Source organism: Camelus dromedarius, chromosome 10 (assembly GCF_036321535.1).
Source record: "Camelus dromedarius isolate mCamDro1 chromosome 10, mCamDro1.pat, whole genome shotgun sequence".
In the NCBI taxonomy this organism is placed as follows: domain Eukaryota; kingdom Metazoa; phylum Chordata; class Mammalia; order Artiodactyla; family Camelidae; genus Camelus; species Camelus dromedarius.
The window spans coordinates 43,899,043-43,971,131 of NC_087445.1; positions in this window are offsets into that span (position 1 = coordinate 43,899,043).

A 72,089-nucleotide genomic window follows, 5' to 3' on the forward strand; every position below is an offset into this window, starting at 1 on the left:
ACTGTCATTAATTCTCTCTTCTGTAATTCGTGTTCTCCTTGAACATGCATTGGGTCTCAACCATACTCTCGTCTTTCACTGCTCTTTGCCTGATATAACTGTTGCTGAAAGTCCTCAAATGACACCACATTGATGAAATCTTGCTTAATAGTTTCTCTCTTCCTTACTTCAACTCTCCTAACACTTGTAGACACTTGGCTGATCCACATGCCATTTCCACACGGTGATACATATGAGTCTAACTCCTTTACTAAACTTTAAGCTTTCAGAAGGCAGGGAAACTACCTCATTCCCTGTTAGATTCCCTCAGCATACTGCCCTACCTGTAGTAGTTGTTCTTTAATAGAGTAGAAGCTGGATGAGAAAAGTTGTCTTATCTCTCTTATTCATCCCTCTACCCCTTGTACTTAGAGCAGCATAAAAGTGCTCATTAATAGTTTTTAATCTATCAAAGGTTGGTAAATTGTGGTCTGTGGGCCAAATCTAGTTATAAAGATTTATTGGAACACAGGCACACCCATTATTTACGTATTTTTTATGGATGCTTTCTCTACAACAGCAGAGTTGAGTAGTTGCACAGAGACTGTAGGATCCACAAAGCCTAAATAACTAACTGGCCTTTTCAGGAAAAGTTTGTTGACCAAATAAATGAGGATGGGCTGTGTAGCAGGAAGATACAAGATGAGAGGTCAGCACAAAAGGTATCTAAAAATATTGAATTTTATTGTTACTCAGAATAGTCATTTGAAGAGATTGTCCTGCCCTCTGTTTCCATCTACATGAAGACAGGCATATGTGCATTTACTGTCCATTTTTGCGCTGTTGTTTAATGGTGAGTGATTAAGGACAGCTCGAACTGATATTTGGGATACACACACTCACACACACATACATACATGCATATACATGTATATAGTGTATATATTTGTTAATTATAGACCTCATCTTGGAAAACTCTCAGAATTATGCATATGTCACACCCTAATCACACAACCCAGTGTTTTAAAAATCATGTGGATAATTTTACCTGATTGATTTTTAGAGTTCAGTCAAGAAATTTCAGGTTTGTGTACATATACTCATTACTAACTGAACATCCAAGAGTGACCTGCATATAATTGCAAGGTAATAATATTATAATTCCATTAGAAACAGTGGTGCTTATTACATGCTAACTTGTGTTTATCATGAAACTCCATCACCTGATGAATATGCAGTTAACCTACTTATTACTGCAGAAAACATCTCCTTAGAAATACAACACATCCACATAATTTTTAATCTGATCTTCAGAGGATTTCTGTGAGAGAAAATAATTTTTTCCCAATAAGATATACTATTATTGGAAACACAACTGTATGTAGCCAATTCACTACATCATCTGATTTATTTTAATTAGAGGTTAGCTGCTGAATGTGATTACAGTTATAATTATTACAATACCAGTCATCCGCATTTCCATTAGCATTCCACTTGATAGTTAGCAATAAGCAGAAATAAAATATTAGGACTTTTAAGAGAAGAGATTACCAATTAGTACAATTCTCCACTGGCACAAGATAATTATTAATTATGATCATCACGGTAATTATTCACCCAGCTAAATTTCACTGGGCTACCTGTGTGCAGATTCTCTCTGCACCGCATTCTAACATCAGCAGTCTCCTTATCTGCTCTGGAAATCCTGAAGCAATATTTGTATTAAATACACAGTTGACTGCACACCAAATGGAAAGACAGCTGTGAAGGCACAGGATGGGTCTCCATTTCATTAAAGGATCCCTTTGCTTCGTAGGGCATTTCAAGGGGAGTTTGTAAAATCATATACCTTAAGGAAGGTACTCTATTCATATATGTTTTCTGATTACACAGGATAAAATTGAACCCAAACTAGCCCTCTCAGCAACAACTCTCTCATTCTCTTCCTGAAACTGCCATTCATATCCACACCAACAGTGTTTATTGTAAAGAGAGGAAAACAAACAAGTGTAATTTGCAGATTGTTGATCACTTAAAGGCAATTACTATGCAGATAAGTTAGAAAAATATCTACAGGCATTATGATGCTAAAATATAAGGTCATTATTTAGCAGTATATACATTCTTCTACATAAATGCCTTTATACAAAACCACCATGTTCTACTCCAGGTTTTCTATCCAAAGTGAAAGAAGTTTGAGAAGGTTCAAAGGAAACAAATACCCAGTGGGACTCAGGAAGACAGTTTGCTGGAGTAGACAGCACTGGCCTGGGATTCAAAGAGCTGATACTAGTCTTGACTCTGAACTGATGTGGTTACCTTCTTGAGGTTATTGACCTCAGAGTCTCAAATTCTTTATTTGCACCGGAGGACGGTATGTCTTCTGTCTTACTTGGGAATATAAGGCAACTGTAAATAATTCAAAGGAACTACATTTACCTAGACTGTTGAATGTTTCTTAAAAAATAATTTGAGTGTGATATTTCACCAAGTTTGTGATTTTACTCAGCAGACAGAGGGAAAAGGCTAAAACTGACAAAAAAGGGATTTAGGTAAGAAATGAGAGTTTCTTCAATCTCTGGATGGGGAAATGTTGCAATAAATTATAAAGCAGTGTTTTATTCCTTCATTATTTTTTGTCTATTTAAAAGGAAAATGTAGAGAGCTGACGTTTTGGAAATGAGTAGAGGGGCCACCCTACCCCCAGGCACAGAACAACCTCTGAGAATCCCTTTCCAACACAAGACAATGTGCACGCACCAGCAAGATGCACGTCCTTGCTGCGGTTGCCTCTGTAGTGACTGCACCAATCAAAGTCTTGCTGATTCTAACTGTGGGAAAAATAAAGTAAATTCCAAATGACTTTTTCCACTGCTGTTCGTGTTTGCTGCCAGTGTTTGCCTCCATGCTTGAAAACATGAGCAAAGATTTGTCTTGTGAAAGAGCTCTATTTCTCCTGTTTAAATAGCTGCTACCCTAAAGGGGATTGAGAAGCGGTAGGGGGTGGCCAGGATGCAATCCAGGAAGGAACACATTTGCTCAACAAAACAAAAGAACGTTTAGAATAAAAAGAAAGCGACTTGTAACTTGGCGTTTGTTATTGTTTACCTATATTTCTTGAGTTGAATCAGAAACAAAGACAGACAGATACTGCTCAAATTGTCTTTGAGCATTTCTCATTTTAAGTGTTTGGAAAGCCCAGCTTTATGTAAATACCAGCATTATTAAAGATTTATGGCTGTAATAGTCATTTTCTTGGTCATTTAAGTCTGTTATAAGTTTAAAAAATACACATCTTCTATTCTAGGCCAAATTTCTGAAAATCTGTCAGGAAGAAAATGCTATAGTATATGAATTTTTTGCCCTATGAACTGATTATTTTTAGCAGCTTTTATGAGCATAATAACAGTAATTTTAGCAGCTAATTTATCTAAAATCATTTTATTCCAAAACCTGAAAGCCCCCAAATCAAAGGGTCCTCTTTGTCTAAAAAGTTAAATCAAAATAAATGTTTCTAGTTAGTTTTAAGAGGAAAAATTAGGGTTTCTTAATGCTCAAATATTTAGTGAGCTCTCGAGGTGTAGGGGGAAGCTTCTGCCTGTCATAGGAAAGAACAAGAAATGAAAGGGCAGGGCTTTTAAATTGTACCTCTTGACACCGATAAATAACAGGAGAGAGCTAGTGCCATTTTGTAACGTGCATGCGTGCAATACAGTAAGCGAATCTGACTTACCTGCCAGCCTGATTGCTTTGTTTAGAATTCCACTGTCAGAGGTAAGGTGGGGGTGAGGGGATTTATGTAAATTAGGCTCTTCCAAGCTGGAAGAAAGTTGGATTATTTGAAAAAAAAAAAAAAAAAAAAGAACTTTTCCAAGTTTAGAAAGTCAGAAGTGTTTTTGTTCCCACATCAGTTCAGAATGAGTGACTTAAAGTTCTCAGAATCAGGTTGACAATATGATCTAGAAACCATGGCTATGAATTTTCACAGATGTTTCAAAGCTTTGAAGGCAACTCTGACTTATATGTTGCTGCTTTTCTGTCTTATATGTGTGTGTGGAGGGGAGGGGGAGGGAGTGGATTTTTGAGTGAGCTACTAGTTCCTGGTTTCTATATGGGATGACTGTCATCAATTAGATTAATCTAAGAAATAGCCATTTGTCTGAAGGTTTTGTAAGGTTCATTGTATTCATACTGGATCAGAATTCATAGGATGGTACACTGTAAACCCCTGGAAACTTCTGTCTAGTACCCTAACATCATGGACAATTTTGGGTTTGTTTTAGAGAGTAGCAGTGGCTGGAGTCTGATTCTTTAGCCCTCTGGTTCCTTACCCTAATTGTTTCACTCTCCAGTGAATCTGCACTGGAGTGCTGAATTCAAGTCACTTAAAGCATTCTAGGTGCTCTAACAATTTTGCGGAGGTTAATGTTGCATAATTGACCAAAAAATAGGAAGGTGTAATTTTGAATCCACACCAACAGTTGGGGAATTGGAGAGCATGCTCTTCTAGGCAGAATTATGGCTTTAGGGGCATTGGCTAGAAGCTGATTGTAGGGAGATGGTGGTCATGCATCACCTGAGTCCTCCCTTTCCAGCTCTAGTCCAATCCCCAACTAGTCTTGAGCTGAGCAGCTGCTGGGACCTGGAAGTTTTGTGAGAACGCTGAGAGAACGCTCTTATAGTCAGTGAGGAAGAGGGCGGGAAATGGAGAAACAGGCCTGCAGAATTCTACTTCCTTCTGGAACAGTGGTCAGCCTAAGGCTAGAAACAAAGTGCTGGGATTATTGTTCTCAGGATTCGTGGAGAACAAGGGCATCTTCTATCCCCTTGTGGCTCCAGGAATACCTACTTTGTCCCTCATCCTGGAGAAGCTCAGGGACAGAGAGTTCATCGTCTCTCTCAGTCTGAGTATATCAATCTTTGCCTCTAAGGAGACCAAGAACCAGACAGACTTGCAGTCTCCATGACTTACCAGCTAGTGTTTTACAGACCTGCTGGGATAGAAATTTCTCCCTGCAAGTACATATTGCCACTACGTAACATACTAACAGCCAGAATGAATTTATATAATAACAAAATGTCAAATTATTAAATTTTTTTTTATTATTTTTAACATGACATTATCTTTTTTTTATTTTTTAAATGAGGGAGTGTAATGCAGCAGGGCTAAGGATATAATGCCCTGTCTAGATGGATAATCGGACACTGGTTAACCTTTTTTATCTATCTGGAGCTTTACATGAGTTAGCTTTGAGCAGAAAATTGGAGAGGAGGTGAAGAGATAAGGCAATTACAACTTCCCAAAAGAATGTTAAGGTGGGGGACTGTGGTTGTTTAGCTGTCTACCAAAGATTGAGGTCTTACTGGTGCCATGATGGTGGTGGTGAGGACCCAAATGAAATTCATTTTGAAATGGGAGATGTCTCTGTTATTATATGCACTAAAAAAGCACCTTCAATCAACTTAAACTGTGCCCTAGCAATTATTTTGTATAATTGTTTAAATCATTGTATGTTTTCACTAATTTTTGAACAGTCGTGGGATTAAGTACAGGTTCTCCAATTTATAGATTTGCATTTTCTGGTTAGTTTTAATACAGCTAAAAGTGCTTAGAGTAAAATTTAAAAAAAAAAAGACTTTAAGCTAATTATGAAAATTATAAAACAGATTTCTTCCCAATCACTTTTACTCATTTCATAAGCATGAAACATCATTTGATGAATATTTTTTAAGTATTAAGTAACATTATTCAATAGCTTTGAAAAGATTTCAAGAAGCAGTGTTTGTGAGTGAAAATGGTTAAAAAAATCTCTGCTCTACCAAGGGTCAAGTTAACCTTATTTGAAATAAATGTGACTCTAAAGACACCCCATTCTTATTCTAGTCATCTCCCAATTTATCCACTAAACCATTATGTTAGTTACTCAATCTCAAAACACATTTTTCTAAAGAATCCTCCCAGGAACAGGTATATTATGTATATTAAGCTTGAAGTGTATTAAGCCTTAGGGGTGTAGTCTGCATTTAATGATGATACAAAATTGCCACAAAAATGAATGATCAGTCATGTGGAACTTCCTAGTACCAATCTATGGGAAAAGAACTTTATATCTTTTTTATTCATATTCAGAAATCTTATTAGAGACAATGAACAATATTACCATAAGACTTATGCAATAGTTTGAAAGTTTTAGAGGGATAACGATCAGGTATAAGAAAAAAATTTAAGAACCCCACTCTTTGGCCCATTGTGTTTTCCATTATAAGTTGCCAGAATGCCCCAAATAAGATTTAATTCTCCCTTTTAAATAATATATGAGTTTATATATATTTTTTAATTTATTTTTTTAAATTGAGTTATAGTCGGTTTACAATGTTGTGTCAATTTCTGGCGTACAGCACAATTTTTCAGTCATACATGAATATACATATATTCATTTTCATATTCTTTTTCCCCATGAGCTACTACAAGATCTTGAATATATTTGCCTGTGCTATACAGTATAAACTTGTTTATCTATCCTATATGTACCTGTCAGTATCTACAAATCTCAAACTCCCAGTCTGTCCCTTCCCACCCGGATTTATATTTTTAATATACCTATTTTCCCATCTCTCTCCATGGTTTTCAATATTTTGAGAATCTTTTCCACTTTTAATGATATGTCTATACATGTGTTATTTATTATAGTCACATCACATCACTTTTGATAATAGACTGAGTGTAAACTGTACATAATTTGTATAGCAAAGTTGCCATATAGTTTATGAAGTTCACGCTAATGAGGAGAACACTAAAGGAATAAATTTATGTGAGTGATTTTTCTTTTTTCTTTTTGTAATTTAAATGCTCTGTGCCAAGATTATTGAAATACATGCTCCCAAATTTTATGACAACTTTAAAACACAAATTATATAGAAATTAATAGATAACTTAATATTAGGCTTAAGATAAAGCAGTTCAGAATGATGGATGAAAGAAATCCAGGTTTTTACTTTTGAGATAAATATATTTGCTTAACAATGCATACTTAAAATATTTTAAGATTTTAAGCTATAGAGAAAATTCCATCCAGACTGGATTTCAGAACTCAAGTTAGGATTATCTATAGAACTGTTGCTTATTTAAAAATGTCTTTGAAAGCATGTCAAGTCCTGTAATATCACAATATATTTTGCATGTACCACCACTAATGTCCTATTTGGTAAATACTCTTTGAAACAGTGTTTGCAGTATACCAACTTTTTTTCTCAACCTTGTATCTTATCGATTTTATTCCTCCAGAATATATGCTTGAAGACTTGTAAATCTCCTGGCACTACACAACAACAAGAAACAAACAGCAGATGCCTAAATTCACCTGAAGATGAATGGTTTGTGTGAGAAAGAAGATGGGGCTTCCTAGAGGTATGCCCGTGTGCACTTCTTTGCGGGGGCAGGGGCGAGGCGGGGATGCCCTGATGCAGGGCAGGCTTCTCCCCTTGACGCATCTCAGAAAGCTCAGGGGGGCCAGGAAGCTGATGCGAGGACTGTTCAGGCTTTTCCTTTAAAATTACATAACCGGTTCATATCTGAGCTCTAGGTTCATTATTGAAATCTGACCTCAGGCAAACATTTAACTCATAAACTTAAGTTCTCCGCAGTTGTTTAAAACATATCACTTTTATTGGGAGGGAAAAATTCTCTGACAGAAATACTCATCTCTTCCTCCTACAGATGTGGCCAAAAATACTATGGCTTTTCACTGCTCATGGGTTCCTCAGCTTTTTATTGTCTAGACTAATATTTCTCAACCTTTAATTTGCAAGTGAATCCCCCAGGTCTTGTTCCTGTGGAGATTTTCATTCAGGGTGTCCGGGTGGGGCCTGGGATTCTGCATTTCTAGCAAGCTCCTAGGTAGTGCCAATGACATTGTGGACCACACTTCAAGTCGCAGTTGTCTAAATTGTCGTCCATTGTAAGTGTTGTCTGTGGTCGCTTTGAGATTTTCCAGATAAATTATTTTGGAACAGGTCTAAGGCTTACAGTCAATATAATTCCATGTGATAATGTAATGGTGTTAAAACATAAAGCATGACTAGCAGTGAAAATACTTCAGTTTTGATCAACTCACCTGTGATGAGAAGAAAGTACAAGAATGAATAAACTTCAAAATTATTTTAATCTATCACTCTGGTCCATGTGCTATAGACATAAAGATAAATACATTTTCCCTTCCCCTTCAAATTTTAGCTCCTGGCTCACTATCAGTTTCCTGAACACTACCTTAGTCATAAATCCTGTTAATCTTCTTAGTTCACCTAGATAATTCCAGCTCCTTGACTTCTCCAGTGATGCCCTCTTCCATTCTACTTCAGCCTCATGACTCTCATAATCTGTTTCAATCATTTCGTTCTCTAACCACCATCTCCTGCTTTCCACTCAACCACACTACTGTATTGATGCCCCAAATCCTGCAATCTGGGGAAACCTACCCTGCATTTTCTTATACCTTGCCTCTTTTTTCGCTCTAACTTCTCTCTTTATCAGGTTTAATTCAATGATCTATCATATAATCACTCCCTTAGCCTCACTCATTCATTGCACTGGCTTGGCAAAACCACAGTCCTGTTTGGGTAGGTGATTAATGGCCCTCCAAGATATCCAAGTCCTAATTCCAGGAATCTGTGAATGTCATCTTACATGGAAAAGAGACTGTACAGATACAATTAAGTTAGTAATCTTGAGATGGGGAGATTGTCCGTCATTGTACGAGAGGGCCCTAAGTGCAGTTGCATTTGTGTCCTTACAGGACCGAGATAGAGGGAGATTTGGCACAGAAGGCTGAAGACAATATGGTAATAGAAGCAGAAAGGGATTGGAAGGTGCTATGCTGCTGGCTTAAAAGATAGAGGAAGGGGCCCCGAGCCAAGGAATGCTCTTCTGGAAGCTGGAAAAAGCAAGGAAACAAATTCTCCACTAAGGCTCCAGGGAGAGAGTGGCCCAGCTGACACCTTGACTTTGGTGCAGTGAAACTGACTTCTGGCATCCAAAACTGAAAAACAATACATTTCTGTTCAGCCACTAGTTAGTGATAGTTTATTATAGCAGCCACACAAAAATAATTTCCTGCTTAAATCAACTCTCTGTTTACACTGTGCTCACACCTGCACAGCTAAACGTGGTGTGGAGGAATCACACGACCATACTGGCCAGTCTCAGTATAGATGAAGGTCCTCAAGTAAGCCTTTAGTTCTGCTCCGAAATCCTAGTCTATTAACCTGTTATATTATCTTAACTGCTCAGACTCTTCCACTATCTTATGTTTCATAACGTCACCTCAACTTCCCAACAGTTCTAATCTCTCCTAACTTTCAGCTGATGAGTTGCTGTTTGACTGAAACAAAAATCGAAACAGAATCCATTAGAAGCAAACTTGAAAAACTCCAGCCAGCCCTCACCACCCTCCCATGTCTCTGGCCACCCACCAGCTCCTCCAGCCCCATTACTGTGTAGATAACTGTGCTCACCTCAAGCTAAGGCCAACACCTCCACTCTATGCTAAATGTCATCTCGTCTGCCTACTCAAGGACGTACTCTTTTCCCTCTTCTGTAGCAATTTTTCTTTTTTGACTATTTGCTCTTTGCCAACAGCCTAAGAATCCTATTACTCTTCCCACCCCAACTATAGCTCTGTCTCCTCCATTTTGTCATAAAACATATCAAAAGCTATCTATCATGCTGTCTTTACTTCTTCTCCTATTGTCTCTTAATCCTACTAAAACGAACTTTTACCTTATCAGCCAATAAAAGTGCTCCTGTAAAGGTCACCAGTGATTTTGATATCTTTGCATCCCAAGGGAAATTCTCAGTCCTTACTTGTCTACCAGGAACATTGGACACAGTTGATCACTTCTTGCTCTCTGAAGCACTTTCTTCTCTAGGCTTCCAGCACAACACCCTCTGCTGGTTTTTCTTCTACGTCATCAGTCACACTCTTGACCTGATCTCTTACTTAACAAATAAGTTACAGCCACTAGTGAACAGATGAGTCCCATGAGAGTGGAAGGAGGCAAACCAGAGGTGTGTGCTGAGTGTGCTCTGAGGGGACAGTGGATGATATTTCAGGGATGATCCAACATTTAGGCTATATTGAACAGTTTCAGTTGGTTCAGGAGAGTGTGTCATTGGTTCATTTCTGTATTTTCCTTGATGTCTTTGAACACTGAAACTTCCTTTTTCTTTGAGAAATCAAATACAGGAGTGACAGAAGACGTATGCTACTATTTCATTTTCCAAAATGAGTGACTTTTGTGAATTTCAAATACTAGTGCCATATAAAGACCTTGGATTTTTTTCATTGTGTGTACGTCTTAGGGGCCCCCTTTATGTAGATTCATCAATTGTTAATATTTTGCCACATGTGCTTATGTATACACTTATCTCTCTGTATACATCTTTCTCTCTGGACGTACTGTTCTCTGAACCATATGGAAGTCATGATAAGCACATTTTATGCTTACATATTTCAGTATATATCTGCTAAGAATAAAGACATCTATTAACCACAGTATTTTTTCATATATAAAAATTATTAATTTAATGATATCATCCAATATGTAGCTTTGCATCATTTCCATTTGCCTGAAGAGAAATGTCATTTGTCGCTATTTGTTTCTAATCCAAGAATGAATCCATTTTTACTCATTCCATTGATTATTATTTGTCTTTAGTCCATTTTATTCTGGAACACCATTCACCTTACCATTTTTATTTATTTGCTTTTTATGTCATTAACTTTTTAAGAGTCCAGTTAAGTTGCGTTGTGAAGTGCCCCCACAGGCTGTATTTTTTTTCTCATGTTTAGATTCATGCAAATGTTTTCGGTAAGAACACTTTTCCGGTCCCATATGTACTTCTAACTGCTTCACAACATAGACGTGACTTCAAGCTGTCCCTCTACTGGTGTTGACAAGCTTTATCACTTGGTTAAGGTGGTGATCTCCATCTCTCTTTATTCTAATGGTTCATTTACCTTTGTAATTAATTAATAATCTACGAGATGAGAATGTCTTTACTGAAAAAAATTTTTGTGGAAAACCTCTTCTATGTGCTGCTAAAAACAACTGTAAAATCCTGAAACCTCTAAGAAGTATGATGGTTTTGTCAGTTGAGGAATAGGGACACTTTCTGATGTTGTGTATTCCATTTGTGTCCTGAGTTGTTTGACCATTTTATTATTTTAAGAATCTTTATGCCCTACCCAGTCTTGTGGGAATCTAGTCTCTGGGAAAACAATTAGGGAAATCTGAGAGGCAAGACATGATGGTGTCCCCCCTGGCTCTCAGAGACATCTGTGCTAGACCTCTTGGGTTTAAAATAAAACCATGACTCATCCATGCCCCAGTCATTCTGGGCCAGTGAGTAGCTTGTGATGAGGTGTTATGAAAAGTTGCACTTTTAACCAATGCCAGCATAGCCAGAGAGTTTAGTGTGCAGAAGAAAATGATTTGGTTCATCTTATTCCATAGAGATTAGAAAGCTGGATTTTAGAAATTACTCTTTTTAGAAAATAATGTAACAACATTATAGGGAGCAAACATTCATAATTATATTATCTATTTTCAAAAGCACTAATGTTCTTATGTGCTCAGTGTCCTCACCGTTAAAAAGACACATTTGAAGTCAGAAGATCTGACTGTATGAGAGTGAGCAATCTCTGGGTTTTTATTATGACTTTTTTTTTTTTGAAAGCAAAAATAATGAGGGTTATAATTAAATGAGACAGTGTACTTGACAAGTACAGCCCAGTACTTGGGTGTGTGCTAGTCAATGTTCAGTGCATATGCTTCACAAATACTTCAGTTTTTATTATGCAAAAGTAGACTGATTTTTACAAAGCTGAAAAAACAGTTAAATACAGAGTTTTGAGAAGAGCTAAATCTTTTTTCTGTTTCAAATTTAGCTCTACGTTTAGTTGTCAGAGCAGTAAATCTGGCATTTTTCTTGCCTTAATATGGCTTATTGAATAGATAATGATTATTTTAAGACCAATTTTCAGAACAAACCTCCATTAGAGTTTTTCTAATTTACACATGGTCACGTGCATAATTCTATGTTCTCTTCTTTACAATGAGATTAACAATGGCTTTTGTTTTTTTTTTTTACACTTATGGAAATATCAAGAGTACTAATTCTGTTTTAGAAAAAAATAAGCTACTTAGTGTTCCTAATTTTCTAGACAAATAGAGAATTGATATTTATTTCTTTTGAGCACATAAGAAGGAATCAAAACAAACTTGTGTGTTAATTTATTTATCTTTAAATGGTGGTACTAGGGATTGAACTCAGGACCTTCTGCATGCTAAGCACGCACTCTACCACTGAGCTATACCCTCCCTTCAAAACAAACTTGGACTGTGCAATTTAATATCTATGTTCAAAAGAGATTGGTATTTTGGATCCTTTAAATAGTGACTAGCTTTCCAAGCAAAACAGTGTGTAGGGACTTTGGACAGGTTCAGCAATTTGTATTCTAAATGATTTATAGTAAAAAAAAAAAAATGAATCCAGGGCATCTTTTATCTGAATTAGTCTTTTGGAAGTGATGGTTTGCTATGCAGATGAGGGAAAAGATAAGAGGCAGAAACGTAGCTGCAGCTTCGGATTCAGAGATAAGGGAATCAGTCTTTCTTCCATTGGACCCATAGGACTGGGTGGAACAAAGAAACAATTTTTTTTTTCACTTCTATGTCCTGTCCCATGCTCTCCTTTTCTGAACCATGCTTAAGGATATCAGTGAGTGATATCATGCTTAAGACTGACATCTCAACATTGTTATCTCCAGCGGCAAGCAAAAACTAGATGTCGTCAGTGGTATAGCGGCACCCAGAGCAAGCTCAGTCTTATCTCTTGATGTCATCAGAAAGTGTCAGAACTCTGCAGTGGTTATTCATTGAAGTAGGTACATTAGGGAGGAAGCCTATGAGTTACTCCTACCATTATGTTTTGAATCAATTGCTTGTGAAGACAATGATGATGTGATCTGCATGTGTACCTGAATGATGCCGAGAAGGCTGTTGGTTTGAGAGCTCCAGAAACATCTTCTGACTGCTACTGAGATATCCAAATGAATATGGGTAGTGTATTAACATGGCTGATAAGGATGGTGATCCTTTTAAATCAATGTTTTCCTACCACACCTGTTTGGGATTCATGGAGGAAATTTCATGTGGGGGATAGGCTCAGATTTCAAATTTTATAGCAATCAGGATCATTATGGTGACTATCTTGGGATATATAGAAATTTGTATGATAATCACAGTTGGATGTAGTTATGAAACTGTTGAAGGCAGTGACAAAGTGACGCCAAGGTGGGGAGTGACTTAGAAATGCTGAGTCTAGCTTTGAAAATCTGGTTTTGTTAGTGCCGGGTAGTTTGGAGTCTTGATTTATACAGAAAACTCCCAGCAGTCCAACTAGTAAAATCTGTGACATGTTATCACATAGCTTTGGCTGGATAACAGTCCACCCCAAAACTTAAATGCTTAAGACAACAATATCCAATTATTTGGCTCATGATTTATGTGTGGGTCAGCGATTTGGGCTGGGCTCCACTGGGCAGTTCTTCTGCTCTTGGGGTTGGGGCTCTCTCATTATATCTGAGAGAGCTGCTCAGCTGCTGGGTGAGCTGAGGCTGGCTGCCTGGGATGGCCTTGACCTGTGACAGTTAAGCTCTCTATGGTTTCTCATCCTCTAGCAAAGTAACTCAGGTTTGTTCATGAGGCATCTGGGCAAGTTTCCAGGAGGACTAGTAGAAATGTGCAAGGCATCTTAAGGCCTGGCCTCAGAAATGGCACAGCTGAATTTCTGCCACGTGTTATTCACCAGTGAAACTCACAAGACCAGGTTCAAGGGGTATGGGACTAGACTCCACCTCAAGTCACACTCTACCAAAGGCTCCTTCAGATGACTGCAGTTTAGTTTGATTGGTAATACCTGGGCTCTTTTCAGGTCCATTGAAAAGGATACCACCCTTTAGAGCTAACTTTCTCCCAGTGATCTTCCAGATATATGGAAATACCAATGGTCTAATATTGATCTCTTGCAAAACCCATTAATGGATGTGGAAGCCTTGTCCTTTAAGGTAGTATGAAATAGTTTCATGGGTTAGATATTTGGAACAATCAAGAATTTTAAGATAGGTCAGGAAACTGCAAGGGTTAAAAACAAGTAGTTGAATCATAGCTGAAGCTACCTAGTATTCTTGGGCAGCGGAGGTGAGCTGGGCCAGTCGTAATACATTTAGAAGGGAATTAGGCTGGATATTGCAGTGCATGATTGTCTCTCGAATCTGTACAAAATGCTTCATGCTCATTTTTTTATATTTAATTTTGCCTGTAAGATAACTAAAATAAATAGCAGTGAAGTGTAATGTTTTGAAATAATCCCATAGTTTTCAAGGGCTCTTAAAGTAGAAAGTAACAGAGCTCTATGTGCTTTTCTCCACCGACTTAACACTTATTGTTTATACTGCCTAGAAGAGTTCTCTTTAATTGATACTTGGCTTGATATCCTTTTAAATTATTAAAGATTGGAGGCACTCATTAAATGAGAGATTAAAAGACATGGTAGACACAGCTAATTATTAAAGACCCAAGAAGGGACATGAAATGCATTTCATCTAAGGCTTTAGTGGATTGTAAAAGTAAATGAATGGTTTAGTGATAAACCAGTCAGAGTTAATCAATTGAGCAAAACTATAGGGAAGCTATTTGAATCTAGATTTGAAGGGTTTATAAGTAATCATAGTTAGAGACTTACAGCTGTTCCCTATTTTGTTACTTTCAGGCCCTTGAGCTGCTAATTGGTCAGGAAATTGGGTCCAAACTCATCATCTAAGCTAATGATGACTGGAGGAAGGCAGCTGATGTGTCTTTGTGGGGAAGGTCTGCATCACTAAACATTAGCAGGTCAGAAGTTGGAGCGAATTCTTTTGTGGCACGTGGTGATTTAAAGGCTGTCGTGAATCATTCTGGAGGCAAAGCTCCGAGGAGACATAATTTCAACTTCCTCACTTCCTGAACTTTTCAACCTCTCAACTGTTCCTTTAACTTCCAAATCATGGGCAGTGTATTATTTTTGCCTGCTTACTAAGAGGGAACATTGGTTGTTGACACAGCCACTGCTGGCCAGTGAGATTAGTAACATGATACGCAGATTTTCACCACTTAAAAGTCATTGGTTCAACACGGCTCAGATAGGTAATGACTTAAAGTTATTCTGACCTGACAGCTGCTTAGAGGCCCATTTGAAGTGAACTATTTCTCAGTTCGCCTCCAGACAGGGGACATGTTGCTGCTGGGGACTGCAAAATGTCATCTCTGTTGGAATCTTACTAGCAGCAAGGCTCAGCGTTGAGTCATCATCATGAAGACTAAAATAATATGTTCCCTAGAATTAGGAACATTTGGCTGGCTTTTGTGTAAAGGTTTTGAGCCCTGTGGAAAAATAATATCGAGTTAGTTTCTCCCCAAAGTCATTCTACTTACAAGTTTAATACCATTAACTAGTTCAAGACACCAGGGCAACATTTAACGCCTTCCTAACAATTGTCGAAAGCTTCGGATAAGATGTGTTTAATGTCTCTTTCTTGGCCCTTCAACAATTAGCTACATCTACCATGCTTTCTAATCACTTATTTAATGAACATCTCTGATTGGAAATAAGTGTCTGCCAGCCACTTAAGGCGTGATTTAGGCACTAGAGAAGATAAGGTTCAGAGGGTTTTAAATCACTGAGGACTCCAGTCATTTCCAGCTTCACAAAATTCACTTTGAAAAGGTCCATAGTTCAGAGACAACAACCAAAGTAGATCGCAGAGGGAAGCGTGAGGGGAGAATGGGATGGCAATTAGAGAAATGGAATATGACACACTGGTTTATAATAAAACTTTGTTTAAGAACCGCATGCACTTAAAGTGGTTGTGACAGGAGGACATGCTCTAACTGCAGGGTTTCAAGTTGTCGAGCATAGCTCTTTTGCTAATTGTGTGCCTGAATCTACATCGAGGACTCTAATAATACTTTCTGTGACATAACCTTTCTTTTCACTGTTCAGTAATTGTCATTATATCCACTGCATGCCTATTGGAAGAAATGTAATAACATATTTCCGATTTTATATTAAACTTTGTGTGATGTTAGTGCAAAGTATACAAAGACTTTCATGGGTGGTGTCAATTTCTTACGTCTAATCTTTCCAAATTGTATTGGCCAAATGTCTATCACGTATCCTCTTTCATATGTGCAGTGTCTTACCTCCACAGCTGATCTGCACTTCCTTGGAAGACAGTCTGCATTTCGTTTGTTACCTTTTACCTCCTCAAACTGCTGAAGATAGGCTGAGAATGTGGTCAGTGGCTGATAATGAATTTTTTAACTCATTTTTGAGCCCCCTTGAATGTAACACCAAACTACATTACTACTATTGCTGTTTGTCACAGAGTCCAAAGTTTAAGGCAAGAAGAGACTATGATTCTTCTCACTCTCCACCCATCCTGTGGATGTGAGAACATAAGTATAGGAAGTGTGTGCCCCAGTGGTTCCCAATGTGCCATGTTTTGGCAGTTCTCTCTGTCTTGCGATGATGAGAATTTACAGACTGACTTAGACATTCTATGTGCTAAGGATTGTGCAAAATGAGTGCTTTAAATACTGACTCGTGGTGACGCCAGAGGAGCAAGGAAATAGAGCCTAATTCTACAGTCTATGTTACTGTGCCCTAGGGAGCCAAGCAGTGGCAATGAAGCAGAGAATTTCTTTGTGTCTTTTGTCCCTTCTTAACTCAAAACCCATGTTGCAGCAGGGATTTTGTGCTGGACTGAAATATGTAGTCTGATAGACTTTGAAGCCACCTTGATCTTTTTTACTCTTGATTGATGGATTTCTGTATTTTCTTTTTCATATTAACAAAATGTACTCTCAGTTTCCCTTTCCCTGGACTTCTATTCATCCCTCAAAACTTTTCTCTTATTTTCTTTTCAATACCTTTCTCTGGCTATCCTCAACAATCACTTACTTACTTGTTTGTGTTCTGATTAGAATTTGGTTTCACCTTTATTACTGCATATATGACATTGATTTGTAAATGTATGTTAATTTCTCTGTTCCTGCTACTAGTACAAGAATTTCTGGATGGCAAAGATGTCTACAGTTGTCACATCGGTGTGCGTGTCTCTACCCTCCTCTTTCCCAGTGCCAGGATATGTACACGGCTATGTAATACCTAATACATATTGTTAAATGTACTGAATTTGGGAGGAGAAAATTAAGTTTTACTTAAAAATTTTAGAGGGAACAGGGTTTAGTATGGATATCAGAATGAAAGTTTATTTTCTGTTAAAAATAAATCTACCAGCTTATGGAAATTTTTAATATGTCTTGCAGATCAAACTGAAATAATGTACAAAATGCCTCTAAATGTGATAGTACTTTAATGAACTTTACTTGAAAGTGATAGCATTAATGTCAGTTTTTAAGATGATTGAGAACTAACAAAAATTATAACAGACTTATAATTAAGTAAGATGATGGTTTAGAAGCTACTCACATGATAAATCTATCATAACATAGTTTTGGAGGAAGAATAACTAAGCCAATTAATAATATGCCTCATAGAATGGACAAGAGATTGATACTTAGGTAAAAGGCCAAGAAATGGGGTGTTTTGATTATCAACAAATTCACCCCTAAATTGATAACGTTATACTTTGTTTGGAAAGTAATATATGGAGTTGGTATGCTTGGTTCCCTCAAGTCTGAATAACACATCATTCATTAAGTGGCTTTGGTATCTTAATAATTTGCTGCTACTCAAATTGTGGTCTCCTAGACCGTCAGCATTTCTATTACCTGGAAGCTTATTAGAAATGCAGAGTCTAGGGCTCTACCCCGGACCTTTGCAACAGCAACTCCATTTTAGCAACAATCTCAGGTGATTCACATGCACATTAAAACTGAATAGCACTTGTCTTAATGTATGTCATTGAAATATGCATGATGATTAGGGAATATTTCTGTCCATTTGAAAAAATAATCAATTGCTATTTTCTTCCAAGAAAGGAAAAGACATACATATTTAACACAACAGCTTTCTTGATGCCTTTTACAGGGAGAGCAGTTTTTAATCTAAAAATCAGTTTATATCTTCTGAATTTATTGTGCAACTGACAGAGAAACAATGAAAAAAAAAAAAAGAATGCAAATAGTCCAGTTAAAATAACAATTTCTTTCATTTCATGCTGTCAAGGAGTGACTTTTTCAATCAAAAGTTTAAAAAATAGGAATGTTTGTGGAGGTTTGCTAGCATCTTTAGTTTAGGTAGTTTAGTCTGTCTAACCAGTATTTACAGAGCAGTCATAGACTTGTGATGTTCATAGAAAATCCTGGTCAAGGGGGTAGGTGTCAAGTTGGCCTGGATCATCTGGGAAACTGAGTTTCCAGGAAAAAGGAGTTTGACACCAGGGTGTTTTTGATTGACTGGTAATGTTGGAACCTGAGTGAATAGTCCATAGTTACATCACGTTTTTCTTCGGTTGTCATAACTGTTAGTTTGATTCAGATTTTATTTGAATCCTGGGTAGAAGTATCAAAGGAGTTTCCTAGACACATACCATGGTAGGATATTAGGCATAATAAAAACCAAAGGATGGACTCAATGAAGGAACCTGGTGTAGTCCCCTTCTTCCTTTTTCTCCTTCATTTTGTAATTAAAAAAAAAAAAAAAAAGGATTCTTGTTTGTTGGAGAAACTACCTATGTGATTAGTTTGTCCACCTGGTGACCTGGGGAGTGATATTAGGTAGTATGATTCTGGTATCTGTTAATGAGGATTCATGCCCATTGCCCAGGCTAAATGTAAAGATATTTGACTTTAGAATTTTCACAGAATCACATCCATGCTGGTAAACCTGCTTTATTCTGGTTGTTGTAAAACTACCTCCATCCTCTGCCAGCAGCTCAAACAGTATCCCTGGGAAGTCCTCCCTATAAATTGTTTTTTCCCCCCTTCCTTCGTCTCTAAGTCAGTCAGACACATGAAACTTCTGAGGTCACCCCTGACTAATGTCCACATCCAACCCCATTTAATTGCAATAATGGGGATTTACTTTCCATCTATTCGGAGGAATGGTTTTATCTGCTGGGAAGCAGAGACTCTTTCATATGGCATCGAAATATAAATATCTCACTCTGCCTTTTTCCTCCCCCTTTCCTCCCAGGACCTGGAACATAAGATCGGATCAACTCAAATATCTTAGACATAGTGCTTTCTACCGGCAGTTATTATTTTGTTCATTTTTTAAAGTGACCTTATTTTTTTCTTTTCCTCCTTGTTGTACTAATAGCCTGAGGCATAGAGAAACACAGACCCATCCCAACACATTTCTTGCCATTTGCTTGTCATGCCTTAAGTTTGTATGTTTGACTGTTTGGGTATTAATTAAGAGATGTTGATTTCAAAGTGTTTTTACTTCCCCCTAAGTTTCTCAAATATTTAAACAATTTTTACACATTTTTTAAAAATTTCCTTTTTCTCTCTGTTTGTAATAAGATTAATTATGTGAGGTGCACCGCTGCTTATCCCCATGAAAGAAAATCTAAAACGAGGGATTTCAGCTTCAAGAAGGCTATTTTGTCCTGTTTCCGATGTTCTAAAGGGATTAATTTACCATATCGTATAGCCCTGGAAGACTGTGATAATTGAAAACATCCATATTCATTGCATGTTCAAAGGGATCTGTCTGACTTTGTAATGTAAAAAGTGCATTTTTAACCTGAACGGGGACCTGCATCTGCTATTGCTTAATCCTATTAGTCCAACAGTTCCAAAGCTTTAGTGTATAATCATTAGCTCGTGTTAATCCTGAGACATGCCTCCAGCTTCAGCCTGTCAGAAGGAATCCCTGCAGGGAAAATGTGGAGGTGCTGATAGCACAACACCAACTAATCTTATCTTAAATGCTAGCAGCAGCCTCTATCTGTGATAGCCAGGGAATTAAAAACAAATTTTTTATGGGTATTGGGTAGCAGGGTGTTCCTCATGCCTCCTCCCCATTGCTCCCTCTCCCTCTTTCTGTTAGTGCTTCTCCCTTGGCCTACTTTCCTTAGATGCTTTGTTAGGGTGATGCTAGCGACGACAGAACAAGGATGAATGGAAAGAGGGTGGTGAAAGAAACATTTCAGATACTTACTGTTTCAGCAGTGGAAGCTCCTTGCTAAGTCACTTAGGATACTTGCCAAGTCTTGTATCATTAGTTTTCCTTGACGTCAGAAAGCCAAGCCAATCCTGTGCTTCCTGCTACCCTGAATTATAATGTAAGATGACAAAATGTATCTTACAGTTGTTACCCCGTTCCATGGCATGGCCTCCTGAGGGTCTGAGATCTGGGTCCCTAGGTGCTAACAGAGCTTGTCTGAATAGAGATGTAAACTGCTAAAGAGCTAGCAGGTGAGGATTTTAGAGACGGGGAAGAAGATGGTGATGGGGAGTTAGGAGGTGGGGACAGTGTAGGTTTGACGTTGCTGTAAAAGGTATACACAAATGTCCCTGAACAGAGTTTAAAGTTGTATATTTCAGATCAGAGCAGAATGTGAGTAAAGAGAACATTCACTTTGGAAGTGGAGACTTTTAGAGACTGAAAGAATATTTAGCAAGTTATGTAATAAGCATTAATAGCAATTACTCTGTGTCCATCACTGGGACTCCAACACTGAATGCAGTTCCTGCTCTCATAGAACTTAGTGTGGTGGTCTAAGAACTGTTAGTAAACCAGTGAGCAAAAGGGAAATAGGTGTGTAAATAAATGATTATCATCTGTGATAAATGCTAAGATGCTCCTATTCTGATATCTGCCTGGATGTTATAAATTCAACTTGATCATCAGTAAAAATGCCTCCAAAGGAGCATGTTGGGAGTTCTGTGGTCCTTCTTTTCATACAACTTATTAAAGGTTAACTACTCACCTCCTCAGGAGACTGGAAATAGCCAGGGGGGTCACATTTCTTCTCTACTCATCTAAGTTTACCCATTATTAATTAAAATTTAGAACTATTTCTAAATTCAGGCATTTTTGCAATGGCATGAATTTTGGCATGGGATGCAATTAATACTTTTAAAATACAATTTCACTCATGCTGGTGTTTCCCAATATTGGGTGATGGTTCTCAAACTATTGGTGGTATGCAGAATGAACAAACATTTTATTTTAATATTTATATATCTATTAGAAACACCTGTTTAGTACAGTGATTTGGACTTTGCCTCTGAAATCCAATTAACTAAAATAGAATTGTCTTAAAAATATTAAGTGAGTTACAGGTAGTATAGAGATTGTGAATATACAGCAAAAGTCTTAAACATGGTGCTTGGATAACTTAGTGTTTATGATGGGGTAAAGATTGGTAACTGTCCAGCCAGTCAAAGGGAAGCAGTAGTTGCAACTGCTGCAGGAACACACAGCTGCCTTGGTTGATGGACTGGTTCATCAAGTAACAGTGTTCATTTGATTAAACTTACCAGGATGAGCTGTGTTACAAGTCAGTTGCTTACACAAGGTGAAAGGTGGTAACAACAAAGAGCAGATTCTTGGATGGGTAAATTGAAGGGTAACTGAGAAGTAAATATGACTTTCATTTTGGTCAATTTTGATCAATTCATTAATATTTCTAGTTTACAATAGCAAAATACAACTCTATATTAAACACCTTTTTATTATAACTTTTGAAGGGAAAAAAATGAGTTTTTATCTAGCTCCTAAATAACTCCTTTCCACTCACTGATACTGCTTTGAGGACACCTGTAAAGTTATAGCAGAACATGCTATACAGAATGTCTTCGAAGAAAACCATCACATCCTTTGTTTCTTTGCCTCCAAGAACATGTTGGGAAAATCATCTGCAATTAGATTTCAGGTGTTAGCTAGGTAAGAATCACCAAATTACTAATCTTAATTTTTCACTTTTCATGTCCTCATTACTTTGCTGCTCCATTGAAAGAGGCTCCCTAGATTTTATGAAATAGAAAATCTAGAATAAGATTTATGGAGATAATCAGACAGTGTGCCACTCAGTCACCTAATACTTATTCAGCATGGTGCCTGCCAGTGCCTTGTGAGAAACTGTGGGACTATGAGGATGAAACAGATGGGATCTCCCCTCCAGAAACTTACTCTTTAGAAGACATGAAGCAGTGTGCACACATCTGCGTTTTAGAAAGGGGAGGAAGTATGAAAACAGGAAGTTTGAAGAACATACTATTGCTGCTGGCTGGAGAGACAAGAAGCGTGCTATGACAGTGGCTGCCAACCCTAACTGCACATTAGAATCATAGGGGGAGCACTGAAAACTATTAGTGTCTAGACCTCCCTCCCAGAGGCTCTGACTCAGGTGGGTTGGGCAGGGCTCAGTCAGCATTAGTTTTAATGGGAGGTTTTAACTCCCTCAGTGATTCTGTTGTGTCACCAGGGATGAGAACCACTGTTATCAATAAGAACTAGGTGGTTTTGAACATTTTTGTGTGTAAAGCATCCTATTTCTGATCAAAAAGAAAATGTCTTGATGGATTAGCTTACCTAGGTTTTGTACATTCTGTGTTGATATGGATCAATTCTTCTAAAGTATTTCACCAAACTAATATTTTCCTTTGTCAGATTGTTTCAAAATATATCTTAATAAATTCTAGTAATCAGAGACTTGGTTCCTACAAGGCTCTGCATGCAACAAAATTCATTAGCACAGTGAGACAGACTTTTTAAAATATCTTGCCTATTTACAATGGATACAAATTTTGTTACCTTTTAAGTGTGAATTGATAAGAAAACAAAATTTTACTAGTTCTTCAAAACTAAAAGTTGATTGATACCATTTGAAGTTTTTTCAACTCTCTTTTTTTCTTCTGTATGTAATTCTCAACCCTGAACGAAGGTCTTGGGCCTAATTTTCATGGTGAAAAAGCTACCGTGAATAGCTTTGGAAGAGGATCTGTCCTCAGACTTGCTTGTTGTAATGGTGGAATATTTCAGGAACCATCTTGAAGTTATCAGATTGGTTTATTTGCTTTCTGTTGGCCTACTTTTTTCTGTGAAGAGCAACTTGGGTGCAAAACTTGAACTTGCTGCATGCCAGCAACTATTTACATAGCGTTTACATTATATTAGGTATTATAAATAATCAAGAGATGACTTAAGGTATAAGAGAGGATGTGCATAGGTTATATGCAAAGACCACATTATTTTACATAAAGGGACTTGAGCATCCACAGATTATGGTGTGGGTCCTGGAACGAACCCCCTGTAGATACTGAGGGACAAGGGGCGACCATACACGTGTGTCAATTACAGAGCAAAGGAGAGAAGCTCATGAACGGTTTCCAGTCTCTTACTCTCTTCCCCTAACGTGACAACTGAGAAGGCTGCACTTTCCAGATGGCCAGTCACAAGAAGGTGGCCCTCTGAGTGACAGGATGACTGGAGCAGAGCCCCTCCCCCTGCCCCCTCACCAACCAACATAGATCACACAGGGTGCCTGCCATTGAGAAGTTTGTGTTGTTGCCACTGCAGCACAGCCTAGTTGTCTTGACTCATCCAGTCAACAGCACCACACTGTTATTCTGTGCATTAAATAACTCTAATGCTGCAAATCCTTTTATTTTTTGAAAATCCTAGTAAAAACACCCACCATCACCACCACCATTAGTAGTTACTACCTCACTCTGTCTTGAGCCAGGCTTCAGTGTGCTGGGGGAGAGACAGCAAGGAGGCTGAGAGGGAGGTCTGCCTGCTTTGTGTCCAGGGGAAGCATGTTGCTAACGCCCTTCCTGGGCTCGAAGGAAATAATTAGACTCATTAAGTTGCTTTTCAGTCTTCTTTTCTTTAGTCTAAATAACCCTTAGGTTAATTAGACATGGTTTTTAGCCTCAGGAAATGTTTCTGTGTGTGGTTAGTAATGGAGAGAATGGTCATAAACTCAGTAATTAAATTTTCAATCTTACAAATGCTAAAGAACAGCAAACTACCTGTAAGGTATCTTGAAAAATCAATAGCCCTTGTGAAACTAACATCTTGTATCAATAATTCTGCAAATACTAGGTTATGATTGAGATGCTTCTGTTGCAGTGACAAAATGGTACGTCCCGGTTTACTCCTGGCCAGGTATGCTGATCATTAACAGACAGACTCATGTAGTGGGGTTACTTCTCAGTCCTGGCTGCACAAATATCTGGGTTTGTTTCAAAAATACTGTTGCCCAGGCCTGAATGCAGACCAGTTGAATGAGAATCTCAATCATTCTCATATCCAGCCAGGATTGGGAACCACTGGTAACGTGTACAGAATAGTAAACTAGAGTCAGAATCTGAATTTTGACCCTCTATATCTTTTTCTTAGCCATGTAACTTCAGATGAAGCCTGTAGCCTCTCTCTCTCTGAAATTTGGTTTTCCTACCTACATGATGGGTGGGGATAGTACTCTCCCTGTCTAGTTCCCTACCTATAGTTTGTTTTTGTTTTTGCCTATAGTTTTAATACAAAAAATTTAAAATATATTTGGAACTGCTTTATAAATTATAAAGACATGATTTTATATTATAAACATGATTTTATATTATAACAATTTCACTATTATTATTATTATTATTATTAATTCATAGATATGACTCAATCCTATTTCCAAACATTTTATTGAAGTAATGAAATAATCATGTTAATAATTATCAATCTGTTTCTGCTCAAGAGAAAATAAAAAATCCAAAAGGAGTGATTTTGCTGGCAGACAACTTCCCCCTTCTACTCAAATGTTCCATGTTTATGGAAAGAAGAATTACATTTGATAAATTACAAATCTTTGGCTCCATTCTGTGCACAGAAGAAGTACTGATATTGTCAGAACTGCTGTTATCTTTGGGAACTGACTCCTTTCCACTTTTCTGGAGGTCTTTACTTTTTCAGGGACTGTGCACCTAAATCAGGGTGTCCTGTTGGACCCCACACAGGACAGAGGCAGGGTAGGGGTGTAGTGCAGGGGGTAGTTCCCACTTTGCATTTCTATAAACTTGGTTTGAATCTTGACTCTCTTATCTGCTACTTGTATGGACTTGGGTATTTCTGTGATCCTCTTGAGCTTATTAAATCTTTACTGAGTTCCTCCTGCTACCAGACACTCTGATTAGAGAAAAGAATACCAGTATCAAAAAAAAAAAAAAAAAAAGAAAGAAAGAGAGAAAGAAAAGAAAATCCTCCCTCCTCAAAGAGTTTACAGTCCAGACAGGGAAGACTAACAGCAAAGGTGATAATTCTTACCTTCAGTATTGTTTGTAATTAAGCTAACCCAGTGCCTGGTGGAGAAGCTGTTCAGTAAATGGTAATAAGTATTGTCCTTATTCATTGTTTTGAGTGTGCCAGAGCCACAAGCCAAGGGACAGGAGCTCAAGCCCTCCCTATAAGCATGTCAGGCAGTGGTGGAATGTCGCTTATCCACACTTTCCTGCCCCTGGCCAAGCTCTCTCTGGGCTGAAGGAGAGCAGGGTGTTCCTCTGAGGACAGAAAGACCTTGAAGAGCCTGCGCTTGACCTCAGCTGTCTCTGCTGGCAGAAGATCAGACTCGTTCTAAAGCAGATCTATGGCTTTGGGTTTTCTCCAGGACTGACGGGGCATGAGTCCAGATCACGACTTCAGAACCAAGCCTGGCCAGCTGTGAGCTGCCTGGGTTATCCTCAGGAGCACCCTGGACTCCTGTGAGTTGCCCCTCTAAAATGCCTGGAGCTGGGTCAGACTCCCCAGGCCTTTTCTGGTCTTACTGGTGAGTCAGTTTTGAGCCAGAATCTACTGGAAAGATGAGAGGTGAGAAAAGGATCACCCACACATTGAGCGGCTCTCTTAGCCATGGTTTTCTTTAGTAGAATCTTGGATCAAAGTTAATGGAGAGTTTTGTTTTTTTTTTTAAATCCCAGAGATTTCTTTATACAATAAGAAAATTGTAATGTTTGATCATTTTAAAAGGAGGACATAGACATCCTTGGATTAGTGAAATTAATTAATGGCATTTTACCATGTTATCTGAGGACTGAAGATTCTGCCAAACTAGAGCTTGAATCTGCTTGTTTTTTCAAACCTACAGGTGTTTACAGATTACACAAAATTAAAAGGGAAAAAACCCTCTCTAATAAAAGGGAAAGATTAAGACACAACTTAAAGTGGAAGAAGCTTTTTTAATGTTTTTTTCCCCATTTTTGAGTGTGACCTCAAGCATGCCCATTCATTTGTTATCTAAAGACAATTAACTATATCACCATCAGTTCAACGTTGGTGATCTAGAGATATATTGATCTGTAGGACTGTCTTTCACTGTAGCTAATTAAAAATATATCAAGGGTCAAAATCCTGTCGCAGGTTCTAAGCAGTTTAAAGAGAAACGTTGCCTGTATGGAATCACCTGCTGCCAGGTAGCTCCTATTTACCGGCTTCTCCTAGAGATACTTTCCAAAAAATACACCAACTTGAGCTATTTAGGGCTGTGACATCCATGTGGTGAGATCATCTCAATAGTCTGCTTCTATGTCAGAAAAGCTGTAAAAGTGTTCAAATCAAAATAGTGGCATTTGGCTGAAGATGTTTCCCTTCTCTCCCGGCTCATTTTTCTTTTTCCCGAAGGGGCCCCCGTCTCCCCTACTCCGCTGTTCTTTACTCCTCTCGCTCCTCTCCCTTCCTGACAAGGAGTGCCTCCGCCGGGCCAATGCATCAAGCGGTGACACCAGCGGAGTCTCATTCCCTCCGACAGACGTCAGTTTAAAAGGCAGGAGAAGATTTCGAGGCAGGGGTGAGGGACGTGAACAGAATTAGTCATCGTTACCCTGAAGCGATGCAAGCTTGCTGTAGCCGTTCCCTCATCAGGCTGCTCAGGACTATGCCCGGAGCATCACCCCCATCACTCTAAATAGTCCTGACACAGCCGATGTATGGGTTAAAATGATGAGCAGGAGAGACAGGCCTCTCCCAAAGTAAATAGACTGAATTAGAGGCATTACAACAGTTAATATGTCAGGTCCCTGTTGGGAGGCCATAGATCCTGTGTGGTCTATTTCCCCTGCATATTGAAATTGATTGTGCCCCGGGCTTTGGCAGGGGTGGTGGGGGAGGGGAGCTGACGATTCATCCTTCCAGCGGCATGGATCAAAGAAAGCAGACAGTGTTATGTGGAATGATTTGCTCTGAAGGCGCAGGGAATAGAATTTAATAGAGCAATGGGGTATAATGAAAGAAGCCATGAGTCTTAGCCAATGTCTCCCCAGGCCACACCAGCCGAGGAGTATAAATAAAATCACGCTCTTACCCAAATCATATTTCTCTGGCTCAGCCCTATCTAAAACTGCAGGAACTATACCCTCTTTTTCTCCTTCCCCACCCGGCCAACTGTTTCTAGGAGACCTCAGGGGATGCTTCCTGGAGTTTTGAACACGGTTCTCTTGGCCACCATATCTGAGGGTCTCCTCCTCCCCTTCTGCTCAATGTGATGACGTCTGTCAGGGGAGGCTGCTAGCTTCTGAACCAGTCCCTGAGGTTGAATACGAATGGCATCGTTGCCACTGTGGTGCTGCCAGCACTGGCCTCGTGGCTGCAACGCCACACACAGTCTCAAGTTACTGCTCAAGTGTCTGGCACCGACGCTCATAATCCAACTGGTTCCTTCTTAAACTCAAAGCAAATTCAGTGCTACAGAAACTTTGAAGGCATTGATCCTTTTGTTTCTGCTCCCTCATTACTGCCATCCCACTTCCAAGCCATTCGAATCTAGTCTTCTCATTCTTACAAGCAAACACACTAAGGCCCAGGGTGATCAAATGACTTGTCCAAGGTCACTCAGTTTTAGGTCAAATTGCAATTCAAGTTCTTCTGAGTCTTTTCTTCATTCTTCAGATATTTACTGAGTATCTACTGTATGTCAGGTAAAAATATCTGCCTCATAGACCCTGCATTCTTTTTGAAGGGAAACAGGCAGTTAAAAAAAAAAACACTACTAAAAATGAATGAATTATATGGCAAGTTAGAAATCAATAAATGTTTTGGAGAAAAATAAATCAAGAATAGGGAATAGAGAGTATGAGGAGGTGGACATTATCGTTTTATATAAATTGGCCAAGAAAGAACTCATTGAGAAGGTAACATATGAGCAATTATTTAAGGAGGCAAAGGGGCCAGCACATAGATATCTAAGGGAAAAGCCTTCCAGATGCAGGAAACAATAGCAAAGGCCCTGTGTTGGGAACACGTCTAGTGTGTTCAGGGACCGATAAGGCAGCCCTAAAGCTTGAAGCAGCATGAAGGCAAAGTAAACATGTTTGCCTGATGGATTGACGTGGGGTAGAAGAGAAAGAGAGGAGTGACAGATGAAGATGATGTCAACTGACACGGGAAAATGCAGGAGCAGGTTTAGGAGTGATGGTCATTAGTTTAGGTTTTGACGGGATAAATTTGGGATGCCAATTAGATATCCAGTGGGAGATATTAGTACATGTGAGTCTTGAGTTCACTGGAAAGGTCTGGGTTGGGATTCTACATCTGCAGATACACAGTGTAGAGATGGTTTTTCAGGTCACGAGATTAGATCAGATGATCAAAGAAATGAGTGTGATTGAAGAAAAGAGGTTGAAGGACTGAGCATTACAACACTCTAACTTGAAAACTCAAAGAGATGTTGCAGAACCAGCAAGAATCACTGTATTCTGCATTTCCTCTTATGATAAGGCCACACCCAGGGAGAATCTCCTTGGTGATGAGTGGTTCCTGAGACCCTCAACCAGCACTCTCCTCCCTTCTCCTAATAACTGTCATCTACTCCAGCTTTCTGACTCTTCCATGTGGGCTTACTCTTCTACTTCATTCCCACCAGAGAGTGGGCACTAGATTTAAAAAGGTATGAGTTCCTGGAAGTGAAGAACAGCTGACTTTATGTATCTGAAGATGGCTTCCTAGGTACAAATGAACTATTTCGTTTTGAGTGTGTTCTACAATAGGAAGGGGACAAGAGCCCAGAGCTATTTTCTGTTGACAGAGTCTATCAAACTACTGATTTCATTTGAATTAAGAAAAAATAAAAAGGAAATTAACACAGATACAATAGGAAACCCTTATTTCCAGGCTGAAAGAAACTTGTTTAGGAACACACAGTCTGAGGATGGCCCTGGAAAAGAAACAGGCAGGATGGAAATTAAAACTACATGCTTACCTCTGCTGTAGAACACATTTGTACCCTGTTCAGTTCCACACTGCCAGGCCATTTAATGGAATTTTCTGCACTGTGTCCTCTTTGGGGAACAAATGAAGGCAAGGACTATGGCCTTATATGCGTCCTATTTTAAAGAACTTGTAGGCTCAATTGCAGGGTAGGGGAATTTAATAAATGAGATATGAAACCAGAATGATTAGTGATTCTCAGAATCTGAATTTTTATGTGACATTTCCCCAATTTTAGTATTTACAACTATTTCAAATATTTTTCCAACGTAGTGAGCCAAAATATGTATTCACACTCATACACACACATCTGTGGACCACAACTCTCTCACAAGTGGACAGTATATCCTACAGATAATAAAGAATTTTCTAGCCCACATTCATGATAAACTGCCAGAGAACTCTATTTCTTGGTAATAAGATTTCCTGCTCAAAAATGATGATAACAACACAATTATGAAACAGAAGGAAACATATGAGCTAGTGCTGTGATGTTCTGATGGTGGAATGTTAAGAATCAACCTAGTGATTCAGGAAAAGCTTTTAAGGCATTAGAATCTTCTTCTTGTCACTGAACCAAGTAAGTAATTACTTCTTTTACCTCCAAGTAGGCTAGTCTTCAAATTATACCAAATTAAAAATAAAATAATGTAAAATAGTAATGAAACCCTACAGTCTTCAAAACAGAGATTCTGGAATGTCCTTGTATTTACCTCTAGGCTCTCTAGAGAGTGATAAGAATTGACCTAGGCCAGTTGGGCCCTTCAGCAGTTTTACAAGTATTTTGGTAAATATCTAAAAGTTTGGAAATATACAGAAGCTCTAAGGCCTCTTCACTAGATGGTATTTTACTTTGGAAACAAATCTTAGACCCAACTACAATAAACTACTAATGAGAAGGCACAATCTATTTTAGTTAAGTGTGGGGAAACCTTTCTTTGTTCCCAAGCACTGTCACAAGCACCTACAATGAAGGATACACTCTGAAGTAGAAACCACAATTCTGGGACTTAGTTTTAACCAAGGTCTAGTTGGGTCAGTCATAGCGTTTTCTAGAAAGTTCCATGCAGTGCAAGGGCCTGCAACATTCCTATACCTTTCTTATGCAAAGGTCTTGGGGGCTGAACAGTCCTTCTGACCAATCATATATTTTGAACACTCATTTCACTGGTAAAAAGTGATCTCTTCTGCTAATAAAGGGATGAGAATTGAAGACAGAGTTCTTCAAGTGTGAACAGGTTGTAGGGTATAAATTAAAATGAATTTATATGCTAGTTCATTATGCTGTGTATACTAAAGCATAATATGTGGTCAGTGTAACAGTGGTCCTAACTACTTTCCATCTATAGGCAAGTACAAATACCCCCTTGTTTTAGATTCCTACCACCTGCACATCAACCACCTGCCTCTGGCAACCAATCTATTCTATGTATCTATGAGTTTATTTATTTTTGTTTTGTTTTTATTTTTAGATTTCACATATAAATGAGATTGCATGGTATTTGTCTCTTTGTCTGATTTACTTCATTTAGCATAATGACCTCAGGGTCTATCCATCTTTTCAAAACTGGTAGGATTTCCTTCTTTTTATGGCTAAATAATATTCCATTATATATTATATTTATATCTATATCTATATCACATTTTCTTTATCCATTTATCCATCAGTTGACACTCAGGTTGCTTCCATGTGTTGGCTATTGTAAATAATGCTGCCATGAACATGGGAGCACAGATATCTTTTTGAGTTAATGTTTTTGTTTTCTTCAGATAAATAGCTGGAACTGGAATTGCCAGATCATATGGTAATTCTATTTTTAATTTTTTGAGGAAACTCCATACTGTTTTCCATAGTAGTTGCACCAATTTATATTCCCACCAACAGTGCACAAGGGTTCCCTTTTCTCCACATTCTTGCCCACACTTCTTATCTCTTGTCTTTTTGATAACAGCCATCCTAACAGGTATGCAGTGATACTTCATTGTGGTTTTGATTTGCAATTCCCTTGCCTGTTTTTTTCCCCTATAATGACAAAGATTGTATAGTAAAAAGTAGAAATAGTTTGAGGCTCAGGATGATATTGTCTTTCTCCAGTGAGCCTTCACTACATTACCGACTGGCTGTTATTCTAAGGGCAGTAATAATCCCAGATCACCTCAGCCCCAAAGGGTTTAAAATTGTTTGAACCTGGACTTTGTTTCCTGTTAGGGCCAGGCTGTTTCTGGTTTAATGTTACTTGCTGTGCCACCCAAAAGTCTGGGTATTTACAAGGACCCTCCTGCATTTCAGGCCCTGAGTGCCGTTTTCCAGCCTTAACCCTGTGAGTCTATTGAAAGCTTTGCTCAGCTTCTTGACTTATAGCTACTGCTTTTGGAATTGATGATTATATTGAGGGAAGCTGTCCCAATGCTAATTCCTATCCCCTTGTCAAGTGGTATAGTAATATTTCATAATATTTATTCATCATCACTTATTTTTAATACCTTGATGAATAGTGAAGTTATTTATAACTTTTCAAAATGGATAAAAATCAAATATATTTAAGATGGAGTTTTTTATTAGAAATTTGCCATTTTTGTTTTTATTAGCTTTAAGTATGCATTGTGGTCAAGGAGAAGCCTGAAGCTAATATGATTCTTGTTCTTTTGTAGGGAAGTTGTTCTTTGGAATATTTTAGGAGTGCTGTTTTTAGTCTTGGCTTGTGGAATTTGATATGTTTAGCTGTGAATTTTGTACTCATTTTCCAGATTCATATACTTGGATCTTTCCTTCTGCTCTGTAAAAATTCTATTATTTCATTGATTATATATTTTTCTCTATTGTCTAGCTTTCGTTTCCCTCATGATCCTGTTAAACGATTTTGGGGACCTAATAGATCTATTCTCTGCAACTCTTTATTTCATTGTAACTTCCATCGTTTTTTTCCTTTCACACCATGTTCTGTGACATTCTTTGGCATGATTGTCTAAGCTCACGGATTCATTCTTTAGCCTAGTTCATTTTGCTATTCATCTCACCTTCTGAACATATTTTTATTTCCAAGTTCTCCAGATTACTTTTTTCATAAAGTACTCTTCTGGTTTTATAGAAATGATAAACATATCCACATAATCTCATTATGGTCTTTGCCTGCTCCATTAAATACTTTTCCATATGTTAGTTTTCTACTTACTGAATTGGAGTTCATTCTTTTGTAGTTTTGGTTTTCCTCATATATTTTATGATTCTTAGTTTATCTGCTCATATTTTCAGGAGCATTTCCTGTTGACTTGTTTATAGATGCATGTTTTGAGTAAAGAAGCTAGTCTTTGGAGAGAGAAAATACTAAAGAACATGATGTACTGGCAACCTGTTTTTCAATCTTGAAAGCACCCCTCCATCTCTCTGTATGCCTCCAGCTACCTGGAATTCTCTGGTTTTCATGCTTTATTCACTGATACCTGTTGGGAGCAAACTCAGTTACTTTATCTTCTCAAAATATTTGTACAAAGTGACTGCTTGAGTTGATAATTACCTAAATCTCCATTATCATTTCTTACATCTTTTGAATCTCAGTATCCTCACAAACCATGCTGATCTCAGCACCATTTATTTACTCTTATTTGTGTATTTTCATGATGGTTTTATGTAGTCTTCAGTTCCTCTTTCATTCCTATTGGCTTTCTGTTCTTCAGAAATTCAGCAACATTTTTTGTTTCCCAATAATGTAAAGTATTTCAGACAGTTTTTGTTTCATTTCAAAGGATTTTGGTCTAGGGTGAAAGTGGTTGCTTGTGATCAGCCCACTCTCCTTTAATAGCTTTGCAGTGAAAATCATAATGTTGCAGGGGCGTAAATTGTAGAATCAAAACCTCAGAAGTAGTTTAACACAGAAACATATGGTGATGGTTTGTGTCTACTTCTGGGTTGCTAGTATAGTGAAAGGAGAGTAAGCATGTGATGTCCAAAAACTGATTTGTGTTCCAAGTTGTGTATTGAATCTTTGGTCCTTGGTTAGCCAAAAAAAGAGAAAACCAACTTTATAATAAAGAATGAGCTAGAATACAAATCAGAGAAATGCTTTAGAATGAGTAAAGTAGCTCTTCTTACACAAAATCTATTCCAAAAACAGAGGACACAGATGAGTATTTGATGGCAGGAAAGATGTCTGAAGACAGTAACCATATTGAAGAGCAGGGTTTTGCTTGGTTTCAGGATACTGTTTATTGACAATGATTGACATTACATCAGAGCCTTCAGTGGAAAAGTTTGCAATTACCTCTGTACTAAAGCACTAGATCAAAAATTTTCTCTGGTATGTAAATAATAATGACTTTATTTCTTAAGTTCTCTCAGTGTATCCACCCCCAGCCTAGGTACTCAGGGAACTTCAGAAGCCACTTGAAATACATTCATAATTTTAAAAACTCAAAATTTCAACACATTTAAAATCATGTATTATGTGTTATTTTAAAGCACCCATTACCAAAAGTGCACAATGGCATTATACAATGTGGAAGCAAACCACTGAAGTCAAGTCTGTTTGAGGAATCTTAAAAGTTTGAATCCATCTCTATGCATTTAAGTTTAAAAGTGAGTAGCAAAAGTAATAGAATGTTGTAAGTGGAAGGACCTGGAAACTCATTAGGCTAACATCACCATTTTAATTATATGGATTTTAAAATAAATATGATTTGGACCTTAAATTATATCTTTGGTGATTGCCAAAGATAGCTGCATGTCAGAATCACAGAGAGGACATTTTAAAAAATGCAGAACCCCAGTTATTACTCAGAGATTTCATTTCAGTTAGTTTTCAAGGGCCCTTAGGGATTTACAGTGTTTAAAATCTCCCTAGATGATAGGTGACATGTAACAAGATATCAGAATCATTGATTTAGAAAACTTCCTACATTCTTCATGGTTCCTTCATTTTTAGAATATTTAGGCTATATATTTCTTTCTTTCTCCCTTTCTCCCTCTCTTTCTTTCTTTCTCCCTTTCTTTCTTTCTTCCTTCATCTCTCTCTCTCTCTCTTTCTCTCTTTCACTTTCGCTTTCCTTTTTCTAACAGGTCTAGAGTTTTCCCCCAAATGCTTTTAGATCGCAATTATTCTAGGGAAATATGGTACAAAAATTAACTATAGCAGAAAGTTAACATATATCCATGGAACCTAAATGCTTTTAAAGGGTCCATCTCTGTTTTGCCTTTCAACAATTATTAGAGAAACTGCCCAACAAAGAGAAATAAAACTCCCTGCAAAGAATAGCTTTTGTAACTCTCATTGCAAGTTTACAAAAACAGGAAACATCTGAGCTTTAGCAAATCCTTTGATGAAAACTTGCAATATGAACTCCTCAAAAAAAAAAAAAAAAAAAAAAAGAGAGAACGTAAAATCTCTCATCTTCAATAAATCTATGAGTTCATTGTCCTTCTCTTAAGTCCTACAACTCACCCGCAGGTTTTCATAGTGTCACTTTGGCTATTACTGAAGTATTTAGATTTGCTTTTAGTCTTGATAGTCTTTTTTTTATTTGTTTTTAAACTTGCAAGAAACCTGAAACATCTCACACATTTTTCTTCCTTTCTCTCTCTCTCTCTCTCTCTCTCTCTCTCTCTTTTTAAACCCAGTGAATATTAATATGGAAGGAAATGTGCATTTGAATGCTGTTTCACAAAGCCTATAACAGAAAAGACCCACACTGTCAATTTCACAATTTTACTCCCTAGGTTAAAATTTTTCAAAGGCTTCCCATTTTTCTTAGGATGAAATAAGAAGTCCAATATGCTGTTTATTGTCTGTTTGCCATCTCTTCCTCCCCTAGTTTCTCTACCGTTCTCTACTCTGCTCTATGTCTCGAGAAAGTCACTGGGAGGGAGGCACTGGCAGGGCATGAGGAGAGAGGGAGTGTTTGGGAGTATTTCTTCCTGCTGCCTCTCTGTTTCTGCCTTTCTTCTCTGCAAGCAGCTGTGGGCAGCCTTGCTGTCACAGCTCCAGTTCCCACCAGACTCCAGACTCCAGTACCTCTCTTCCCTCCCCTACCTCCTAGGGATGCTGAGAGCTTCCTGTTACTGCTTTCTCTGGATGCCTACTCCCTAAAGTATCCCTTTTATTAAAATCTCATTATAAACCATCTGGGTAAGTTGTCTTTCCTCCTAGGATCTTGACCAATAGGATAAGTTTATAAGGTCCTGCTTGATCTAACCTCTGCCTACCTAACTCACCCTTCACTCTATTCCAGCCACAATTTCTCTCTCCCACGGGCATGTGCTACTTCCTTAGCCTGAAATGTTCCTTCTCACCCTTTTTACCTGGCTGAAGTCCCTTCCTCCCATCCTTCAGGTAGCCACATATTTGAAATGATTTGTAGACCAGTACCAAGAAATTCCCAACAAATATTTAATACTTACTCAATGTTTTGTGGTTGAGGATAGTAATGCTCATGCAAATTGCTTCCCCAACAAGTTAGCCCAGGGAAATAGTTATTGAAAATGCAGATGAAATTGCTGCCTTGGACATCTTTTTTATTATTTGGTTTAGTAGACTGGATATACAAAAATTCTTTTTACCCAGTGGAAAATCAAGTGAGTTTGACCACAAGCCTTTTTTTTTTTTTAAACATTTACTAGATACATTTCATCCTTTCAAAATTTTATAGAAAATTTATTGGGGGCTTGAGAAGGAGAATGCTTGTATATGTTGTACAACAAACTTACATTCTCTTCCTTACCCCAACATATTTCCTATAAAACTTCAAAAGGATGCAAAAGTTTATCGCTATATGATATTGTACAGTGTACATATATATCTATCTATCATATAGATAGATATATATGAAAGAAATAAAATGGTGTAGAATATTAGTTGTTGTTGCAAGTTAGTTTCAAACCTGCTTGGTTCTGAAGAAAGCGTTATGGAATCAGAAACAGGAAAAATTTAAACCATTGATCATCATCATTTGTCACAGGATGTACACAGTTGTGCCTTTTAAACTCAGTAACCTTCCAGTCTGATCTCAATGAGCATTGTCAGTGTTTGTGGGGATCTTAAATCTTTCACTTCTAGTGACCTTCTGATTGGAGTAAATGTCCTCCTACTTTTAAGTAGAACATATATACAGCATCTCACCTCTCTCTGAGCTCCTTTACATGCAGTGTTTAATCTTGACCCAGTAAGGTGCACAGAGGCTCAAAACATTCAATTCCTTGGAGAAAGTCACAGATTAAACAGGGGGAAGTTTTCTAATAACCTTGGGTTTTCTGTCATAAAGTTTGGTCGGTCTTCCACTGTTTTATGTTGCTTCTGAACATATCTGACTACCAAAAATTTGGGCCATCATATTTTCCTCTACTTCTGAAGATAGATTTATTTAAAAAGGAAAAGAAAGAGGTGACATTATAGTTGGACCAAGACAAAGAAAGATGTATCTCATTGTTTAAAGTGCCATGCCCTAATGTCTGGCAAATAGTAGGTGTTCTACAAAGATTAGTTATCTTGGAAGATAACTCTGGAAAAATGTTCTTCTGGAAAAAATAAACACACAAACAGCTGAGAACATTGTGTCTTAGTAAAAATTTGCCATTGGTATTTGAGCAAAGGGCAAAATCTGCTGCCACTCTGCATAGCGGGGTTGAGTTATACTGCTCTTGGATCTGACGTCTTTCCTGAATTAGAACGTAAAGAAGTTTGACTATTAATTTTAAAGTCATGTATTTAAAAAGAATCTGGACCATCTTATTTTTTGCCACAGATCGTCTGCTTAATGAAGGCCATCAAGCGCATTTTGAGCTCTGTTAAACACAGGAAATTCATCGATTTGTCATTGCAATAATTGCCTTCTCCTGTGGTCTGTGGAAGCCAGGGCCAGAGCATGATACCAGGTGGGTGAGTCCTTTGCCTATGACTCCTTGGGTGGCCACGTCCATAAATTGGTTGGAGCTCCTTTGTTTGGACAAAGAGCAATCATTTGCAATAACCTAACAAGATTAGCAGGACTTGGTCATGGCCTTTGGCCTACCTGCTGATGCAATCATGGAGGCAATGGATGAGCCAGGGGGACCCTTTTTCCTTGGTGGTGGCTTAGAGGTGGACCACCAATTTAGCTTCTCATTTTGACAGTGGGATCACTGTGTTTTAAACCCTGATCCCTCAGTGGCTAGTGGCCCAAGGAAAAAAAGAATTATTATAAGTGTAAGATGATGAATATTTTCCTCCTTTAAAGCCAATTGAGACATCTGGCTTCTTGAAGAAGTAGAAAGAATCAGGGGGAGGGGGGAGAGGGACAACCCTCTTGAATAAAAAAGCCAATCATCAGGTGACATCCCTGGTACTAACATTTAGTAACTGATAATTGCTGTAACTAGGGCCGTTGAGCTTTGCAAATATTATCCGGTAAATTTTAATTAGCACCCGGGGGATTGAAGTTTCAGAATAAGCTCTTGGGAGAAGCTTCCCCAGCCAGTGGCGATGTGTGCTGAGTAATTTTAGATCAGCTGGCCTGTCAGAGTAGATCAGTGTTATTGCGCCACTTATCCTGAGGAAGATACACCTGCTTCTACATGGAAAGAAGGGGCATTATCTGACAATTGTGCTGCTTATTTCTACTGCTCCCCAGGTTTGATGAATGGGGAGTGTAAGGACTAAATCAGGAGACTTTGGAGGAGATAAGAAGGAAAGTTCAGTCTGTCATGGGCCCTGAGTGGCTTCCTCTTCCTCATTTGGGTTGGGCCCCCTCTTAGAGCTGTATCAAAATGGGATGCATTTTGCTATAATAACTGATGATGCTATGTTGCAATAATGAAATATTTCTTACCATTTTCTCTTTCTATGGGGGATTTATAACTGTATTTAGGTAGGGTAGAGAAATTAGGGATGGAGGAACACTGATCCATGGCAAGGAATCTATTAAAGGCTAAACCAAAATATTGGCTAGAAATATTTAGAAACAAATATGTGAAAAGATAAGATGTAAAACTCACTGATTTTTAAAAAATTGCACAGTACATGAAACACCTCCTAATTGTAAAAGAGTCAATGAATACAGAAATACTGAGCAAATATTTATAATTAAACTATCAAGAAGCACCGTGCTAAGCAAATAATGTGTGCTATTTTGATCGTCCCTACTTACAGGTAGGAAAAATGAACTTTGATCAATTAACCGACTTGCTTCAGGTCATTTAGGTATTACGTGGCAGTGCCTGGATTTGACTTTAAGCAATTTAACTCGAGAGACCACACTCTCATAGTTCTGAGACATACATTTACAAGTACATGCACACATGCATGCAAGATAAACATGCACGTACACATACACACACACACACATTCATATCAGCCAAGTGTAGTTATGTCCACTCCTTTTTCTCACTGATTTTTAATTGCTTTAAGAGCAGATTTTAACATTGAGTCGAATAACTCTAACGAATATTTTAAGATGCACTTCAGAAAAAGCCTAGAATTAGCCATCAAGAAAATGTGCGTAAAAACCAACATGAGATACTATTTCACACCTACTGGGATGGCTATCATCAAAAAGTCAGATAATAACAAGAGTTCGGTGAGGACGCAGAGAAATCGGAACTCTCTGAAGCTCCTGGTGGAATAAAAAATGATACGGTCTGGTAGTTTTCTAAAGGCTAAACATAGAGTTACCATAGCATCCAGCAATTTCACTCCTGAGTATAGACCCAAGACAAGTGAAAATACACATTCACACAAAAACTTGTATGTAGATATTCACAGCAGCATTCTTCATAGTAGCCAAAAGGTAGAAAGAGCCCAATGTCCACCAACTGATGAATGGACAAATAGAACAGGACAACGAAATGTTTTTCAGTCATAAAAACCATGAGGTATTGATCCATGCTATAACATGGATGAGCCTTGAAAACCTTACACTGACTGAAGGAAGTCATCACAAATACCACATTTCATATGCTTCTGTTATATAAAATGTCCCAATAGGCAAATATGTGGAGACAGAGAGCAGAGTAGTGGTTGCCTAGAGCTGGAAGGATGGAGGAACTGGGAGGTAGCAGCCAAGGGGTACAGGGTTTCTTTTTGTGGCAGTGAAAATATTCCAAAACTGATTGTGGTGATGATTGCACAACTCTGTAAATATACCAAAAGCCACAGAATTATACACTTTAAATGAGGGAATTATATGGTGTGTGAACTACATCTCAAAAAACTGTTAAAAAAAAAAAAAAAAGAAAAACCTAAGTGTGCATCGTGACTGACTTTGGTGGGATGAGTTACTTCATTTTTCTAACTCCCAGTTTCCTCATTTGCAAATATGGTTAGTCATATTTCTAATTCAGAGTTGTGAGAATTAAAGATAATGCTTGTAAAATGTTTCACGCATAGTAGATTTCTAATAAATGTTGGTAGGAAAAGCAGTAGTTCTTATTAATATTGAATTCCATTTTGTGGCCAGTACAAGATGACCCGGATGTTAAAAAAAAAAAACAAACCAGAAAGTGAAGGAAAGTTAGGACTAAGGAAGTTACAGATAGACCAAGAAAGGGACAGTTGTCCAGGGTGAGTGGCAGAAGGAGTCAGGGAAGAGTGGACATTCAGAGAGGACAGAGATGAGGAGGGGGGTGTGATAACAAGGATACGGATGGCCAGTGGGGGAGTGTCTTCTGCAGGAGGCGTTTGGAGGAAAGCTTTCTGTCTATGAGTAGCCAAGTCTTACTCACTGGTACAAAGTGTAAATCAATTGAATTACTGCCTTCCAACTCTTTTTTCTTCTTGATTCTTGAAGACTCTGGGTTTTCATCCTCTTCTCCTCTCATCCCCATCCCACCCACGTCTGAGAAACAGGCACTCTGGCTATGATGTGACTATCTGCTGGGGCACATGCCAGATTTTTGTGCAGGCAATTTGATAGGTTATTGTAGACGATCTACAAAAGTGAAGTAAATAATAGGTATGAGGACAGATTAGATGAAACCAAGGGGTGGACTAGGCCCACCACAATCCCACTCTTTTCTTTCCTCTCAGCCAGAAGCAGAGTGTTCATGATCAAACGCTCGTTTGCCCTGGTTAAGTAAGTCTGGGGATGCAAAATGGAATAGTGATCAAAAACCAGGCTTTGCAATCAAATAGATCTGTGTGATTACTGGCAAATTATTTACCTTCTCTGTGCCTATTTCCTCAAGGTCCATTGTGGCTATTTCAAAGGGGTGTTGTCACTTTAAAAGGTAAAAAATATAAATTGATAGCATAGTCTTTGATTCAGAGTAATTTCTTAGGCACTTTTTTTTTTGGTTTAACTTTTTTTTTTTTTTTTTTTTTACTGTTTATTACTCTGCACATGTAGGAATTAACATCTCACTAAACAGAAATAATATAATCTGTGCTTCAGAGCAGGCAAGAATGAAATGATTGATACAAATCATGACTAAACCTGAAAGTAAAGTAAGGTTTTCTGGTTTTGAAAAAAAATCTTAATATAAATAATGACATAGCTCCCTGCATTTGGCAGATATTTGTGTGTGTATATAAATAATATACTTTCTTTCCTCTGAAGTGCTGATACAAAAACAGAAGTACAAAAATATCACATGGTATTTCCACTCTTACTGGACGCACCAAGAGTCTTAGAGGCTCCCATGTCACCTCAGTTGGCTGTGCTTGTTTATATTAGGTATTTATCCAACCTGTGTATTTTTTTTTTTTAGTATCTTAGCATTTTCTGTAGAATTCATCAAATCTGTTATAGAAATGCACTTACCTTGAGGGTTCTCAACCTAGGTTTGTGTCACACTTTGATTTGAATGAAGGCAAATGAATACAGTCTTATTGTTATCTGTGGACCTAACCATCTATTGGGCATTGCAAAGCGGCCACAGAAGAAATAGAAAGACCAGCCTTGATCTCAAATTTTTCCTTGTAATTGGAGAGACAAAACAAAAAACAAAGGTATGACATACCTGGAAAACTGTAAGTTGCATATATAGCAGTTTTAGCATTTTGGAAAGAAAACATTTAGATATGCTAGGGCAGGAGGGAGGCTAGATGGCAAGAGTTGAGTAGATGTTTGAGAAATGAAAACTGGTGCTGGTGATCATACACCACGAGAAGGGGTGTTTGTGTAGCCACAGTGAACATTGTACAGTGTTGTTACCTATTTTCTTTTCTTTAATAAATCTTCTCCTTCCTTCCCTCCTCCTCCCCCCTTCTTTTTCCTCCTCCTCCTTCTTCTTGTGTATCAATTTCAAAATATTTCAGAGTCATCTAAGAGTTTAGGTTGAAGGTTGGAGTATGTGGTGCTGGTTATATGCCTCAGACCGTATTCAAGTGTGTATCTTTATCTACATTACCTACTGGTAGACGCTTTTTAAGCCTGAATTACTTTAATATCTGCCTTCGATTTCCACTTTACTCAGGTATATTTAAGCTACTAACTATTCTTTGAATAGCACTAAAAATGTTTACCTAGAATTCTCATGATTATCTCAGTTAATTATCATATCAAGTCATTTCTTATTATTAACTAATTTTACATATACTACTGAGATTTTGAATAGATATTTTCCTGAGATTGCTCAATGACAAAATTAGTAATTCTAAGGTCCCAAGTATCCTTTAAGCATTGAAAAATATACATATACAAGGGAAAAAATTGTGAAATGTTTTTGAATGGAGAATGGCATTTTTTGGTTATCTTGGAATTTCAGCAAAAGTTCTAAAGCTGTGAAGGTTATAAGGGGTGAAATAGTTTTCCAACATACTAGAGAAAAGGGCTGAATGTAATCCTACTGGATTTGCTGGAGGTGGAAACCCAGTTCAGCCACCATCACTCCAACAGCCCAGGTAAGAGAAGGTCAAGCATTCAAAAGAAGCTTTGCTGAAGGAAACTTCCTTTGAAGGAAGCTGACAGCTCTCTTTTCTCTGCCTTAGGGAGGGGAGGGGGTAATTTCTCCTTCTATGCCAAGTGAGTGGGGCCCCTCCACTAAATATTATGGCATCTGCAAGACAGACTGGCATCTCCCTCTGGCTTGAAGAGTGTTGAGACTTTTAGGTGTCCCCATACACAATTATTCTTGAGAGTTTGAAATGTGTCCCTCGAAGCCTGGGGAAGGACACAGAGCCTGGTGTCTGCCTGTCACTTGGAAAAGTCTGAAGACCAGAGGCTAGATGGAGGTGACTGCAAAAGAGAGGACAGATCAGTAGTGAGTGAAGATATGTGTTTTCCCATAGGACACCGTGAAAGGCAGCCAGGCTTCCGACATCTTGAAAGGATCTTGACTAAGAAGAGTGTATACAGGGGCGTCCCCAAAAGCCAATTTGTAGGCTGCACAGCAAAGCCATCATTTGGATATTTACTGGGACAGACAGAAGACATTTTCTATCTAAGAAAATACTAAAACCTCTGGCCCGAAGCAGTAGAGGAGTTGGGAGACAAAGGAGAGTGAAAAAGGCAGGTGCGATATTCAAAGTATTTCACCATTGCCAACCAACCAGGAAAGATGCCCATCAGGGCTGGTGTGTGCAGGCAGAATATGCCTGCAAAAAGTCAGTTTTGATTCTCCTTTCTCATTACCACTCTTCAAATGCCAGGTCAGACTTGAACCTGGGGAACAGGGAAGAAGTACTACATTGGTTATGATATTAATATTTAGGTTTAGACTGAAGTATGCAGATGTTTTCATATGGAAAATAAACCTTTCCAAATCTACTGGACCTGTTGGAGATGATGTTCTATCCTACAGTGTTTCAAAGCACTGGTGGGAGAAAATTAAAGTTAAGGCTGATCACACCTGACCAAGTTCATTTGCTAAATGATTTATATTTAGCAAATTTACTTTTATAAAACAGTCATGAACTATAGAGGAAAAAAGGTTGACATGACCTTGGCTAGCATTTTATAAGTGAGATTTCGAGCTGGGGTCCATACTGGTGAAGTTGTTTGGCCAAAGTCGTACACACAGCTTAATAGGTGAAACAGTCATGTAAAGAGTGACTTGAATGCCAGGTTTCTGGAATAAGGTCAGATGCTCCCTTTACTAACAGAAGGACATGTTGAACTGCTTAAAGTTACACAACACACATGTATGATTTCTCCTGTAAACAACCGGGAAAAGATAATTTGTTGTAGCCCCCAGGAGTAAACAAAATTTTTGGTAAGACTCTCAAGAAAGTAAAGATAAAAGGAGGAAAAGCTTTATCTTATATTGTTACAAGTTCACTTAGTTTTGGAGGAAACGCTGAAGGCTAGCAAACAGCCAGCGGAGTCCAATTATTAAAGAGAGAAACCTGAGTCATGCCGGAGAATTAAAGACCAGTCAGAATAATAGTGATCTCCAAGGAATGGCCGGAGAAAATGTTTTGGAGGATCCAGCAGAATTGGAAACAAGCATTTTAATCAAACTAAAGCAAAATATGGGAAAGAATGCCTCATGTGTGGAAAATGCTATTATTGAGGAAAGCAGTTCTTTTTTTTTCTTTTTCCAATTATTGGTTCAAAACTCTTCACTTTCCTCTAGTTTGTGTTTTTCCTATTGTGCTGTATTTTGATACATGCCATAACCTCTTTTTTATTAAAAATAAATTTTGCCTTACGGATAACTCTCTGGTTTTGGAGGAGTTTAGGAAGAAAACTCAACAGTGTAAGAACCTAACTGAAATCTTAGAGCTTCTTGTCATGTTCTAATGCAAATATTTAGTAAAAAAAAAAAAAATCAGTAAACTGTTGTACAAAAAATAGAGAGCAAGTAAGGGAACATTGGGAGTTCCAAGTGAGGCTGGAGAAAGGATAAGTAGTCATTTTAAAGAGTAGGCATCATTGACTTGGAAAGAAGTATGCCAGATGAGGCTTGATTTGGACCTGGACCTAATACCTGGGGCATGCTTGTCTGTTATGCATTTTCTGCTTTTAAAAAAATACAAGTTCCTTTCCTGCTATCTCCCTTCCTACACTTCTCTTAAAGTGTCACTTCCACCAGCCAGCAGGTTAGCAAAGGCAGTTCTGATTTCTTGAATCAAAAATGTAGGACGAGCACATACACCGCCACAAATGAATGACTGCTGCTGGGTTTGTTTGCTTGTAGATCCTCACAACTTCATTGGTGCTTTATCAATAAAAATGTCAGTGTTTTTAACAGGTAGCTGGAAGATATGATAGGCCCTGGTCCAGAGTTAGTCCAGAGTTCTAGACTCCAACCGCATGTGAGAATCGTTCAGGGAGCTTTGAAAAATGCAGATGCTAAGGCCCCCAGAGGTGTTGATTCAATTGCCCTCTATGGGGCCAGATGTTGGTATTTTTAGATGCCCTCCTGTGATGTTGAATGCAGCCAGGGCTGGGGACCCAAAGGTGTGCCAGGCAGCCCGCAGGCGCTTTCAAAGGAAAGCGCCATGGGACTTAATCTCACAACACTGCAACAAAAGCATTGGAGATTCTCATTTCGCAGAGGAGACTGTATTTCTGAGAGATGGCGTGATTTTCCCAGAGCCACACCACTAGGTTGTAGAAGGGTGTATTTCATTTCTGACATCGTATTTGGAAATTGTGGGTTGGAAAAGCTAATTCAGTTCCACTCAAATAAAATGGTTTACTCGTGAAACGTTTTTCCACCATCTGTGCCTCTGAAAATAGAGTGGCAAGTTCCATTATGGAACTGTAGAAAGTTTGACCTCAAATGAACAACTGATAAAAAGTGAAATTAAATAACATACCCGATTTTGGAGAGGGGATCCCAAAATAGGCATCTTAAAATTATTTCTATTGTTTGCTTTTATATTTATACATTTCAAAGGAGAGACTCAGCAAAACTTTTTTCTTTTTTTAATGTTTGAGACAGCATTTTTTTCATTATTTCCAAGCAAGATAAAGCCAGGCAGCACTTGAAATTTCATGCAATAGGTTTTTCTTCCTGATGATAACACTTGAGTAGTGAAACATAAAACAAAAATTCACTTTTGTTAAGAGATTTTGAATATTGCTTTAGTTAAAAATAAATTCCAGATACAGAGGGTATTTTTACAGTGACTTCGACAAAACAGTGCTTCCTGTATTACGGCCCCTGTATATATGTAAATCTTAGTACGCAAATGACTCTTTTTCAATTGAAAGATGATTTTTGCATATGATAAAAAAATACTGAAGTTAAAGAAAGGGATGATAGTGAAAAAAAGTACTCCCAACAGTCTAGAACCATTGTTCTATTTCTCCCTGGAGTTCACCTTTTTCACAGGTTTTTCTTTGTGTAGCTGTCCTCCTAACAAAATGTCACATGTCTCCAAATACACAATACATGTATTTATCATTTTATGTGAATAGCAGCATATCCAGAATTCACATTATTCTGTGTCTTGTTTCAGTAAATAGTATTTCTTGGAGATCATTCTCTATCCACACATATAGACCTACTTCATTGTTTTTAGTGACTATATAGTGTTAGATTGTACAGATCACTTGATCAGTACCCACTGATGGACACTGATGAGTTTTGAGATTTTTAGGATTATAAATACCACCACATGCTCTGTGAAGTGTTTAATCATCCTGTACTTCAGCCAACAGCATACAAGTGTCTTCACCCCTAAACTTGGGTCAACTCTCTATTATCACATTTAAATTTTTTAGTCTAAATCTACTAGGTGCAAAATGCTTACTTATTGTTCTAATTTATATTTTGCACATGAAGTAATATTGGCTGTGCATTCACATTTAAAAAGCAACTTCTGTTTCTTTTCCTGTGAACTGCCTGAACCTACTTTTACATTTGGGACGGGTATAGAATAAATAACGAGGCAGTTAGCCACATACCCACAACCTGGATTCACATGGAGAACGCGACCCACCTCCTAAAACCTTGTGGATCGTTCCCATCCCCATCTCATCACTCAAAGGCAATGACCATCCTGAACTGCATCCACCATTCTCTTGCTTTTTTCAATAGTTTTATAATCTCTGACTGAGTCCCTAAATGTTAGATCATCTATCTACTTTTGTATGCATTTTAAGTTTATATGTATGAAATCAAACTATATGTATTTATTTGTGACTTTATTTTTTTCTTTCATTCAAAAACATTGTTATAATTTGCACTGATATCCATACCCAAGTATTGGTGTCTTTTAAGTGTTCCTAAATATTCTCAGGTATTAGCCCTTCAAAAGTTACCATCCCCATTCTACAGTTCCTCACCCTGTCTCCGTGTCTTTTCATTTCTTTTTAACATTTTTATCACTTTACTTCTTTATGTTATATTTTAGGAAAAGAGTTATATCCATCTTTTAATACACCAAATCTCTCTTCAGCTATTTAATTTGCTCTTTAATTTATCTTTAAAATTTTTATATCCATTTTAAACTGTCTGGAATACACATTTATTTCTTTTTCATATGTCTTTAGTCTTTTATTACAGTATTTTTCCTTGCTTATAAGTCTTTTTTTATTCTCTTAGATATGGAAATAGTTATTTTATAGTCTTCATGAGATAATTCTGATATCTGAAGTGCTATTAAATCTTCTTTTTTCTTTTTTTAAAGATTCCAAATATGAGTGATATCATATGGTATTTTCCTTTCTCTTTCTGGCTTACTTCACTTAGAATGACGATCGCCGGTTCCATCCATGTTGCTGCAAATGGCATTATTTTATTCTTTTTTATGGCTGAGTGGTATTCTATTGTGTAAATATACCACAATTTCTTTATCCAGTTATCTGTTGATGGACTTTTAGGTTGTTTCCAGGTCTTGGCTATTGCAGATAGTGCTGCTGTGAACACTGGGGTGCATGTATCTTTTCAAATTAGAGTTCCCTCCTGATATATGCCTGAAGTACTGTTAAATCTGATTCTGCTCTCTGATTTTCATTCTTGCTGTCACACATGGTACCTTGAACTCTTTGCTATTATAAATAGTATCTTTTTTACAATTCATCTTCTAATTGTTAGTTACTAGTATACAGGAATATAATTGATGCTTGTTATAAAACTGGTTTTTATCCAGTGCTCTTGCTAAATTCATGAATTAATTTTAATTCTTTACCTAGATATTCTTCAGGGTTTTTTTTACATATATAATTGTGAATAATTAAAGCTTTCCAATCTTCCTTCATTTATACCTTTATCTTTTTGTTTCTTTTCTTTTTAAATTTCATCAGCTATGATCTGTAGAGTAATATTAGTATTAGTAGAACTTAATATCAGATATCTTCATCTCATTCTTAATCTCAGGTACTTAGCTTTCAATATTTCATCATTAACTGCCATGTTTCTGGCAGGGAATTTATAGATACTTTCTAATGAATTAAGGAAATTTTTTTCTGCTACTAGTTTCCTAAGAGGTGTTCCTTTATCATGAAAAAATGTTAAATTTTTTAAATTTTTTTTGCATCCTCAGAAACATGAAATGATTTTCAGTTTTTACCCACCATAAACCCATCTAGATTGTGATATATTATTATTTTATATAATGTTGAAATCAATTTGCTGATTTTTGGTTCAGGAATTTTGTGTCCATGTTCATGAAAAAAATTGGCCTCCAATTTTCCATTCTTGTTATGCCATTTTCAGTTCTGGTATAAAAGTTATGCTGGCGTACAAAAAATTATTTGAGTAGTTCCTTTGTTTCTATCCTTTTGTAAGAGTTTTTATAATATTGGTGATATTTCTTTTTCAATTTATTGGTAGAATTCACAAGGAAGTCATCTGGGCCAACAGTTTTCCTTGTGGAAACATTTTTTAAACAGCTTTATTGAAGTGTAATTTACATACCATAAAATTCACTAATTTTAAGTGTAAACCTCAATGATTTTTAGTAAATTTACAGAGTTTTGCAGTCATCATCAAAATCCAATTTTAGAATATTTTCATCATCTCAAAAATATTCCTCATGCCAGTTTGTAGTCATTTTTACTCCCAACCCCCAGTTCCAGGCACCCACTGATCTACTTTCTGTCTCTGTAGATTTGCCTTTTCTGGCCATTTGGTATAAATGGAATTATACAATATATGGCCTTTGTCCCCAGCCTCTCTTACATAACATAATATTTTTGAGGTTCATCTGTGTTGCAGCTATCTGATCAGTAGTTCGCTGAATAATATTTCATAATATGAATACCTTATTTTGTTTACACAATCACCAATTGATGAACACTGGGTATTTCCACATTTTGGCTATTTCTAATAATGCTATCGTGAACATTTATACGCAAGTTTTCATTTCTAAGAGAGGAACTGTGTGGTTGTATGGTACAATTATATTTAACATTTTAAGAAACTGCCAAAATGTTTTTCAAAGTGGTTGCACCATTTTACATTTCTACAAGCAGTGTTTCAGTTTCTCCACAACCTCAACAATAATTGTTATTATTTGTCTTTTTTGACTCTAGTTATCCAGTGGGTATGAAATGGTATCTTGTAGTTTTGATTTGCATTTCTCTTATAATGATTGGTATTGAGCATCTTTTCATGTGCTTGTTTGCCATTTGTTTATCTTCCTTGGAGAAGTATCTGTTCAAGTCCTTTGCCCATTTTAAAATTGGGTCACTTGCCTTCTTATTATTGAGTTGTCCTTGTATTCTATATACAAGTCCTTTATCAGATATAAGATCTGCAAATATTTTCTCCAAATCTGTGGCTTATCGATTTGTTTACTTAATGATATCTGTTGAAGCTTGAAAGTTTTTTACTTTGATGAAGTCCAATTTATTATTTTTTCTTTTATAGATCATGCTTTTGGTATTTTATCTGAGAAATCTTTGCTTAACTCAAGGTCACAAAGTTTTTCTCATTTTTTTTTCTAAAAATTTTATAATTTTCACTCTAAGGTTTAGCTCTGTGATGCAAATTGAGTTAACTGTGTCCAGTGTGAAGTAAGGGTCTTAATTAATCTCTTACGCATGCATATATCTAATTTCAAATTAAAATATTGGCAACACTAAATGTTTGTGAGGATATGATACAAATGAAATGTGCATACATTATTGGTGAGAATATAGAATGGGAGAATAAATTTGGAAAAATATCTGGCAGTTTCCAACAAAATTTAACATTTTACCCAAGCAATTTCTTTTATACTTATGACAAGTGAAAACATATGTCTACAAAATGAGTTATACATGAATGTTCAAAGCAGCATTATTAATAAGAGCCCCAAACTGAAAATGACTGAGATGTTCATCAACAGAAGAATAGATAGATAAACTGAGATGTATTTGTATAATGGAATATACTACTCAACAGTAAAAATGGAAAAGAATGTTGTTACATGCACCTAATGGTGAATTTCAAAAACATTATTCTGAGTATAAGAGACCATACAGAGCAGAGTGCTTATTTTATGATTCTATTAATATGAATTTTTAGAAAAGGCAAAACAATATTAATTTCTAGAAAAGGCACTAATCTATAATGTGAGAAAGTCAGAACAGTATTTGTCTTGGTTTTACAGAGGGGTGACTATTGATTTACAAAGAGGGTAAGAAAACTTTCTGGATGATGTGATTTTTATAGCTTGATAACAGATTAAAATACTCCAATGTATGCCTCTGTCAAAACTCAGTGGCCATACACTTAAGATCTTTGCATTTCACTATGCGTAAAATTTGTCTCAAAAGGAGGAAAACTACTGAAAGACTAAACTCTTATTAAAGATATGCATGCTCAATTTTAAATTGCATTAAACTATAAGATGGATTGATAAGAGACATGGCTGGATAGACAGATATGTAGCAAAATAAATATAGTAAAAAATTAATTATACAATCCAGGTGGTAGGTATATGGATAGTCACCGTAAAAATGTTTAACTTTGCCATACATTTGAAGATTTATATAATAATATATTTGGAAACAAAGAAAACCATGCATTCCATGGTTTCCTCAAACTAGAAACTGTTTATTTTACTGTCACAGAAAGAAGGAAGATATCTTGGATTTTCTTCAAGACATGTCCTAGATAGAGCTCTTCCTTTTCCTCAGACATTTATGTGTGTTGTGTGATGAGAGGATATGAACATTTAAATAAATTTAGATTAATTCATCTCTTTGGAGTGGCTCCTTTGTTTAATCACAACAAAATCCCGGGAGCGTCAAAGAGTATCTCAGTTAATTCATCCCTTTCACTTACTGAAGCCAGTCAAAAACACTTTTTTAAGGAACTTAATGTCCTTATTTCAAAATTTTTTGTTGGTCATATGTTATCATGTAGAACACACAAAGAGATTGCATAATCCAAAGGAGATTAATTTATTGTCTCTTTTTACTTTGCTTCTGAGGGTTCAAATGATTATACTCTTTATTTTATCACTCACAAAATGTTTTTTGAGAGCCCGCCATAAACCAAGTTCAAGGGCCACAAAATCAATCGGTCATATTCATGATGAATTAAAAATCTACAGAAGAGTTCTTACGAACTCCTGAAGCATAGGCTTCTTATGACTTTCCCTTTAATTTATTGTTAAAATAGTGAATCTTTTTACAAAACTTCTATGCTAATATTACAACTGTTTTCATTTTTTCAATTGTAATTTGTTTATAGCATACATTTATGTATGCATATTTTCTTGAATGGCCTCTTGTTTTATGGTGTAAGAGATATCAGGAAACAGGGAAATAAAGAGGGTCACAAATAAGTGTTTTTCAAAAAAAAAAAAAAAAAAAAAAAAAAAGAAGCAATGTAGTTGTGTAGACTTCACTTTCCAGGAACTAGCAGCTTCCTCTCCCTTCCCTGTGGGAGACCTAGGACTGCTTGTCTCTCTTACTTCCATTTTTCTACATTTCCTAAAAAGTCTATATAAATAAAAGAGTTTGTAATTGTAAGCCCTGTGAACATGTAGCAAGTATAAGGCTTGTTTTTAATATATTGATATAGTTCAGTAAGTTACTTTGGGTCTACTAAAACTAAAGGGGATAAATAAAATAACCTCCCATTTTAATATAGAAAAACTATATATGTTCTTTAGTAACATGTTATGACTTGTGTTTTGTTGGTTCTCCAAGAGAAGAGGCGAAGTTACTAATCAGAATTTGTGAGTCTAGAGGGTACAAAAAAGGCTTGGGAATTGACAGTTTGCCTTGCAGAGCTCTAAACACTTATAATAAATTCTTAATTACTTAGCTTCTTGTCTGTATTTGCTTTTTCTCAAAAACAAATGTTATTTATTCCAGAGATGGACAGCTGGGTTTGAGGAATATGTGTGAAGTATTGCCTGGGTTGGAAATATTTCAAGATCAAATAATACTGTCACAATATTTGTTGAACCAATAGTCCTCTGAAATGGAGCAATAGTTATGAGTAGTTTGTCTTCATAATTTCTGAAAAATATGTCATATCATAAAACAGGTCTTTTTATTGTTAATTTATAGATATGGTATTAGACAGTACTAGTTCAAGTAAAAACTTAATCCGAAAGCATTTTGGTATTAAGCTTAATGGGTAGCAAAGCTCAGCAAAGGATTTTGCCTACCAGCAGGAAGAATTCCAAACAAACAAACAAAGAGTAGAGGTAACATGTTACAGAAGCTGACATGGCAGGAATTAGAAGGAGGGATGAGGTTAGATGTAGTATTTCTGCATGTGTCTTAGAAGCCCTCAGCTGAGTTGAAACCCATGTATCCAACCAGATGAGGACTCTTGAGTTTGGGTCCAGTGAAGCGTTGAGACACATAAAGGCCACAGGGCAGAGAAAGGAGGAAAACAGATGGCACTTCATTTATTTATATAACACGTTTTTGTTGGGAGTTTGCTGCAATTGGCGCTGCATATTCAATGGTGAGAAATACAGGCATAGCCTTTGTAGCCATCAGAATCTCAGCAAAATTTGGTCCCTTGTGCCACCCACCTTCCAACCAGCTTGTGACCTGTTCCCTGGTGGGCTTCCCCAGGGTCACACCCTGTCACTTTTGCCCTGATGCAAGTCTTCAGTGAAGGACAGAGATAAAGAAAAATACAGTTACAGGGGACTTACTCTGTGCCAGGCATTATTCTGAAGATATTAAATGCATTATCTCATTTAATTATCACCCAGGTCTCCTCCATTCTGAGGCTCTGCGGTGAAGCGCTTTGTTCAGGGTCTCCCTGCTGGTCAGATGTCTGAGCCATGCCAGTGGTCGTGGGGTCCCTACTCTTAATCTCCTCGTGGGTGAGCTGGTGGCCACATTCTATGCACGGGTCCCCAGACCAGGATCGTCACGTGATGTGAGGAACGGAATGGAGCAGGAGGAGTAATAAGGGCTCAGTGACACAGACAAGGAGACTGGCCCCAGGAGGATTAAGTCCTCAGGTACACGTAACTCCAAATATCCAGAAAGTCCACTGAGACGGCAGAGTAAGGCAGCAACTGCAAAAAAGCCTGCAAAATGGAGGCAAACTTTAGCCTCAGCCAGAGAGATTTACATGCTTCTCAGGAAAAGAATAACTAGCTTGCAGCTGCGAGCCTGGAGAATATAAATGGAATTACTTGTCTGGATTGGCGTACACACATGCACATGTAAGTGTATGTACGTGATATATACAAGCATACACACATATACACAGAAAGCTGTACAGGTTTTAATATCCCCTTTGAATTGTGATGAAGATGATGGCATTCAAATTTTCTCATTTCTGCTGGAGAGCCACATATATTGCTCTGTGCAGAGAAGAAATTCATTTGAACTAGTCAGACAGAGGGAAATGAATCTCCCATTTCTGCTTCCCTGTTGCGCCTATTGATGGTAATTTGTACAGAGGTTTATCCCACATGCTGCTTAGAAATGCCGCTAACACTTGCTTGCAGGTTGCATTTCCAGGACCAGGAAACCCTGGTAACAGATTTCTTTGGACTTGAAGATGAGGGTGATTAATTTTCTGAACTTATGCTGTATTTTTGTCTTGTCACTCTGATAAACTTTTAAAAGCTTTTATTGAGAGGGTGGTCTCTAGATCCCAGTCATGTGAACAAGCATTTAGTTCAACTACAACTAGTCAATAATGCTGAGATCTGTTTATCCCACATCTCACTAGGCACAATGGGAAGATAAAGTACATAACATGCCCCCTCTTTTAAGGCTCTCATGACCCTGTTGGAGGTGAAGTAGCACTCATAACGTAAGCAGAGAAGTGTCGAGTGCAAATTAGTATGAAACTAAATATAAAGGCAGTATGAGTTTAGGAGAAGAAATCAGATGATAAAAGTTCACTTTTTAGTGTCTGCAGAAGTTTTCATTTTAAACAGCAAAACATTTATGGGGAAAAGACAACTTGGAGAACAGGAAGGTAGATCAAATTTGGTAAGTAGTAGTGGGCTATCTGTTATTATGTCCACGAATCACATAAATTTTCCCTAGATGACAATGAAAAGTTGCTATGTCTTCCACCGCTGATTTTGTCAAGGGTAACCAGCTTTGGTATTTCGTGGACTCAAGTCATATTTTCTTTCGGTGTTGGAATCTCCTTATATTATTGTTCTACAATTACGTGTTTTCTAGTTGAAACTTTTTATCATTAAAAAACTGTTACAAGTCAATAGGCAAAAAGAAAACCGTAGAAAAAAGGGAAAGTGTATGAATAAATAATTTGACAAAAAGTATATATAAAGAGCTTAGGAACATATGAATAGATGCTCAATTTCATCTGTAGTTTAATATAAAAATTTAAAACAACTGTGAAATACCATTTTAACTTTCATTTTGCAAAAAAAAAATGGTAATATACATCATCGGCAAAAATGTGGGGAAATGAACAATTTCAAACATTGTTAATGAGAAATACATTGGTACAATCTCTTTGAAACACAATTTAGAAATGTCTTCTAAAATTTTAAATTCAGGTATTATTTGACCTGGAAATTCCATTTCTAAGAATCTCCCCTGTGGATAGGACTACTATGTCCATGAAAGATACATGTCCATTATTATTAGTAATGAGTCTAGAAATATTCTAAAATGCCCATTAATAGGCAACTGATTGAATAAATCATAGCATATTCATATAACGGATTACCTTGCAGCCATTTTTTAAATGAGGTGCCTCCCTATGTACTGAGAGGCTGACATAGAACTGTAAGATACATTATTAAGAGAAAAAAAGAAATCTGTAGAAGAGGGTAACAGTGCACAATAATATTCTTAGAAAAATCCAAGAAATATACTTAAAAACCTTTAAATAAAAGCTCCCTGTGGGACAGTGTAGGTTGGGAGGGATATTATTTTCATTGTTTACCTGTTCTGTTATTTTGCATGTACATTTCCTACTTTAATTATAATACTAAAATCTAGTTAAGAATGAGTAAAAGTGTACTATGTCAGCACGAATAGTCTGAGTTCTACAGGCCCTTTAAGTTAATATCCCTTTAAGAAAAGTAGGGGAAAAAAACACTTAGCTTAAATATGTAAAAAGAAAATTACATGAAAAATGAATAGAGAGGTGAGCATTCAGGATGAGCGTCTCTTTCAAACCCAGACATATAGAGTATTTCACAGTTATCTTCAGGCAGGCAATATGTTTACCAGTCCCACTAGCTAGCTCACTTCTCATGTGAGTCATACCAACTCCTCACACTGTGTTAAAAGAACACAATTATGGCTAAAGGATTAAGAGATAGACTCCTAAAAATGTTGCGACTCTAAAAGGAAGATGTATGAAATTCTCTCCCGTATTGCCAAATTGTTTTTTAGGTCTGGTTTATATAGGTGTTTAATAATTTGCCCAGCTGCCATCAACTGCCATGTGTTTTCTTTTTTTCACTGTGATAATACACGTAGCTATTTGTTAACATTTTCATAACTCAGGCTTAGCATATGGTTGGTACTTGATTAACTTGACATTTTGCTTGAGCTGTTTAAAGGTTGGTGGTTGTTTTTCTGAAGTAGCACTAATTCGTGGGAGTTGTAGCATCCCTGTGGCTTCGTGGTTTCTGCTTTCCTCCCCACTGAGGTTTCCACTGAGTTCATAAGAACCAGCTGTTTACTGAGAGCTCATGACTACCTACAAAAATATTCATTGCTGGTGGACTTCTAAAGAGTCCTCTTTTAAATGAGATGCATTTAAAATGCACCCAGATGGGTATATGCAGGTTGCATTCCTCCCACTTGTTTCCCTGTCAGTGTCCACTTGTAGATTAACTTCAGTTGGTTTCCAGTCTATGAACTGAAAAACATACTGAGTCGAAATTCTGCTTTCTATTCTGTTTTCAAAGAGGACAATAAAAGCCAGTGCATTTGGATTTTGTACTCGAAGGTCCTCTTATTGAATAAAAGTTGAATTGAACATTCCCAGGCCACAGACCTCCTTCTCATTCTAACTGGAAGTTACACACCCAAGATAGGCTTCATGAACAGAAAATCATGTACATAATAAATATTTTAAAAGCTCTTTCTTGCCAAAACAGGGCCTTTTGATGTTATGGTTGTGTTCATATTCTCTCTCCCTTTTGGAATTCAATATCAGACTCAAGACAGGATCATAATCTACTTAACATTCTTTGTCCAGAAATCTAACACACGTAATTTGGTTCCGATTTTCACAAAAATAAAACCACTGTTTTTGTGCAAGGCAAACTGAAAACTAATATGCTGATTTTAAATGGAGTTCTGGTTCCAACCCAAACTGTGAAAAGTAAAGCAATACGTTGAAAGCAAAAAAAGGCTTCATTGTTGGAACACACCTTGGAAGATACATGACAATTTTTTTTCTCTTTTTTAAAGTGGCTATTTTTAAGAGTGGGTCAGAGCCACGCATAGTTTTGTGATTGCAGTGGGAATGAATCCGAAACAAGGTGTTGAGGGATGCAGTAGGCATGGGTCCAATAAACAGCATTTCTTTTTTTCACAATTAGGTCCTTTGCCAACAGTCTCAGCAAAGAGGCCAAATATTGAATGTTCTTTGGATAAATATGTCTCTCTTCACAAGAAGTAGCCAGGTAAACAGCCACAAAGCACTGTCCTAACAGCATCTGAAAGGCTGCATGGCCAGTGTCTCCACTGTTCTCAGTCTGCCGATTTTTCATGAGTACACAGACTGAAAAGTAAAATAAAAATAAAGTAAAATTAAATTGAATTAAATTAAAAATAACACGAAATAAAAACCAAAACAAGATCTGCGATGGGAAAAAAAATTTTGAATATATGGGCCACATAATAAGCATTGCTTATTTACACAGAAGCAGTTTTCAAAATCACTTTCTGTAGGCTTAGAAAATACCTGAATTTTGCTTTTTCAGGTTCCTAATCCCTTCTAAGATTAATTTTGTCAATCGAGCTTTGGAATTTAGATTTTTGTTTTCAGATTTTATAGAGGTAATACAGTGGATACACACATATAATATGTAGTGACCCGCAGGTTTAGGGCAGCGGCCCCTAATCAAACACATTAAGATTTCTACTATGAAAAGCAGAGATATTCACATTAAGTGGGATAAATAGACTTCAAATAGGGTCACAGCAGTTCAAGTCAGGGTTTGCCACTAAATAAATATGCTACTAATTTTTAAGAAAAACTTCTGATTTTTAGAATTTCTGAATTTAATAATTGTGGATAAAGGTTAATGGAGTTGTATTAAACTGGCACCACACAGCGTGCAAGGTTTTGTAAAAGCCTTTTACACTGTCACCAGCAAAATTATGCACCTTGTCTTTTCTCTTAACATGGAAAAACACAATTGGTAATGAGTTACAGTTCAGGAAGAACATGATAAATCAGAGGCATTGGCACCAAAAATATAAGCACACCACTCAAACAGGATTCTCTGTTCTAGAAGCTGGGAGAACACATGGGGTTGGAAAGCTGTGTCGGCTAATTTGAACTGGGTACCGTATCTGTGAAAAAGTTAAACTCCAGGTCTCTCATTCAGTTGGTGAGCTTTCATTGATGTTGAACTTGGACCTTGAGGGTTAAAGTGTGGCCAAGGCTCAGGGAGTTATGTTGCCGTTAGTGATTGTTATCCCAGTTGCTGCTCATCTGACATTTTTAGAAACGATCCGTGGTTTAGAATGGTGATAATTTTAATGAACAATGTTAGATTCAATGTTTCTAATGACTTCATTGATTAAATGGAATCAGCTACATGGCAGAAACTCATTATTCAATGGCTAAAATTTTTAAAAAAGAAATGCTGGCTTAAGAAACTTAGAACATAATAAGAGTTATTTGTAGAAAAAGGCTACTTGAGGATAGGAGAAAGGAGAAGGCCTCGCATGTCCCGTCACTTCTGTAAATAAACCTGCCTATTTTGTCTTTTATGTCCTGAATGTTTCGATTGTTAGCTTTTGATAGTGAAGCAAAAATATTAGACCAGAGTGGAAAGCCCTGTTCAGAACTCAGGGTACTTTTAAGACCCAGTGGAAGTGGAAAACTTCCCAGGTAAATGTGTTTGGGAAGTCCCCACATGCCCACATGACAAAGATTCAGTGAACCTTGTTAATGAAACCCACCTTCTCCCCACACAACCTCCAGCCCTTACGTACATGCACCTGACATGCAAAGCTATTGTCCCAAGACCTTCTTTTAGACTTTCCTGACAAACAACCACCACTTCCTGATATTCAACCCTCTGCTTTGTTTCTGTATGAGTGTCCAACTCCTGTCTTCCCCACCCTCCTCACCCACATTAGCTTGATCTGGTTATAGGGTATTTAATATTTTCAAACTTATTTCTACCTAAGCCAAAGTTTCAGTCCCTGTTGGTCGTTAAAGTCTCCCCATCCTTTCTAAATGTCCCAGATTAAAGCAAAACAAACTAGACCCCAGGTAGATTCCATTACCATCTGGATTCACCTCAAAAAGAGGCAGTTGGGAGAATAGTAGGGTTCTTAACAGAAAGCAAAGTCTCTTGGTACAAAGCCTGACTTTCTTACTTACGAGTCATCTAATCTCAGCAAACCACCTCACTTCTCAGACTTGAGATTTCTCTCTGTTAAAATGGAAGATTGCTGAATTCAATGACCACCAAGTCTTCCTTCAACTTGAAAAGCTTATTGGACTTTGATGCTTCTGTTTTTGGCAGACCTGCCATCCTACCCTCACTGGCCTCTCTCACTGTGAAGAAACAAAGCAGACCTTCCTGTTTCTCCCTGTCGAGTTCCTCCCCTATCGAGTTATTATCTATTGGCTCTTCCATGCTAGCTACCAACCCTTCCTTCCTTGGCATCTCCCTCAGGCTAATGAAGTGAAGACACATACTCAACATGGGATGAGAGTAGACAAGAGATTTTATGTATGTTTTTCCTAAGCCAGGAACTTGAACACTACTGTGTACTTGTTTCAGGCTTACACTTGAGAATTGGTCAGAAGAGTCATTTACCTGGCAAAACCATAACTCGATAGGAAACCTTATTCATTTAAGTGTTTTCTAAAAACATTTCTTGCTTCTCAGCTCTAAATAGCACAATTTTGTTTCTCTGATTCTTCCTACAAGAGTAATTACTGGCACTTGGTGGGCTTACCTTTAAAGGAAGAAAGGATAAGAGAGAAAGAAATATTTGTAAAAAATATATTTTGTTCTCTGGTATTATCATTATAAAACTGTGCAGCAACTGATGGTTTAGTATATGATGTTTGTGATTTGTTTTCTTTCTTTCCTTTTTTTCCTCCCTGCCTGACCCTACCCTCTGCATTGGATTTGGAAGGAAAATGGATGTCAACTAAAAACAAAATCATTGATATTTTCACAATATTTACTAATATAAATTTCATGTCAAACATGAAATTTAAGCAAAACGGATAGATGTTATTTTATGTAAATGAGCCCCCAATGGCACTAGGATCTGTGATTTTGTTATAAAATGTTATTTGTTTTAAAATATGTCATAAAATATTTTTTAACATATCACAACTAAGCATTTATTATACTGTTTAAGAAGAGCAGCAATTGATGTGGCATTTTAGAAACTATATTTTTTAACATAATATTTGCTCATAGATGCTAAACAGTATTTTAAAATATACAATCTCTCCAAAAGAAAATATTCAACTAAAGAGAAGATAGGTAACCTTTCATGTAAGTAAACTGTTATAAGATTTAAAAATTAAAGTCATCATCAGATTTTTCACAGCATAACATATAGAAATTGGCAAACTTCTTGTACAGGGCAGTATAACCTTTCCTCGAGTGACACATTCAATAATATGTTGGTAATCTTCCACATCTATATTTAAAGTATTTAAATATTTTAATACCCCTAAAGTATTTGTTGACCAAAAAATGTTCCCACTCAGGGAATTTAGGACGAGAGAGATTCCATTTGATGCATGTCCTCAAGAAAGAATCTACTGAACGCAAGTGGTAGAGAAGCCTTAAGGCAGAAGAAAGGCAAATAATCACTCTCAACTGCATTTTAACTGAAATAATGCCAGGTGCCATTTTTAATGTCTGAACAGTTAGTCTAAAATCTGTTGGTGAGGGCCTTGCCAATTTAGAATCCAGGACAAAAGCAGAAATTATAATTTGGCAATTGCTTGAACGTGTTGAGATAGAGAATTTGTGCTTAGAGAAAAATTACCCACAGGATTCAGTGTTTAAACTTTTGACTTTTAGAAGGTTCATTAATCTCTCCAGTACTCCATTTTTCAGTCAGTGAAATGGGATATTTGCCAACTACCCTACATGAGATTTGTAGTATAAATGCAAGCAAATTTTTTTGAAATATAGAGAAGAGATATAAGTGCAAAAAAAGTTATTTCCTTTTAATGTCTTTTTTGTTCATTTAAAAATAATAAAAGTGCTTAATGCTTTTTAAAGACAATTTAGAAAATAAATGTGATAGATACATCCCAGGACTTTCTGATAAGTGTACGTCTATTTCAAGTCTAAATGGGACCGAGTTTTTCATCCTTTTGAAGAGAGGAAATTCAGTTTGCCTCAGGACTCTTTTCTTAAAGAATTCCCTCTGAGAATCTCTGATGTGGATAGAGGGGTAGAAAGAGTTTTATCTACAGCTCTAGGGGCTGGTGATTCACTGTTTTGCTCCCAGGACTGCCAGCACTCAGCTGCTCACAGCCTCTTGTCTGCTCACAGCCTCTTGTCTGCCTCTATGATCCTCCTCCCTTCATCCATCATGGAAATGACAGACTCTCACCTGGAGAATACAGCGTGTTTCAGAACTGAGGCTTGGCGGGGGGATCGCAGCACCAAGTGTGGCAGCCTTGCCCATCTAACAGGAACTTGGATCATAGGATGGTCATGGTCATGGTCATGAAGGCTGCTGCCCTCAACGTGACTGAAAAGATGGCAACCATAGATTGGGGCTTCCACTCAGTCTTCTGAGACTGGAGCAAGCCAGCCCACCGAGGGCCTGATGCTTTCTTTCCCTTTTGTTACACACACACACAAAAAAACATAGCCTGGCCCCACTGAATCTGGGGTAATAGATGGGGCTGAATTGCTTTCTGTGGATGAGGCTCAGGTCCTCTCTCACAGTGATCCTAGGCCAAGCACTATGACCTGCACTTTCTGGAACAACATACAGGAGGGTTATGCGGTTGCCCCCTCCCCTACCGGCCTGAATATACCCAGAGGTGCCTCCAGTGGTAGTCTAACACGGTCTTGAAGAGCAAGAGCTTTCCTTCTAACCTTCTCATTTTCCACGATCTGTATTTGAGCTCTAAATGTTAAAGTCCCTTGTAGGTTTTTCTTGGGTTCTTTTCTTTCTCCTCATTCTCTCTCTAGGTGATCTGATCCATCCTTAAATTTTTTGAATTTATCAATTTGCTGGTGACTCCCTAATAAGTAACTCTTGTCAAACCTCTCTTCAGACCTCCAAGGTGATGGTGGTTTTGAGGAGTGAGGATGATGTAAGTGATCAGATGAGTCTGGATTCTTGATCTATTTGGGAGGTAGAGACAATGGAATGTCTTGGTTGCAGGGAAAAAGAGAAGCGACTTTGGACTTGAGCAAATGGTTGAATGGGGAGATGGGGAATATTGTGGGAAGAGCAGGTTTGGCTGGGAACATCAAGAGTTCAGTTTTGAGATGTCTACTGGTAATGAAAGAGATGTTGACAAGGCAGGTCTCTATCAAAATGAAGAGTTAGAAGACAGGTCTGGGGGTTGTCAGCATAGAATTCATAGAATAGGACAAGGTCATCAGTAGAGTAAAATAAAAATACATCAGGTATTTATTTAAATGTACATAATGCATAGTGCATATTTGTATTGTTTGTGCATTTAAAATATTTTGTATTATTTATAGTATCCATATTAATATGTATATAAGTATAATCTGATGGACATAACATATATGTTATTAATATTTCCAGGTCCTTTGATCATATTGCACCATTACATTTCAAAATGGCTGCATTGTCTACACTCCCCTCATCTGTCTACAAATGTATCCATTTCGCTCTAAAAATCTACTTAAGCATCACATCCTAACTGGGTATAAAATAACCAGGAATTGGCGAAGAGCTGTAGTTATCTGCAGGCTGAAAGATGGCACTTCTCCAAGATTATGAGCAGTTTGGAGATTTTATTCTCACATACAAGAGATGAGTAAGGGATTTTGGCTCTCAGTTTAAAAGATTAACTCCCAGGGAACTGTCCTGGTTCAAATAGCTAGCTACTGAGGAAATCTGATGACGATCAAGATGACTGATACTTCCTGGGGAGTAAAGAAGAGAATCAGTCTCCCTAATGCTGTCACGTACCAAATCAGGTTGGGTCCTTGCAGCAGTAGGAAAACCAAAAAATGAAACAAATTTCTTTAAGAAGATAGTATTCCATTTACGAACAGATAATGGGAGTCTTGTAAGCCCGTGTTTTTCCTATTATTACACCAGCTATTGGCCAGGCTGTATTTATAAGTGATATCGACTTGAAATATAGATTATTGTCACTTTTGTTAGCTATTTTCCCTGCCCTTTCCCCCAGCGACTCTGTTCCTTCACTTTCATCATGCCTGGGAGTTAGGTCGGTTTCCTACTAGCTTAGGAAATCAGCCAATGACTGCTAAGTGATCATTCTCACCAGGACAGCATTTTCAGGCCGGGGGAAGTGGTTGAAATTTATAGTAATACTATATCTTTAGAGAGCATCTTTCTCTTAGGAGCTTGTTGTATTTTATAGGCATTCAGCTTGATTCTCACCAGGACCCAGGAGAAACCAGTAATAGTAATGACATACACAAATACCTATAAACCTTAATGATAGATGCCCATAATGTCCTAGGAAGGAAATGTCTACCTTGACTGTAGCCTTTCTGCTTAATGCAAAACTCTGCTGAGAGAGACTTCACTGCTGCTGCCTGACTGCTTCCCACAAGCCCTAAAGGCTGAGCTGCATCATGAGGCAGAGTGGATTTCCCCTTCCAATATAGTAGAGCAAAAACTGTGCTCCTCATTATTCTAGTGTGGGAAATATGACTATAGAGACTGATGACTCAACAATTCAGTTCAACAGCACTTTGTTGAGTGGCTACTATGTGCCAGACCTTTTGTGACAGACACGGTCCTGACCAAATGCTTAGAGGCTAAGATGTGGTTCCCAGGCATGTGCCTGGCAGGCTGCATCAGAACTGACTGGGGAGGTGTTTTAACAGAGATTCCAGGATCCTGCCTCTGGACAGCCAGTAGGTCTCCTGTGAGTTCCAGGGTTCTGCCTTTTAAAATAAAATCTATTCTGATTTTTAAAAAGGTGATTTTCCTGAACTATCAAATCTCAGAGTCATTATTCTCATTAACTAGCTACTCTGTGATAGCATTATATTTTAAACAATTTGGGGAAAATAACCTGTAGAAGTAGAATATTCTTAAAGTGGCGGGAGGCAGTGTTGTGTGGTGATCAAAGTTGGAGTCTGCAGTCAGACCGAATCTCCCCTTTTCCTCCTCTAACTGTGTGATATTGAACACGCTGCTTGAGAGCTTTAGCGTTCCACTTTGGCACACAGCTCTCTTTTGTAAAATAGAGGTAATACTTTCTTATTTTAGAGTTTGTTTTGCTGATTAAATGAGATGTTGCATGCAAAGTGTGATGCCATGAGTACCTGGTTAGTGGTAGTTATCACTGCTGCCGTAATCATTGGTAAAACTTAGAAGAAAAGTCATACCATCCGTATTCACCCTCTTCATTAGAACATTGGGCCTCTTTGTCGTCAGCTCTGTAGTGACAGATATCAAGTGTATGCACGCACACACATGCACGCACACACAGTTTATGTCCGTAGTAAGTGGAAGGTATGACCAGTAGTGCATCTCAAATAACATTCCCTGTTAGTCCTAATCTGATTGTTTTGTTTCAAGGAATATGTTAAAACAGTCTTTTTCTCACGTGAGTTCCTAGGTTATTTTCCCTCCAAGCAAATGCTGGTGTCATTAGTTTTGAGTTCTTCTGCTAAGGGCATAGGCTTTCTTGTGTATGGACCCAATCCATAAATATATTCAGTGTTGGCATGAAAGGGCTGACCAGACCATATATTCTGAGCTAGGACTCAAGATTTTCCTCCCAAGGGAGACAGAAAAAGTGCTGGGGCACTTCCTAAAAAATCAATGGACATCACATAGAAACTGCCGGAGACAAATCTCTTAAGGCTTTAAAAATATGTGGCTTGCTGCCTAGCAGTTCTAGCCATCACCAGTTAAGACAAGACATGCCCCCTAGGGGAGAAAAGGAATGTAAATTCCAAGACTGGATGAGATGCAGAACGGAGCCACTGCCAAGCCAGGAAGGAGAGGGTTAATAGAGCCTAGGTTAGTTACCAGTTAACATCTGTGAGGATGTTTTATAGACACGGCAAGTAAAACAGGCCGGATTCCAGATGTCACAGGTGAGGTTACTAGCCTCTGGAGAGATCTCCAAATAATCCCTCTTAATTCTACTTTCTTCAAAAGATGGAAAGAAAAGGGAAAGAGTTGGAGAAAGCAATCAGGAAGCAATCAGGAAAGGCGGGGGTGGACAGGGAATATGTGCATGTAAAGAGTGAGAAAGATGCATTATCATTTATCATGTGTTTCAGAAAATAGTTGTACTAATGTTTGATTAAAGGTATGCAACAGGCATTTCCTGGTGTTCCTGTTACCCTGTCATTGAGGTATAATGATTATAGTATTTTTGAATGTCTATGGTATTGTTCCTCAAAATATTCAGTACTTCATTCATTTGTTCATTCATCCATTCAGGCATTCATTCATTCATTTACCAAAAACTCCTTGAGGCATATTTTTTTTTATTAGCCAAACAAAGAGACATGAATGTATATTCATGCCCTTAGAGCTCACCGAGATGGAGACACGGCCAGGTCATTGTCTTATGAGGAGACGGTGTGAGATTGAATGTGTTTGCATGGTCTTTGGGAGCATGGGGGTGGGGCCAAAGGGCTCTGATGGAGGTCTAGAAGAATCCAGAGGAGGTGTATTGTATGTTGCTGCATCTTAAAAGAGGACTGGGATTTTTGCAGCTGCACATTAGAGAATGGACAACCCAGGTAGGGAGAGGAGCTGCTGGGCCTGGAGACTGAAGTAAAATAGAATTATTTGAGGAGATGAAGAATATTTCCATATGGATAGTACACTGGGCACATCAGGTGGGTAGGAAGAGGGCAGTCGATTGGGATCATGCTGGGGAGAGTGGATTTTACCTCATTAAACTAGAGAAATATTGAATGTCGTCAGGCAGGAAAAATGGCATGTTCATTCAGTACTTTGTACAACCTACCTTATTTTTATTGTGCTTCGCTTTATTGTGTTTTTTACAAATTGAAGATTTGTGGCAGCCTTGCATAGAGCAAGTCTATCGGCGCCATTTTTCTAACAGCATCTCCTTACTTTGTGTATCTGTGCTACATTTCACTAATTCTTGCAATATTTCAAACTTTTCATCATTATTGTATCTGTTATGGTGAGCTGTGCTCAGTGATCTTTGATGATGTTACTATTATAATTGTTTTGGGGCACTGTGAACCACCCCCATAAAAGATGGTGAACTTAATAGATAAATGCTGTGTGTGTTCTGACTGCTCCACTGACCATTCCCCGTCTCTTTCCCTCTCCTCCGGCCTCACTATTCCCCGAGACACAATAATACTGAAATTAGGCCAATTAGAAATCCTACAACGGCCTTTAAGTGTTCAAGTGAAAGGAAGAGTCAATCTATGTAGCAAACTTCATTGTTGTCTTATTTTAAGAAATTGCCACAGCCACCCCCAGCTTTCAACAAATATCATCCTCCTCAGTCAGCAGCCATCAACATTCGAGCAAGACCCTCCATCAGCAAAAAGATTACAACTCACTGAAGGCTCAGATGATGGGTAGAATTTTTTTTAGCAATATAGTACTTTTTAATTAAGGTATGTACATTTTTTTAGATAGAATACTATTGCACACTTAATAGACTACAGTATAGTGTAAACAAAGCTTTTATATGTATGGGAAACCAAAAAAATGCATGACTTGCTTTATTGCAGTATTTGCTTTATTGCAGTGATCTGGAACCAAATCTGCAATCTCTCCAAAGTATGCCCCTATATGTTTAACAGAGTAGAGAAAGAAAAGGGAATAATGGAGATAGTGAGGAAGAAGGAATTAATTAAAAGGTCATGAACATTAACTTTAGTTTTTAAACATGCCATCCTCCAGACTTCGTGCTGGGGTGCTTCCATAAAATATTTCCTTACAGAATCCATATATTCACACACACAATCTGTGTTGCAGCAATATTCACTTCCAGATAAGGGAACTGAGGCTCATCAAAGTCCTGTAACTGGCCCAAGCTGCCAGTCTCATCCATGACCGACACAGAACACAAACCCAAGGGTCCCTGAGGTGAAAGGCCATGCTCTCTCCTCTCTGTACCTTGAGATGCCCCAGGAGAATGTTACTCCAGGTCAGGATTTTGCCTGAGCTTGAGGGGATGATGGTGAGAATATGCTGGCACTTTGAAAGAAGGCTTGAAACAACCCCGTGAAATAGAGTCTAGCTGCAACAACTGAATAAGACCTCGAATCTTAATCTTCCTGTCACAAAAGACAAAGAAGGATGATCAGGATTAACACAGTTGGCATCTCAGCAGCCTGCCATCAGCAGTGCACACCGAGCACACACTGAACAGCACTTAGCCCTACCCAAGCCATTGTGACTGACAAGAGAAGTGCTCTGTCTTCTGAACATGCACAACACGGATGATTTTTCCAAATGAATTATTCATTCAAAGCTTCCAACAAAAAGCACGTTGCTTTTCATTCAGTGAGGGGGCTGTGAGGAGGGGGATGAGAAGTGCTGAGGTGACGGGAAGGATGTTGACGTTATTAAACAGATGGAGGTGCTATAATAATAAGCTTTAAGGTAACAGTTGCTAAATAAAGGCAAGCCTAGTGAAATATGCAATTAAAAAAGAATAGAAATTGACTGGTGGAAAACAAGTCAGGGATTACAAAAGCAAGTTGGTTTGGTACCTGAGGTGTGAGAAGAATGTAAAGATGCAACATATTTTCTGAAAACAGTTGTGGTTTCTAAAAAAGTCAATTATTAGAGATTCAGATGAACTCTTTGATGAATACTGAAATGTATGTGCTAATATTATTAGGAAATTTACTAGCCACGGGAAATCTCAGGCAGATGGTGTTTTAAAATTGATTTTTCCCCCCAGAGGACATGGAGAGTTTGGGAATTGTCTTTCAAGGATATCCTTAGGACACATAAATAAAATACAAAGAGAAACATGAATCAGAAAAATTAAGGACATAAAAAACAAAGATCTTATTATTTGGAATTCTTTCAAATCAATGAGAAAAATCTAAATGTTCCAATTAAGATGGGTAAAGATATTAATAAGCAATTCACAAAAAGAAGAAATCAAATGGTCAATATAATTTCACACAGAAACTATCCCAAAATCAATCATTACAAAAATTCAAATGAAAAGAACAATTTCAGATACTCTTTATTTAAGCAGCTCAACTGGCAATCTTTAAATGATAGCCTTGGCAAGTTTGTTAAGGAACTGGGCATCATCAGACATCGTAGTTAGGAGAGAAATTGATGTACCTTTCTGGAGGCCATTTCGGTAATAGTTCTATATAAAAACTGAGAAATTTGTGAACATATCTGGTCAGCAATTCACCTCTAGGAATTTATTCAAAGAAGGAATGTACACAATATGCAAATATTTTCGATGGACAGAAGAGTTACCGCACGAAGAACTTTACCTGCAGGACCGACTTCATTGCTTACCACTATGCTTTGAGGTAGGTAGCATCTTAACCCTCCTTTAATAGTGCAAGGAACGGGACTAACTTCTTAGACATAAATTAATTTTGCTTAAGGTCACTCAACTTGTAAGGCAGGAGTGAGAAGGAATTAGAACTCAAGTCTGCCTGCAGAGCCTGCATTCTATTGTTTGTAGTGGAGGAGACGCTTTCTTAAAAAAATTCAACTCAACCAGTGGATCAGATGAATGGACAACCCCATCCCTGTGTAAAACACATGGATGAACATTGATGTGCATGCTGTGTGCCTGTCACCAGCAGGTGTCCCCCTATTGAGCCCAAATACTTCTTCTCCAGCTGAGTTATATGTTTACCAACAGTCAATCAGTTGTTTCTCCCCATGCTTTTATCCTAGGTATAATGATCACTGTCATTATCTAATTTCATTAAATATTGTATAAATTCCAGGCCTCATATGAGTGTGAAAAGGGATTTTGTGTCTCTAAATCCTAAGTTAATACTTTGAACAGACTTCATACATTTGAGCTGCTATTAAAAAACTCTTGCTGTTAAATTAGGTAGGAGCTGTTATGAAATATTAGAAAGATTTTATTAACTCAGTATTAATCATTTCATAACTAATGGGTTCATGTTTCTTTAAGTTCTTACTCCACTTAAAATACTAATAAATAACTAAACATTTATGGAGTGTGGTAGGCAGAATAATATAATCCTTCACCCCTCCCCTCTCTGCAAAAAAAAAAAAAAAGATGCCCACATCCTAATCCCCAGAACCTGTGACTATGTTAGGTTACTTGACAAAAGGGAATTAAGGTTGTAACATTTTAGTGTAAAATTGGGAGATTATCCTGATTATCTGGGTGGGTTCAGTGTAACCAGAATGATCCTGAAAAGTGGAAGACTGAGACAGAAGAGGAGATAGTCGAAGAGGGATGTGATGCAAGTTCCAAGTTCAGCACGATGCCATGTGAAAAGGACCCAACCTGCCAATGATGGCTTTAAAGGTGGAGCACAGGGCCACAAGCCAAGGAATGAGGACACCCTTTAGTAGCTGGAATAAGACAAGGAAGTCAGTTCTCCCTTGGAGCCTCCAGAAAAGAATACAGCCCTGCTGACAGCTCAGTTTCAGCCCAGTGAGATCTGTGGTGGGACTTCAGACCTACAGTACAGTAAGATCATATATTTCGGTGGTTTTATGCTACTGCGTTCATAATCTGTTACATTAGCAGCAAAACACTGGTATAAATTTAATTGTATGACCCACTCAAATTTGCCTCTTTCAATAATTGACTTTATAAGTTCCCAGAAAAGGGAGAAAGAGTGGAATTTAGCATAACAGTCACTATTACTGTTTAAAAGAGAGAAGGGGTTGTTGTAAAGCTCTGTTGAAGGAACTGATGCAGAATGCAGTGGTTACCTGGTAGAGATCTAGAACCAGACTCCCTGTCAGAGACCAGACTTTGCATTGACTATTGACTATACATTGTACAGTCAGAAAAGTGCCAGATGCCTGGTAAGTCCTCAGTAAACGTTAGCTATGTATGATGACATGCCAATACATCAGAAGTGCAAGTCCCTCTACTAACATGTAAAGGGAAAGTATTATTATAGATTTAGGTTAACTCTGCAGACCTGTCCACACCCTTCCCCTATTTGCATCTCCTGCTTGGTCCTGTTTGGTGGGCTCGCTTTACAGTCCCTGAACCTTTTTCCTCTTCCTGGTAACTTTTATTTCTCTGACACTTCTTTTCTCTTCTTGCCAAGTCCTATTTATCTCTTAAGTTTCAGCTTGAATTTCTTTTCTATGAAATCTTCCCAGATGACTGCTGCCTGTAGTAGTAATCTTTCCTTTAACCCATCTAGAACTGGGTCTGCATGGTTATGGAATTGGAATCCATGCTTCCAAGGTTCGGTATTGGAAATTCTCTCTGGACTAAATAAAAGGATGAGCTCAGAGGAGAAGGGATGACTTCTCAGAAAGATAGGAGACTATTTAGCTGGAAACTCCACAGGAACGCTGAAATCTCTAAAGTCAGGAAGGGTATCTTTAGGGTGATGAGACTTTAAGGAAAGAGAAATGAGCATGACTTTGGGCCCAGGGAGACAGAAACAAGGACAATGGGGATGGTTTTTTAAAAATTGTTACTGTTCTGTGTTAATGAAAAGTCTGGAGTGGGGCTTGTAGGCTTATGTTCCCCACCATCATTATGACTATAAAATTCTTGAGGACAGAAGTGAAACAGTACATATGCATCATTATAACGCCTACTACAATACAGTGTCTTGCACATGGTTGGCTCTCAACTAAAACTTATTTTAATTGTTATTCACTGGATTCTGAATGCTCTACACATTCAAATGCTCCACAAGGGCTCAATACACAGTGGGATTCAGGAGCTCACTTTAATAACTATAAAAAGATAACACAAAGAGAATAAGACAAGACAAACAAGAAAAAAATTTGCAAATGATATATCTAATAAAGTACTGTTATCAAAAATATACAAAGAACTCTTAAAACTCAACAGTAAGGAGATGAACAACCCAATTTAAAAAATGAGCAGGACTTAGACACCTCATGAAAAAACATATACTGATGGCCAAAAAGCAGAAGAAAAGATGCTCAACATTATATGTCATTAGGGACTTTAAAACAACAATGAGATACCACTACATACCCATTACAAGGGTCAAAATCCAGAACACTTACGGCACCAAATGTTAGTGTGGGTGTGGAGCAACAGGAATGCTCTTTGCAGGTGGAAATACAAGACAGTACAGCCTCTTTGGGAGATGGCAGTTACTTAGAAAACTAAACATACTCTTACATATATCCAGTAATGATGCTTCTTGGCATTCACCCAAATAAGTTGAAAACTTATGTTCATACAAAAACTTGCACATGTATGTTTATAACAGCTTTGTTCAGAATTGCCAAAACTTGGAAGCAAACAAAATGTCCTTTAGTAGGTGAGTGGATAAACTGTGATGCATCCAGACAATGGAATATTATTTGGTACTAAAAAGACATGAGCTATCAAGCCAGGAAAAGATATGGAGGAAACTTAAATGAATATTACTCAGTGAAAGAAGCCAATCTGAAAAGGTTACATATTGTATGATTCCAACTATATGACATTCTGTGAAAGTCAAAACTAAGGAGACAGTAGAAAGATCATTGGTTGCCAGGGGTTAGGGAATGGTTGCCAGGGGTTAGGGAAGAGGGAAGGATGATTAGGTGGAACACAGGATTTTTAGGGCAGTGACTCTACTCTGTGTGATACTATAATGTAAATTATGGACTTTGGGTGATAATGATGTGTCAATGTAAATTCATTATTTATAACAATGTACCACTCTAGTGCCTAATGTTGATGGTAGGGGAGTTTGGGTGAGAGCAGGAATACATGGAAACGTTTTGTACTATTTTTCTACTAATTTAAAATGACTCTAAAAATGAAGTCTATTAATTATATTTTCTTTCTTTCTTTTTTTCTTTTCTTTCTTTATATAAAACATGCCTTATTCTCTAGATATCTTACTTATACAGAGTACTTTGGAGTATTTAGCCTTTTAATGCATAAGTAAAAAGATTACAGTTTGCCATTTTTCTTCTTTCCTTATTGGTAAGCCCCATGTGTTGGACAAAAGTTTTGGACCTTCAGTCTCCAAGGTTAGCTTTGCCCATCAGTGACTGAGAATTAAGTAAATAAACTGGGTTTTCATACCCCATTGCTTAAAACATTCTTGTTTTGTCCTTAGTATACACTTTTCAGTCTTTGAGAGGACCTGGAAAACCCACTGCAGTCTATCACCTGTCTACCTTTCAAGTCTCGCCTCTTGCCCCTCCTCACTTTCACTGCTTGTGGTATAATTTTTTAAAAAGTCATTCTATTACTTGATCGTAGTTTCATTTTGTTGTTTTCCCCATGAGGCCTTCACACTTGCTATTCTCTCTTTCTGGACTATTTTCTCTCTTACCCATTTATCTCCCTTGTTTTTTCAACTGTGTCTGCCCTATGTATTTGTCAGGCTATTGAGAAGATTAAAAATCAAATCATAATTGCAGTCTGTTTAAAAAAGATGACGTTTAATATTTGTAGAACCCTAGTCCTGAAAACCCAAGTTGCTTGGTAGGATCAGAAAAGGCATCTCTGAAGAACTAATTGCACAGCTGAAACAGGAAAGGACCACTAGGATGAATCATGTAAGTGAAAGAGGAAACCCAGGTTGCGTAGCCTTGGGGTAGTGATTAAAAACAGGCTGTGGTCAGAGGGACTTTAGGTCCAGATCATAGTTCCTTAAAACCACATGATCTTGGCAGTTAACCTCTCAGGTCCCAGTTTCCTCACCTGTAAAATCAGCAATGCGATAGTCTCCTACCTGACAGTGTTTTTGCACAGGTTGTGAGTATAAACCTTAAATCCATATTAAGTATAACTGGCATTATTACACATTCCATTCTGAATATGTTGAATTTAAGTGCCAGTGGGATACCCAACATACCCAGAAGCAATTGCATATATGTTTCTGAGTTTCAGGAGTGAGATCCAGGTAGATGATTTTGATTTGAGAATTATCAACATACACATAGAACTTGAAGTCTTGGGATGGAATGAGGTGACCTAGGCAAGGCCTTGGACTTCATCATTTATAGGATGGGAATAGAAAGAGAACCAGAAAAAGGGAATGAAAAACATAAGGGAAGTTAAGGTGTGTTATATTTGAAGAAGACAGATGGTCAGTTGCGTGGAAACAGTAACTTCGTGACTCAC